Raw genomic sequence first — 64,149 nt, 5'->3', positions numbered from 1 at the left:
TCTAAAAAAAGCTAAAATTTGAAAATATTCTAGAAAAAGCTAAAATTTTTAAGGAGGTGGATCTCGGCTTCTACATCAACTCTGCCTTTTGTCACTTCGTCTGATTTTTCTTGGATTGGGAGATAACGTTAAGTCAAAGTGTTACCCGAAAAAGAAACTTTCGGTTTGACCAGCTCGTTTCGAAGCCCAAACGATGAAATTTCGGCCCGATTCAACCCCCTGGGGGCTAGCCCAAAGTTGTATATCTTGAAAAACCATCCAATTTTAAAAAAAAGATTATCTCAATCGAGCATCGTAGGACTAAGTTATGGCCTTCGGAAGTTTGGCCTGTGACTTAGCTTTCCGATATGGCGGATCTCGCTCTTAAACTTTGTCCTACCCTGCTCGTAATGGTCAAAGTGGTCTGCATTGAGTTTGAGGATTCTCTTGGATTAGTGTGCACTAATTTTGTGCTTGTGTCGTACTTTTGACATGCTTGCGGCTTCTACCCCCACTGTTGGAGATTTGGCACCAACTTGAGAAGAGCGGGCAGGTTTCAAGAGGAAATTGACTTTATTATTTTCTACAGAAACTTGACCCCTACATCCTCTGCCACTACTTTCACCACCAATGTCAGCACCATCATCTCCTGATTTGCTATTTTGCTGGTAGATGAATGTATTTGAACTAACGTTTGAAAAAGTGGCTGCTGTATGGAGGTGAGTGACTGCATAGTGAACATGCATTATGTGGGCCACATATGTGGTTGCATATGTAGTTCGCATTTTAAACATTTAAAAGATAAAATACATTGTATATGATAATTATAGTATTTTTCATAAATAAATAAATAATAGGAATATTAATGACAATAATATCTAGCAAGTAGTGCTTACTACTCAGTACTTGATTCTTAGTGGCGATAATTATAGCACAATTAGCATATTGACATTGTTAATATACATGCATCTAGCCCACTTGAACCCACATACAACCCAACCATTATCTTAAACATGCCTTATTTACATGGCTGACATGGTCACCTCATGCTAAAAAGGCAATATAAGTAGTTGCATAATGATAAGTAAGCTGCATATATGGCCGTACAATGTTAATCCTAGTGCATGCATATCGTTAAAGTGCTAAGCAAAATGACTTTTCAATCCAGATGCAGCCTGACTGCATATAGTAATTGCAAGTGGGGTATGCGTGTATGCATATGTGGCCTTATGTGGGCCTATTTGGGTTGATCACCGTCTGATCATGCTATTTGTGATTGGACTTGTGGTACTTGTGATTAGATTTGAAAGGATTTGGATGCTTAACCCGGCGAGAATGCTAGCACTTAAAGGGGGAAGTATGTGAGTGAGGACTCGTGCAGGGATGTCTTTAGCCCCACATTTGTTATGCACTAGGCACTTATATATGACAAGGAATTCAAATAACACTCTCTGGTGGCTAGGCCTTTTTGGGTGAGGTTTTGGATTGATACAAAACTATAGTGAGCAAAGATGCAATTCCAATGATTAAAATAACAGGAGGGATGACACCCTGTTCCACTAGCATCAGCAGGCATGTGATAAACGACTGCACATCCTCTAGGGCAAGGTTCGTCGAACCAGCACTAGAGATCGTATTGATTGGGGACTGATTCGGTATGGTATGGGTCTGTATTGTATTGTTTCGAAATGAATCAAAACAGGGAGGAAGGGGAGAGGGAGTGGGAGAGGGCTGAGGGAAACCCTAACCCTAACCCTCAGAGCGAGAGAGAGAAAGGGAGGAAGGGGGACGATTGCGGGAAACCCTAACCACCGGTTAACTGCTGACTTCTTTGCTAGCTTGCCCGAAACTCTATCTTCAGAAGGAAACTAACCCTCGGAGCAAGAGAGGGAGTACCGGAGGTGCTCTTGACCATTGTGAGAAGCTAGGGGGGGGGATTGTGCGCGGGTGGGCAGGGGCGCTCTCTTGAAATTGCAAGTAGAGTTGGGGGGGGCACTCTTCGTGAGAAAGTAGGGGAGGTGGGGTTTACACTAAGCCAACCCTATCTCGAATTTATAGGCTAGACCGTGTCGGTACCCCATTAGTCTGGTTTGGTACGCTACGAATTGGCCGGTTTGGCATGGTTCGACCATCTTTATTATAGGGTTTGACTCGTAAGACATGCTTGGTTTACTTGAAATCTTAATTTTTTCTAGATGGATTATACATACTAACGAGCAATGTCAAAACTAAACACTTAGAAGAATCTAATATATTAAAGTTTCATAGCCAAAATAGGTCTTACAACCATTGTCTGTAGACATGATTATATGTCAACATATAACATCTTGTTTTAATATGCTTTTAAATATTTTTAGTCTTTAGGAATACTATCGAGATTAAGAGAACAAGACCTAGAGATTTTTTTCCTACTTATTATTGGGCACTTATGTAGGACTAAAGAATCCAAATAACATTTTCTTGCTAGCTTTTTTTAGATGAGATCCTAGGTTGTTACAAATGGTATCAGAGAGGACCTGACCCATGGCCCATGTGGACTTTGTGAATGGTCTTAGATATACTTGCTTCATGAAATCAATTTGCAAATGCTCTTCCATGGACCGTTGTTCAGGAGCTTGTTGAGCAATCAAGCAGAATCACTATTGTGGTAGTTGAAGAGAAAGAAGGGCAGCAATTAAAGATGCAAAGGAGGTGAACTAAAGATTTCAACTGAAGGATGTTCTTTATTACGAATTGTGACTTGGGTCACTGAATCCGTTGTTGTTTTTGGTGATGTTAAGTCATTAAGCCTTGCGTAAGTAATTGTCCAATGTCCTTTCGTTATAGGAGAATTGTTGTAATTTGCTCAATAGTGGATTAGACACAAAAAGGAAAGACACAATGGCCAGCCTTAGCTTATAGGAAGTAGGGGTGCAAATGAGCCGAGCAGCTTGCAAGCTGCTCGAGCTCGACTCGGGTCCAAGCTCGACTTGAATCGACCTTTGACGAGCTCGAGGAGCTCAAACAGTGTTTCGAGTTGAGCTCGAGTAGCAAAATACTTGGCTCGAAGGCTCACGAGCATAGTTGAGTATATGTATATTTTTAATAGTATTATATTTTATTTGTAATATGTTATTAATTCAATATTTTAAAATATAATATTTTGTTATATTTTGTTTTAACAATATTTTTATTTAATTATGATGAAGGCTCGAATTCGAGCTTGAACTAGAGTTCGAGTATGTTTTGGTCAAGGTCCGCCCGTACCGGTCCGGCTCGGCGTACCGGTCGCCGGCCGGACCGGTACGGTACCGGCGGGCTCCGCGAGCCAGACTTTTTTTTTTTAATGTTGTCTCTGTTGGATCTTAAATTAAATGAAAATTGATGTTTTTTTATTACTTTTTTCATGATTTTTGATATTTTCATATTTAAATTTAGGGTTGAAATTTGAAACATATATGATGCATCATTGGCATGTTATGTTTTTCCTCCCGTTCGAAATGATAAAATCATACACATAAATATCTTCGAATTAAGATAGAATCATTTACATACATTTAAAGTACTTTAGGATTTCTAAAATCGGGGACGAGTGCCGATGGCTCTCGTAGATATCTGGATCATAAGTATAATCAGGAGGAGGCAAATCAACCCAATCAGAAGGAACACGCGCCAGGTTATAAAAACTGTCGGATCTCTCGCTCACGCTCTGGCTCTGAGAGGTGTCCTCTGATTGTGTAGGGGCCCATCCAAATATGGCGGAAGCAAAATCCAATGCACCATATCCGTATTCGTCAGGCTGAGGCTGTGGATAATAGAATCCGTATCCGTATGTCCTCGGATCTGCAGTCGTATCCTGTCTTCCTGAACGACCTCGAGAAGCCCGTCTTCTATATCCAATAATATCCTCACGATCTCTATCAGGTGGTCGACCGTGGTCCGTATCCTGTGTAGCACCCATAAATTGGGACTCACCGGTGAAATAAAGACCACCCTCCGGCTGTGTCTCATGAGTACCATACTGTCCTCCGCTCCCTCCATGGCTAGAAGATCCATCACCACCAGAACCTTCATCGCTGCCAGTCCAAGTCTCTTCCTCGACACTCTCCATTGGGATTCTTTGTTTTCCTTTCCTGGCCCTCTCTGTCTGGCTCCCCTGTGCCTGCGGCTGATCAGCTCTGGGAGTGCGTGGAATATTGCGCTCAGCCCATTGCTCTGGATCGACCCCAGCTTCGGTGGCTATGAAGGTAGCTGTCGTGGAGGCGATCCTGGCTCGTCAAGCTCGGGCTCCTGCTGCTGGCCTACAAGCCAGCCGAGGTAGTGGATCATCGTCATCAGCGGTGAAGGACCCGTAAATCGGATCTGTATACTTGAGCTCCACTTCCTCCTGGATGCACTTTAGCCTCAACCGCAAATTGTAATGCACATAAACAAGGTCGTTGAGGCGCTTTTGCATCAAACGGTTTCTTTGTTTGCTGTGGATAAGGGCGAAGGTGGACCAATTGCGCTCACATCCACTAGAGGAGACTGTTTGGGAGAGGATCCGGATAGCTATCCGCTTTAGATTTCTCGCGGATCCGCCAAAATGCACCCACCATTCAGCTGCAAAAATATTTATGAAGATTACATATATGATAGTTCCATAATAGTAACTAAGTAACACCAGGTGAATGTTTTGCTGATGTGTCACGTACCTGGATTCATATTGTGTTTGCTGACGACAGCCGCTCGTTGGCCAAAACTGTAGCTGCCCTCTCTAAATAATTTGCTCTGTGAAAAATAAGTATAAGAAAACCATGTTAATAATTGAAGATGCTGATATACTTTACACATGCTAGTAATTACTAAATCATAATTACCTCTTCAAGACATAGGGCCGCTTTTTCTGGATCTGCCTCCATCTTGTAAATCACATTACGCAAAGCATCCAGAAGTGTTTCATCCATACCAATTCCATCTATGCTGTACTGAAACCGGGGGTTTAGGTAGTATGCTGCACATATACGAGACTATCTTAGCATAATTATATAATTATATCCATCACTATAATTGTCACTATAATTATATCTTAGTTTACCTGCTAGATGTAATTCCGTACCCATTTGCGCTCCCCACCGTTGCTCAATGATGTTGATGTATGACCGGCCATGTGCTGGATCTGCCTCCATAATCTGATCCTTTGCCTTGACCATCATGTGATACAAAAACCCCATCTGGGGGTAGATCTCGCTATCTACGGCCCGCAGCACTTCATATAATGGTTTGATAGCCTTGACTATTGTAGTAGCCCGCTGCCAGAATGGCTGTCTCGTCACCAAGTCTTCTATCTTGCTTCCTTCAGTGCCGGCATAAGAATATCTACTATCATACCACTCGGGACTGGCAAACATCTGACGTAGGGCTCCTCTCTTCTCGAGTATGCTATCAAGTGCGATGAAGTTGGTAGCAAACCGTGTGACTCCTGGTCTCAGAATCTCTCCCCCTGCATACTTTCTCATCAATGAAAGAACCCAGTTATGGTTATAAATATACCTCGTAATGCGTTGGGCTGTCTCCACCGTTTGTTGCACCCTACGGATCTTTCCAATGTCCATCAACATAAGATCGATACAATGTGCAGCACATGGGGTCCAGAAAATATGTGGCCGCCGCTCCATCAAGACCTGCCCGGCAGCCTTATATTGCGGCCCATTATCAGTGACGACCTGCACGACATTCTCCTCTCCTACCAGATCAATCACATCCTCCATAAGTTTCAGCATGTACGAGGTGTTGTGCACAGAAGCCGAAGCATCAATCGACTTGTGGAAGAAGGTCTTAGCATCACAGTATGTCAGGAAGTTGATGATGCTCCGCCTGGTCGGACCGGTCCAACCATCGCACATGATGGTTAGTCCATATATGGGCCACTTGCTCTTGTAGGAGTCAATCCAATTCTCCAGCTCCTCCTTATTGTTGTCAAGAAGCTCACCGTATATATCCTTCGGGCCTGGAGGAGCTACACCGGGACCGGCAGCTTGTATGGCGGCAATGGCAGACCTGTAGTATGTATTGTCTGCCACATTCGCTGGGATGTGGCTGAAGTGAAACCAGGATCCAATAGCTCGCCACATAGTTTTCTTCTTATCCTTCATCCACATTGTGTCTACCCTCTGCTGCCTTGAATCTCTACTGGGGAGAGCATGCGGATCTACATCATGAATTGTCGCTCCTTCTGCAACTCCTCTAGATGACTTCTTTCGGCTACCAAAACCACCCAGCATAGATGCAATCCGGCCACGTTCTTTGCCGACGCCCTCCCTTACTGAAGTTGTCCTCAAGAACTCTGGATCTTGTCTAGTGCTTCGAGAACCGCCGCCCGACTCGTATGCAGAGGGCCCAAATCGAGCCCTATGCCTGGCCACCTCCTCCTGCTGCCACTGATCATCCAGGCTTGCATGCATGGCCGCCTGAATATCTGCCTCCTCCTCATCTAGATCCTCGACCTCCTCTGGCTCCCTTGAGTGATAGGAAGGTGGCTCTGCCGCTTGGCGATCGACCTCCGCCCTCTTCTTGGAAGCCATCTCCTTCGCTTCTTTGGCCTCAGCAAGATTCTGCCTCATCAGCACACGAATCTCGTTAGGACAATTTCGGCACGTAGCAACCTCACCGGAATTTCCGGCTAAGTGTTGCTTCAACCTGGTTACCCCTCCTCCCTTGAAAATCTTGTCGCAAAACTTGCATTGAAACTGGTGTCGTTGCCCCTCACTTCCAAGTCTTCGCCCATAAGACCAGCCAATATCACGCTTTGCAGGGTTCGTTTTTCTTGATGGCTCCATTTCTATCATAAAAGGACAACTTATCAAAAAATTAAGCTAATAAAGTAAATTTTTGCATTATCTTATTATTTAAGTAATTTATAAACTATTTTTTAAAGTAAATTATTAACAAAATTAATGAAATAATATAGGATAAAAAAACCGCACCTTAAATAGTCTCCGCTGGATTTTTTGGGCAGGACCTCCTCCTCGCTATCTCTCAAATCTTTCCGTCTCCGCACCTTAAATAGAACCTCTCAAGTCTCAACCTCAAATTGTTTGGGAAAGAAGTGAGCCTCGTTCGGTTTTTATAACCGAACGAGAGGCTTAAGATCGTGCTGTTAATCCCAGATTAACAGAAAATCCCAGCTTAATATCGTTAAATTGGTACGGAAAGAAGTGGCCGGTCGGCCACTTCCTTGGTTTTTAATGGGAAGGAGTGGCCTCCGGCCACTCCTTTTCCCATTAAAAAAGGGAAAAAGCTGTGGCCTGTCGGCCACAGCAATTTTTTATTTTTTTTTTTTCTTTGAAAGAAGTGGCCGGTTGGCCACTTCCTTCTTAAAACCACGCGCGCCGCGTGGTTTTTGAAACCACGCGCCGCGGTGGTTTTGGGAACCACAGCGCCTCGCTGTGGTTCCCCAAAAAAAAAAAAAAAAAAGTGAAAGAAGTGGCCCACGGGCCACTTCTCCCTTAAAACCACGCGCCGCGCGTGGTTTTTGAAACCACAGCGCGAAGCTGTGGTTTCTAAAAAAAAAAAAAAACACCCGGTACGAGTCCCGTACTGGCCGGTACGGGGTCCGTACCGGCCGGTATATACCGGTTTTCATCTGTCTCCGGTACCGGTCAAGCACTGGACCGGTTTGTACCGGCCGGTACGGACCGGTACGGCTTTCCTTGGTTTTGGTTGATATTCGAGTCGAGTCAAGTCGATCTCTAGTGGTGCTTTTTTTAATCGGGTCGAGCTCGAGCTTGGATATTAATGCTCGATCAATCTCGAGTTGAGTTTTGAGCCCAATTATTTTGAATCGAGTCGAGTTGGAGCTTCTAGCTACTCAACTCAATTTGGCTCGGCTCAATTGCACCCCTAATAGGAAGTATATAGAGGGTCACAAGGCGTTGACTACTGTTAATTTAGGGGCAAAATTGCCAGTTACAACATTAGTTACTTAAAAAATCAAAAGAACTGGTAAGTTCTAGCTATGGAAGTCAACAACAGGAGTCTTATGATAATTGCTGGAATAATGTTCGTATCAAATTGCAAATAGCAATAAGAGAGGATATCGAGCAAAAGATAAAGAAGGGAGTTATGCGCTTATGTAATTTTCTTGATTGTTTCTTTGAACAGCAGCACTTAATTGCCAGTCTTTCACTTCTACCTGTTATCTGTATCATTAGATGATAAGGCAGTCTGAATACCTTTCATGGCCTTTTGGCTAAGATCAAGATAAGGCTATCTGAAGTTACCGGAGGTGTTATTCACCTGATAAATTGGGCCATGAGTCAAGAAGAGAGAGACTGTGGGTAGTCTCATCTACATATTGTCCAAACAAGTTGATGCCCTGTGGAATGTTCTGGCTAGTATTATAAAGTTTTTGAATTAGAATGGAGGTGTGATATTGTACAAAACCCTTCTCAGTTCTGATTCTTGAGACCTGTTGAATCATGTAACATGAACCATGCTTTGGCAAGTGCTATGTTGCAGCCTGCTGTAAAACCTGGTGTTAACAGAAATCAGAAGCTTCCAAGAGTTTCTAGGAAAGAATGTGAGTACATTACTATCCATGCTGCTATTTTGAGAAAATAAAATGAAGAGATAAAGCATGGGTTCAACTGGCTCTTAGATCATAATCAATAATATGGACTCTAAATTTGAATGGGCCACCATGTAATTAATAACTCTGGGTTCAGTACTTATCACTTATCAGTATACATGTATCCATATATATTTCTACTAGCCTTAAAGGATTTTGAACGTTATATGTGATATAATTATCTGGAACTGATGATGTATGAATGGAATACTATATTTCTCTCATGTTTGAGGAAGCAAGTTGTCTCTTCAATGTATCAGGAAGTTCTGTATGTGGAAAATAAGCTATAGTAAGACAGCTATTTCCATTCATATAATTTGAATTATCATTTTTTCTTTGTTCTATTATTATTAGACATTGACATTTATGAAAGTTGTAGACCTTAAATAAAAATAGATTATGAAAAGGATCAATGAGTATCACCCCAAGTAATTTGTTTGAAACAATTAATTTGTGGTAAACATTTTAATTATTGTCCATGAATAGTGAGAATTTACCATTCATTTTAGTGGCAGCTGCATCCAATGCTATGCTTTCAATTTCTTTTACTGCGTATAAAGTTTTCTTTAATGTTTAAATGTCCATATGATACTCTGATCTATCCAGAATTTCTATATCCTCAGTGATTTTCACGTTATTTTGCTTTCAAGTCTGACTGTCTTGAGTTTTAGAACCTTGAATTTTAATATTTTTGGTTGTTACTATATTATAGTTCAGCCATTTACTTTTCCTTGATTAAATTCCTGATGCTCATTAGAATTTCTTGTAGTCTGGACACTGAAATCTTACTGTGGCAGATAACATATACTAAACTCTGTTGTTTATCATTTTCTATGAACCAGGCTGTAGACTTTGTAGCTGTTTCAACATCTTTATTAGAAGCATTACCAACAGTAAAATCATCGGCTGGAGAAAGTAAGATGGTTCTACTTTCAGCAAAATATTCGTCAGGTGCTTTTGATGTTTTGCATATGGAGTGCACATTTGTGAAGCTCCCGGTCCAATCTGGTTTTTGGAGAAACATGTTTTTGGGGCTTTTGTCTTTTAATAGTGATGATTCTTACTGCTAAAGCAACATTACCTTCATTATATTTTTGCGGACATGTTTTTGGTTTCTTATTCATGTGTTTATGCTTCTTCTAACTTTCGTTCAATGAGTGTTCAGAACCAGCTGACAATGATGTAACTGTGGATGAAGAGTTCAGAGAAACTTTAAATGCTGATTTGGGAAGGCAGATATGCACTGCAATAGATTCATGCCTTCTTCAGCATTTGGTATGCTAAATCTTTATTGATCTTTTTAACCAATCACTTGAAGGGCCCATTTCTCTATGCATATGTGGATTACTGTCTCTTTCTGGAGCTGAAATATACATTGTGAACAGGTGAATGCTTTGTTTGGAGATACATTACACACTGGTATTTCTGGTAGGGATGAGCTGTCCAACGGGGAAGTGGAAGCTATAGGTGCTGTCTGTGCATTCCTTCATGTTACATTCAGTACTCTGCCTCTTGAACTTGTGATGACTGGACTAGCTTACAGAACTGAGCTTGTTCCTGTACTTTGGAATTTTATAAAAAGATGCCATGAGAATCAAAGATGGCCAATATTTTCCAAGCAAACAGTGCATCTACCTGGGGATACTCCAGGTTGGCTGTTGCCTCTGGCTGTTTTCTGTCCTGTATACAAGTAAGGCTACCTATTTGATATTGATATTGCTAAAACTATTTGTCTCTAACTTTCTGTGTTCTTCATTTGCTTCCCCCTCCCCTTTATGGTTTTGCTATCATTTCATTAAAGTTTTAAAAACAAACCGAAAAGTTCGCCGGTTAAGAAAGCTTCAATATATCATCATAACTAGCACATTGCTCTATGATCCATTAGGCATATGCTGATGATTGTCGATAATGAGGAGTTCTATGAGCAGGAGAAACCACTCTCATTGAGCGATACTAGATGCTTAATTATAATTCTAAAGCAGGTAATTTGTAATTTAAATCTTCACAATTGATATAGCATATGATGACTGGTTCAATTCAGTGAGTCAACTGTAATTAAAAATTATGGTGCGCATCTTGTTCTTTATATAAGAGATCCATATTTAAATGAAATATATTTTTACAAGGATGATCTCTTCCACAGGCCCTATGGCAGCTTCTCTGGACAATACCTACACATGCCTCTTCTCAAAAAATTTCCAGCAGTCTGTCCTCCAGCCATAAGAAGCTTTCTGTGGAAAGTATCCAAAATAGATCCAGGGATGTAATATCCAAACTTCTGAGCCAGGTACAAGAAACTGCTGCAAATTTACTTTTTTTTTTAATTGATGCACTATGATTTACTTCCAATCATGGATGGAAGTGCTGGTGCTTAGTGTCTGGTACCAGCCATACCCTGCTATAATGGTAAAGTACCAGCACCCCTATGCCCCTCTGAATTGTACTGCATCAACACATGGTGGGACATCTCAGTTCTACTGTGTCTCAAACTCTCAGTGTATTCCTGTACTGTGCCAGTACAGGTACTTTAAACCTTGATCCAGCTGTGTCATCTTTTTTTTTTTTTTTAACATGTATTAGTTTATTTTCTCTGACATCAACCAAAGGCGACCACTTCTATATATTCTTACAATTAGAGTTAGATAATGTCTTTTGCTTTCTCTTTTATTTCTATAAAACAAATTTGGTGTAAGCTGATTTCTTCTCAAAAAAGAAAGGTGTAGCCTGGAAAATTTATAGCTTCTGCAATGGCAGCATGGAAAAGTGATGACATATTTGAACCGATATTGTTCATCATATATATATGAGCAAACACAAGTCATGAAAATGGGATGACTTGTTGGCCAGACTTGACATTGTCCAAACCTTAATTGCGGCAACAATCTGGATACCAAGCTGATGATTTGGTTGGGCCCTAGATTTTGACATGTCCATTTCTGTGTCTAGTTCTTGGTCGATTATAATTTGACCGGGCACTAGCAAAATTGATCCATATGAGAAACTTTATTTAAATCTGTAACTTGTAATAATTTATTGTAAATCAACCTTAAAAGTGTATACTTTGAAATTATGTAATTCACAAATAGTTGTAGCGTCAAATTTCTTTTCCCAGTAATTACTGTATAGTTGAAACTTTATGTTTTTGTTGCATTGATCTAAATAAGGTCGGTTATGAGCCATATCTATTGTATTTATCCTGGCATATCAGGTATATACCAATTCAATATCTGTTCTGTATGCACCCTCACCCACTTTTGAGTATGGGACTGTTGGTAGGCTTACTATTTATCTTTATCAGTGGCATGTGTTGTTACAGATTCATTCTATATCAAGCTTTGTCTTCTTAGTGTCTAATGTCATGGTTTTTATTTAACAGTATATTACGTAGGATAATCAGTACTTTCTAAGACCATTTACGTTCTGTTCTGTACTGGCTGTTCAAAGTGCTTCTCTATTTCTTTCTGGATGGAAAAAATAATTGATACTTGCCTTTATTTTCAGTCATTTTAAAAAGTATGGGTTTTACATCACTAGATAAAGATGCCTTTTCTTCCCTAAAAGAAATATGTACTTCTTTCTTCAGTTGCAAGATTGGAATAACAGAAGGCCATTTGCACCTGGTATTGATTTCCATTCTCAAGAAGCAATGAGTGAAACTTTTGTTTCTCAAGTAAATAACTTCCCTAGTTTTTTCCCCTAAAAAATTGTATGTCTATGCATGTGAATGTTTGACAGTTATTTAGTTTTGCAGGCCATACTTGGAAATACTCGAGCATCTGAAATATTGAAACAAGCTCCATTCTTGGTGCCATTTACAAGCAGGGTCAGAATATTTACTGTATGTATTTATTGCTCAGCATTTCCAAAGTTCAAATTTCATTCTCTTTAACTTACAGATCATACATTTGTTTGAGTGATTCCAAGAATATTGCACTGACGACCTCCCTAGAAAATCCAGGATATTTTGATTTCCTGGATGTATGATTCTATGTTCCTGGAGTGCATGTTGCCGCACTGTCTTTATGATTAATTTTGTCACTTTCATGCATCAGTCAATGCTAGCAGCTTCTAAGGAAAGATATGGACCTCATCGTGCATTACCGAGAAATCAATTCAAAATAAGAAGAAGCCGAATTCTTGAAGATGCTTTCAATCAGTTGAGTATGCTGTCTGAGGAAGATCTTCGAGGACCGGTACTGTTCCCCCCTTAAGCAACAATTAATTGTTTTTGTTGAATCTACTATGGATGTGATGTTTTTTCAATATTTTGATGCCTGCAGATTCGAGTAACTTTTGTCAATGAATTTGGGGTAGAGGAGGCTGGAATTGATGGGGGTGGGATTTTTAAAGATTTTATGGAGAACATTACGCAAACAGCTTTTGATGTGCAGTATGGGCTGTTTAAGGTTTGTAATTCTATGCACAGATTTGTGACACTCTTTTGGTGTATTTATTTGCAATATGGTTCATCACAAGTGTAGACTAGTGATAAAGAAGGTCTTATATCACGTAGAAGTTTCCTTCCTTTATGAACAAGAACTGATCTGATTTGTACATCTACCAAGATACACCAAGCAATTCTGTCTTATCTTCACAATTTTGTGTAGCTTTCCAAGGCTGGATGAGATCCTTGAATTTCAATAACCCATGTTCATGTCCATTTTCTTACTATAATAACTGCATTTTCTTAAAGTGAAGTAAAATGCCAAGTGGTTTTTGATAAAAATCTACTTATCTACTGATTTTGCATGAACAGGTTGGCTTTTTTATGCAATATGACACATATTTAGGGGTTTTCCCAACAATTTTGTCTTTCAATCTAAGTCAGAACCAGGCACTTGTTTAAGTAAAAGTGATATGTGACATTTAGAATATATGTATCGGATGTTTGATAAATATGTATCGGGCATTTCTTGTGCATCACCTACTTCGTTCCTAGATACAGGCAAAATCAATAATGAAGTGCTTATTTTGTACAAAATTCACAAATAAGTAGGTATCTTTTTAGAAGAAATAAGATTGTCTTCTGTCCTAGTCAAGTCCTATCATAGTTCATCTGCGATGTATTTATATTATGGAGCAATTAGAATTATTACCTAACAATTTCCTTGGATCTTTAATGGGAAAATGTTTTCAGGTGAACAAAATATACATGGTATCTGTTGCTTATATTTTTCTTTGACACCCAAAATTAGATGTTTTTTTAAATTCTTTGGTGAAAGGAAAAAGCAAGATGTACTATTGTGATATAGAGCTTGTTTAGATTTATAGACCTTTTAATTCTAGGTAGTAAAAAGTGCTAAAGAGAAGTTGGGTATAACTAAGTGCTAGATGGTTGTTAGAACCAAGGTTCGTAATCTTGGTACAGATCCTGTATTGGTACCATCTTGGTACAGTGTCGGTTCGATGTGTCCTGATATTTGAGACGTCCCTTGTACCGCATATTGCTTTGGCTCTGGTATGGTATGTCTACCATGCACTGGTATGGCGTACCATGGTTAGAACATTTTTCTTACTAAAACTGGGAATTTTTGAAACATCAAACTTCAGCAAATAATAGCAGAAGTGTATGAATTTATAAGGATAACGAGAAGTTTATAAGTAATAAACTTGAATTTAGAAAGCAAAAAACTAATCTGGTAATAACAACGAGTTATACGCACTTTCTGATCTTCAATAATTATTTAATCAGCAGAAAAAGTACAAATTAATGCTTGTCAAATTAGTGTTATGAAAACAAAACCATTGAGAGTATTAGATATTTTCTTTGAATGGTGCTTCCCTTTGTATTAAGAGTAATGCTTAGTGTAACCCAGCACGTATCCCAACTGGGTTTTTCGTGAACTGTAGGGGTAAAATGGGTATTAAGGCTCCTCCTAAACCACCTAACCATCCTGCATGAAGCACGAAATCTGGTTTGGCACTCATTCCTGCTATGCACCGGGGTACACCTTGCAGTACTCTTGTATTAATATATTTTAAATAATGTTTCGCTAAGTCATAGTGGTCTTCTATTAAATATGGTGACTTGCTTCTTTTTTCAGTTGTAAATGCATTCAGTCAGTCATTTGAACTCAAGAATGTTTCAGCTGAAACCTCTTGTTTTTACCATATAGACTTGTCTTATGGGACCATTTTTGAATATCTCCTAATGTATCTAATTTATTGCTGCATCATAATTGTGATCTACAATCACAACTTCTATACTCGTGATTGCAAGGACTTCTGAGTTCTGATCACGATGGCTAAAGAAGTTTGAGGTAGTTTTCTGTTTCGTTGAGATTGCCAATGAATTTGTTTAACAATTCATGATGTTAAATGCACTATCTTACTAAGATGATTAAACATATTAGCATGCAGATGATTTCGCATTGAGTAGATGAATATTTAACTCATTTTGTTTCTTTCCTCCTATGTTACTACCCTAACTTCTTGTTCTTAACCTCTATTCTCTTGCTGCTTTCTTTAGGAAACGGCCGATCATCTTCTGTATCCAAACCCTGGATCAGGACTGATTCATGAACAACATCTTCAATTTTTCCATTTTCTTGGAAGTCTTCTTGGAAAGGTATTCTTTTAGATATTTTGTGCCAGTTTTTGCATGTGGTAGAAATATGTATTGTGCATTTGTATGCAAACTGCTTGAGGTACAGCATGCGATCTTACATGCTTTTGACTTGTCAATGTTGGCTAGATTGTATGTTTGTCCTTAGCATTATTTTGTCAGGACATGTTTTCAGTTTTTTCTAAATTAAATAAATCCATTATCTCTTGTACAATGATTCCATTGATTTTTTAAGTAAACTGTTAGTGACACAAATGGATGTAAAATCATGTTCTGATTAGTTGATAATGCAAAAGGTTACTTGTTATGATCTTGATGTGAAGAGATGGCAGAGAATGTATGGATTGTACTATCAATGAATGGGCTCTAAAAGGAACTGGAGCTCTGTAAATTTTATTATTTAACTGGACTTGTTTAGTTGCTTCTGGATTTTTGTCTCCTATTGCAATTGGGATTTAGCTCTCAGAACTGAATAAAGACAAGTTAACAAGTCAATGCGCTCATGGAGACTCACCATAAGGAAAACATTTTTTTTTTTTTTTTAAATACATGAGATACAAATTGTCAGCATACTGTATCTTCAAGAACTTGATTCCTTTCGTCTTGCCAGTTCATCAATAATTAAAAGTTATATCTTAATGATTCTTGGCTGTCTAACTCCCAAAATTATTTTAGGTCACTTGGGTCGAGGCAAGGCACAAGCGAAGCTCACTCAAGTGCCTTGCCTGGGTCCAGGAAAAGCCCCTTAAGAGGCTTACAAATAGGTGCAAAGGCACAAGCCTCAGTGAAGTCCTAGGGTGTCAAAAAAATGCGCCTTGCTTAAATAGAGGTTATTTTATTAATTTGAACTTCAGGAACATATCTCAGCTGCTGATGAATTGATTAGGTGACTTCAATTAGGGAGAGTGGGGAACTCAAGAGGCAGCTCTAGGGTTTGGTGTGGCAACTTCTCCTCTCTCCAGATGCCAGCAGCTTCTCTCCAGCTTCAGCTCTGGCAGCATCAAGCAACTTCTTTGTTGTCCCTTTCTTCTTCTCCTCCTCCTCCTTCTCAGCAGCAGCAGTGCCTTTTATTTTCTTCTGCTCAGCAGCAGCAGCTGTTTTTGTGTGACGTCAGAGCAGGGACTTGGTTCTTCTTCATCTTCACACACACATTTAACACACCAGATATATATGTCTCTATGTATGTACTTTTTCTATGTGCCTCACTTTCAAATTGATCTGACGAAAGTTGATTAGTTTCAACCAGAACCTGAATCCTTTTTCTTCTTCTTCACACACACATATAACAAGGAAGATATATATATATATATATATATATATATATATATATATATATATATATGCATGTGTTTTTTTTATTTTTTTTTTTGGGGGGGGGGGGGGGGTGGCGGAGGGAGGGGGAGGCCTCACTTTCAAATTGATATGACCAAAGTCGATTTGTTTCAACCAGGACCTTGAACCTTGTTCTATTTGAGATGAATATAATGCATACATATATGTATTCTTTTTCTTCTCCTCCTTCTACTTCGTCTTCTTGATCATCATCATCATCACACACACACCCCTAACACACCATAATTTTTGTTTGTGTATGTGTTTTTTTATGCCTCACTTTCAAATCGATCGGACCAAAGTTGGTTTGTTCCAACTAGAATCTTGAACCTTGTTCTATTGGAGATGACTCGAATTTATAATCTAGCGAAAGTTAAGTCTCATGGCGCTAATGCTAAAGCTCCTTTTTACCATGCAAGATCCTCTATGCATCTTCCCTTTTTAACTCTTAGTGTGGGTAACTTGGGCAAAATATGTATTTGCTCTCTATTCAATGGCAAATTATGAACTGTTTCTCTTTTTAGTTCCCTCCATTCTATTATTTTTTTATGTTATCCTTTTTGTTTGCAGAAGTTGGGATGCTTGGTTCGGTTGTATTTCTAAGCTTATTAAGCTTAGAGCATACTTTGATGCTTGTTTGTTATTCTTACAGGCAATGTATGAAGGGATTCTTGTTGACATACCATTTGCAACATTCTTCTTGAGCAAATTCAAACGCAAGTAAGGTTGCACATGCTTCAAATTTACATGTATTTCTAGTCCATCTCTTGTTTTTTTCTTAAGGATTTTCTTTTTCTTAAATAAACGAAGTTCTGTATAAGGTTTAGTTTATTTATTTACTAGGATTATCCGTTTAAGGAATTTATTTGTCTATTGGTCCATGTCAAGATATATGGTTACTAAGTTTCACTAATTCTATTTTATTCATAATCAGAAGTAAAAAAAATTATGTAGCATATGTTCTAACATGGGAATCACAGTACAGTCTATCCAATGCAAGGTTTGTATCATTACATATTAACATATCTAAGGTACATGGTGTTGTAGTTTTCATTTCAAAGACCTTAAAAGATATAGCTAACCTGATCCTGCTGCATCTAGCTAAGTTATCAAATCATGGGTGCAATTGACATGGGACTGGGTTCAAGCTTAAACCAGTACATTTTGTCAGATCCTATTCCAATTTTGATAGTTTTATTAAGGTATTTTTAGAAAATAAAAAAGAATAAATTTTGAAATAAAATTTTAGACAACAATATTCAGAATGATACTGAACCTTATCTGTTGATTATTGCTTCAACGTATGGTCTCAGTGGTGTTGGTTTAGATAACAAAAAGGAAATTATAAAGTACGTGTATCCTTCTTGATTTTTTTTTATGGTACTAATTAAGAAGCATTTGACACACTCTGAAGTAATTAAATCAACTGATGGAGTCATGATATTTTTTTATGTAAATATATTGTTTGGAATATTTTATTGACAGCTGTTGCCTGCATAATAGTTTAGCTTGTCATTTTGGTTGTATGTTTGTTATTTCATAATCCCCTTTAAAACTAATATTTGCCAATTTCAATTAGGCACAACTACTTGCATGACTTGCCTTCACTTGATCAAGAATTGTATCGGCATCTTCTCTTTTTAAAGGTAAAAATTTTCTGTCTAGTGGCCTTTTACTTAATTTTTGATGGGTATATTATTTTTCATTTATATTTGAATTTAAACCACAGATCAATGTTTCAAGTTATATGCCTTCATGTTAAAGATGTCAGACTTTAATATTGACTTCATTGTTATATTGGGACTTGATTCCAATTTGATATCTTAGTGAGGATTCGCCACTTCATTCCTTTATAGAGGATGACTTTATGTGGTTGAGTTGTGCATCAAAAGGTAATTATAAGAAAAACTTGAACATATATGTATGAAGAATGTTATATTGTGATATTTCATATTTTGATCTTTAATTTTTTTATAAGATAAATCCTTTTCTCTTTGCTAAAAAAACAAAAGACGTATATATTTTATTTTATGCTTTATGATATTTTAGAACTTTTATTATTATTTTTTTTAATATTAATAACTTTTATGTGCTCCTACATCTGTACATAAATTTTTTACAAGCTTTTTAAAAAATAGATACTTAATGTTTGCTTTGTATTTATGCTGGAGTTAAGGAGTAAAATTTATTGATATATTTATATTTATATTTTAAATAATTTTGATTTTAGTGTTTTAATGAAAAAACCTGTTGGACCATTGACGTGGATCTTGATCAAATCAGTCTCTATGTAGGTTTAATAACTATGCCTTAGACCCTTAGTTACGTGCAATGGATAGTGGTTTCTATTCCTGTCCTTTATGATTTATATAACTAATGTTAGTTTTCATTATTGAATTTTACAAAAAATATGCTTTATTTGTCTGAATAACATTCAACTTATATACATATTTGGATAGGAAAATACGAATATAACTAAAATAAGCAATCTCGGTATCAGTTACCAAGTTGGTACGGTATCATACTATACCATATCGACGCATGGTACACGAAAGTGTATTAGTACCTATTCATTGTTTTTTCTGGTTATTATGTTATTTTAAGATTGTTTTGATATTATTTTCTTTTATATTGTTCTGGGAGACCATATGATTGCTTGATGGATGCAATTGTAATAAGTAAAAATAGATAATTCTCAGTTTTGGCTTGAAAATACAAATATCAGATATATTTGAATTACAAAACATATACTAACATTGAGTCCCTTATGGAGTTTCCATGCTGATAGTAGATGTTGGGATCTTTTTCATGATTGAAGCCAATACACAACATAGCATGAAATTGTTCCAAATTACAAAATTTTGGCATGATTTTTTCTTATTTGACCATATTTGGCCTATTTTAGGCATAAAAAGAATGAAAAGGAGGGGGATTATACCTCTTGGTCTGGATTGGGGCTCAAAACTGCAAAAAATCTCTTCGCCACCGATTTTCCTCACCATCCTACCCTTCCCTTCATGTTCTTAGGAGAAAAGAGAGCAGAAAGGCTAAGATGTCTTATCAATTTGTACTCATGGGAGCGCTTAGAACTAATTGGAACTAAGCAGAACTAGGTGGTTCCATTCGGTTTTAGCCGATCTGGACCGAATCTTGAACCAAAGTAGCAAATCCACCTGTTTTAGCACTGATTTAGCTTCGTACACCCTGAACTGGGCAGTTCGGGTCGATTTTGCAAAACTTCGCTATAACTAATATGGATATTAATTTTGGTATTCATTTAATATCCCCATCCATGTTCGTATTCGTTGAGAAGATATGGATATACCATAGTATCTGATCTGTTTTCCACCCTAGTTTGTTCTGCTACATGTATATCCATGTACATATGGTTGCATGCATATGCATATATATATACGTGTGTTTATATGTATATCATAGATTTGAGCATGTGATGTTATGGTGGTTGAAGGCCAACATACTTACTCTTTTATGAATTTATTATGCATGGGACGCTATCCAAGTAAGCCATTGTCATAATCTTCTCTGTGTATTCCCTGTCTGAAATCAATTACTGCTAGTGTAAAAGACATTTGTTTACATTTGAGCATGATTACTTCATGTTTCTTATGTTCGAAAGGTTTTGTTTAACTAATTATGTTTCCATTTATATTCACAAATTGTGGATTTTATGCACAGCATTATGAAGGTGATGTGTCAGAACTAGAACTATATTTTGTTATTGTAACCAATGAATATGGAGAACAAAGAGAGGAGGAGCTACTTCCTGGTGGGAAAGAGAAACGTGTTACTAATGATAATGTTATTCAGTTTATTCATCTTATTTCTAATCATCGACTGAATTATCAGGTACAATCGTCTATTGCAAGTTTCTTTTCTGCACATGTATTACAAAGGCTTATATGTTTTATTTTTTTGCTTCATTCCCATCTGCAGATTCGCCATCAAAGTTCACATTTTTTGCGGGGGTTTGAACAACTTATTCAGAAGGAGTGGATTGAAATGTTCGATGAACATGAAATTCAGGTAAAGTGGTCTGTGGACTCCGATTATTTGCAGATTTATGAGTACGTATGCTCCTTTATCTTTAACATCTGATAAGGTTCCTGGGGGGATTAAGGATTCATATTATTGATCCCGAATTGATAGGCTGAAACTTTTTTCTCTCTTGTCTGTGGGGACAATGACAAAAGTTCCAGATATAATACTGCTATTCTTTTGGTTGGTCCATATTATGGCTCCTTCTAGAGTTCACTTTGTGCATTATCTCCCTCAGACTGTCTTGTAAAAAAAAAGTTATGGTCTTTAATGTTTTTGTATAGCATCTTTTGATAGTTCCACAGATCACACAATTCCTCTGGTACTATACATGTCACAATTTTAGAAATGAGAGTTGTGTCCTATTATACCTATATATTATGTGTGTTTCTATCTGAACTATGTAATGTGTTTTTTAGTGTCATTTTAGTAGAATTCCTGAGGGGAATTAGTCTAGTAAACTCCTTAACATCGTTTGTTGTACCGCCCCGAACCGCCTGGTTTCAGGCGTATTGAGCCGTGCCGGGGATGGACTGGCACTGTTCCACCCCTCAGCTCAAGAAACTGGTGAGGGAGGGAGGGAGGGGGAGGGAGACGGAGGAAGGGTGGGAGAGAGAGGGAGGGGGAGGGAGACGGAGGAAGGGTGGGAGAGGGCTTCTGCCCTAGTTCCTCTGTTTCGGATGAAACAAGGGCCCCGAGGGGGTGGGGCTTTTTTTATTTTGCAATTTTTAAAGTAAAGTCGGCAGCTCCCTTAACCAGTTTATTTGCACTGACAAATAAGACTCATCTTAAATTGTAAGCTGGTTGCAAAACATTGTCAAAGATTGCTGATTTATAACTTGATGCATGGAGCTCTTCTTGTTGGGAAGGGCTCAGGTCTGTAGGTTTAGCATGCTCTCTAGTTCTTATCATTTAGTGGTGAAACTCTTCTTCTGAGCCATTTCTTAAGAATATCTGTCCACCATACATGTTTAGTAGGGATTTCTGAAAATGCTAAGGAATATAAAGTATATTTGTTGTCTGGCTTGTATCTTTATTTCTATTGATCAATAACTCATACATTTTGACTGTAAAGATATGGCTGGCCCATCTAACAATCTTTTCTTTAAATCAACTGGTGCATGCATGTTGCTGCTAATAATGATAGTCAGATTTCTGAGTGCACCGTATCTTCAGTTCATAGATATACTAATTTTAAAAAAATACTTTTTATCATAATTAAATCAACAACTTTGAGGATAAATTAAGCCTAAGAGTAATTATTTTTAGTGAATCACATTAGCAATGCTTAATTTTACCTAATGTATGGCTGCTGTAGGAATCAATTTACTCTTTTGCCAGCTGCATCATAGTTAATCTTGTCTGTAATATTTCTTCTGTCAACACCTTTACTGTTTATGTTATATAAGGAAATGAATTTACTGGTCTTATATTGATTTTCTTTTTAACAGCTTCTTATATCAGGCTCACTAGAAAGCATGGATATCGATGATCTGTGCTCCAATGCCCATTATAGTGGTGGCTATCATCCAGTAAGTTTTACGTCACTGAATATAATAATAACTGGTGATCTGTATTTTGGACTTGGTGATGAGAGCATGCTACTTTGGAAGGCTAAATGCCATTGTGCTTTATGTGTAATTATATTATGTTTTGCTTATGATCACTATGTCATGAGTTAGCAGATGTTATGATGACTCTACTTCAAAGGTGATGTGCCAGTTCTGACTTTTCAGCTAAATAACCTGCAACCTATGTTTCACAGATACTTCAAATTGATTGCCATGCTCATGTCTGATAGCATACTGGATATGATGCTTATTGTATATGATCCGGATATGTGCGGGTCGCTTATTTTTAACTATGTATTTTCAAATTTAAAAAAATCAGATACTTCCTAGACCTCCCCAAAGATGAGGGGAAAGGGTACCTTTTGGCATTGGTGTTTTTTATTTTTGTTTTTGTTTCCCTCCAAATTAGTAGAATACTGCATGGAGATTGATGTTCACAATAGCATTTGTGCAAAACTTTTATTTTGCCATTCCTTGCATTTATTTTCACATTTTTTGAAGGCTATAGGTCTCTGTTACCAAAAAATCTAAAGGTTTTGCAAACAGTCTGAAAATAACATAAGTGTTTCGTCATACATATCTGCTTAGTCTAGTTTTGAAACAAAAACAGGAAACAAAAGCGATAGCAAGCAGGGCTATATTTTTAAAGTTTTTGATGCTCATGTTCTCATTGTAATAACCCATTATACTTTAAAAATGCTTTTTACATAGATATTAAAGAGAAAGACATGTATTTATTTACTATCATATCCCAGCCCTTTTTATCTTTTTTTTTCAAGATTTGGCATGTTAACCTATCAGTACTGTGTCATATTCATATCATGTATCCATATCCATGCTTCATAGTCTGCATCCTAGTGTTCATTATTATGGTGGCTATTACCCAGCAGTGTGGTATTTCTCGTTTATCATTTGTTGCATAAGGCATATCCTTTGGAAGCTTGCAAAATTGTTATTACTTTCTTTTCCTATAAGAGAAGTTTGATTCAGTGTCCTATGGACACAGATGTGAGAATCAGTATCAGAGACATATCCAAGTGACCGACTTGACAAAAGGCAAAAAGAGGAGTTACTGGGACATGCTGGGGAAACAATATATTTAGTTTTTTAGGAACTTCTCGAATAATCAGATAAAAAGAGTGCAGTTGAAAAATTCTAACTAACCAATAATATTTTGGTTTTTCTATTTCAATCTTCAGAAAGCAATTGTGTTATCAATATAATATTCATAAAGATATATCATTAACAAACGGCACATGAAATTTGGAGATTACAGTATTGCAATATGGTGCAAAGTGGGGGGGGGGGGAGATTTTTCAGATCGTGTGTAATGAGACTGATGAAGCTTTGGTAGCAACGACCTGACTCGGGACAACAAAGTTGCTTTGGCTCAATTTTTGTTTAGAATTGGATTGTTACACTCTTCATAGTGAAGGGAAGGTGCTCTCAACTAAAATGTTTGGGCTTTCCTCCATTTAGAATGTAAGCATACAAGTAGTTTATGTTTCATTCAAGAGCAAAACCAATGTTATGTTTTGCCAAATTAGCCATACCACCAAACCTACATACTTTTGATCCAAACTAATTACAAGTTGTAGCTAATAATGTTATGGACCAATTTTGCTTGCTGGTTTTCATGGGATAGCTTACACTGACAAAAATGTACTTGTTGAACACAGCTTAATTTGTTCAGGACCTCGTCATTATCAGTGAGCTGACCATTCAATCCAAGTCGATACCAAATAACTTCATATCATTAATCATATGAGGCTTCTGGACCACCAAGTAGACTGCCTTATGCATTGTTGGATGCCGATAAGTTATAATCATCCTGGCCAGACATCAAAACCTTGTCTGGTTTCCTTCCTCAATACTCAACTGAACCCCCATTTCTGTCTTTCCCACTTTCCTGATCTCTACTTTTGTGCTAGAACGTTATCCTATCACCTAACTATATTTGGTAGTCAATTTGTATCAAATTATCTGGTAATGTTGATATACTTGTTTATTGAGTTTGCATGTTATCTTGGTTTATAGTCATTATGGTTTTATATGCACTCAGTCGAGCACATTGAAGTTTGCTTTCTGTTACATGCATGACTTGTAATACAATATTCTCTATTTGATGACACCTACAAACAAGTGGAGACTAGGATCTAGCATGCTAAGGGTACTGGTTATGCTTTATTTAACTAGACCAGTACAAGTACTGTTGATTTTTCTTTTCGATTGATGGGCAAGAGTGAAATATAATGTGCTTCATAAGCATTCTGTTGTATGAATGTTTTTTCTTGCTTGGTGTAGTATTTGTATGCTGTTCAATGCTATCATTTTGACAGTGTTCACCTTTGCAGGATCACCATGTAATTCAGATGTTCTGGGAAGTCCTCAAAAGCTTTTCGTTGGAGTATCAGAAGAAATTTCTTAAGTGAGCCTTTTTCCCTATTTGATGCATGCACAAAACATTATTATCAAAAAAAAGATATATGCACACAACATTTGCGCATGGACAAGCCATGCATGTGCTCCAATATGTGCATGCACACGTACTGGCCTTGTTATGAGTTTTTCTTTTTTATATAATTAGTACATTTGTTTGTTCGTCATAGTTTTCCTGCAAGGCTTCCATTTTTCCGATTGTGTCCAAGTTTTTAACAGCAAGAAGATCGGATAAACTAAAAAAGGGTTTTATGGAATTCATTCAGGATTAGTAATATGGCTTAAATGTTTGTCCTCGATTCTTCACAGTTTAATGTCACATGCGGTTTATAAAGTAACAAAAGTTCAGGATTGTACAGTTAGTATAAGCAGTAAAAAGTTCATCTTAAGACAAGTAATGCATGTATCAGTTAGTAGCAACTAAATTTCTCGGTAAGAGTTCATATGCTCATGCCTCTTGATGAATAGCTCAAAATGTGGGTAAAATGGTATTCAGATATTTCATTTAGGTAATTATGGTTAGCAGGTATCATAAGAATTAGTTGATCTGCATCATGCTTTGATAAGTTCCTTGTAGAATTTTCCGATCTACTGGGATCAACTGCTCTTTCTCAAGCATTTTTCTGTTGGAAGGAAAGTAGAAATTTAAAGAGTGCCGCTAAATATTTGATGAATATGCATTGTATTAGTCATAGTTATTAAAACCAGACTGGACTGGCCTGTTGGACCAGAAAACAGGCGAACTGGCTCCTTATTGGGTCCAGTTAGAGCAGTTCTTAAGTGTATGAGAGATCAGGAGATCAAATATCCACTTAAGCATTATTTTTTTAATTCTTTGATTTGTTAAGAGTCTGGTTTGCCCAATATTCCACATGGCCAGTTCTGGAAATGTAATTGACCTTTTGAAAACCGGATCGAACTGGATACTTTTTGTGAACACCGGTGACCTGGCCATGTGGAAAACTGGACTGGAAATGTAATTGACCTTTAGAAAACTGGGTTGAACTGGACAGTTTTTGTGAAAACTGGTGACCTGGCCATTTAGAAAAACTGTGTGAACCACTGGACTCTAAGAAATCAGAGAATTGGAAAACAAATGCTCGAGCAGAGATTCAATCTCCTAATCTCTAATACACTTGGGAACCACTCAGCCACTTAGACAGCATTTAATGCTGTAATATGGTAATTATATTATACTTATATGTGTGTGTTGTTAGATGAAGCTACTATAAATAGATTGTAATGTTTTCATAATCAAACCTTTTATATAAAAAATAAAATTAGTTTTCCTTTGGTGAAAAGTTAAAGTATACTTCATTTTATTTTCAGATATTCTCAGAATTTTGCTATTTATAATAATAAAAAATAATATATTCTGCATATTTCTACGTTATATATAATTTTTTAACATTTTTTTAGATTAGATGATTCATGATTATTTTCTATTTATTCTGCAATCAGAGAGTAGTCTAGATTGTAGATCCATGTGATCTAAAGAGTAGTATTTAAAGTAGATGATTTATTAAGTTATGCGTAATTTTCGTACGTTATATCTAACTTTTCTATATGGTAAAATCAGTCTAACCAATTGACTGGGTGATCAGACCAGTGAAATGGTGATCCTGCCCCATATCTGGGTAACTCTCCAGTCTGGGTTTAATAATATGGTATTAGTTCTTCTCTATTTTCTGATTGACCAATATGGTTTTGTTACATTTTTCAATATATGTACTGCTTCCTGCCAGTTACCTGCCTTTTAACTAGACATTCTGGAAATTATGTCCCATAAGGATACGTTACAACAGCTGTTTTTTGCTGACAATAGGCTGAACATTACATGCTATGTTTGGTTTCAAATTATCCAAGTTTATAAGTTTGTCAGCTTCAGCTTGCCTGCCATGATTGTTGGCAGATCATTTTAATCTTGATAAGCTACAACATTTTTTGTTGAAAATCTTGCAGGTTTGTGACCGGATGTTCTCGCGGACCACTTCTTGGATTTAAGCATCTTGAACCACAGTTCTGCATACAGAGGTTAGTAACTCTTTTCTTTTTTTCATGCTCATATTAATATTGACTTTTGATCGTGATTGGGCTTTTCTTAATTGTAGGGCTGCTCCTTTGAATGCTTCTGAAGAGGATCTTGACCGTTTACCGACATCAGCCACTTGCATGAATCTGCTGAAGCTCCCACCATATAAAACGTAAGTAAATTGTCTTAATTAAAAGGATAACTCTTCAGTGGTATTTAGCTTCCTACATGCCTGAGTACCTTGAAATTACTTTGTTCATCATCATCAGCTTACATAACAGTATCAGTATTGAGTAATGTTTCATATGCTAGAGATGGTACATCGTTACTAAGTACTTTTGCTAATTACAATAAAGCCACTCTTTATCCAAGTTGTTGGAATTTTCTATATGATTTATACTTCACTTAAAACTCTTTATATTCCTATTATACCCAACCTCTGTCCAAGACTCAAAATACTATTCTCATTTCAATTATCTTCTTTCTAGTTTTGCCTGATATTTTCCTTTACCTATCCAAGTTCATTGTCATTTGTTTCTTCTAAGGTGCCCAAATAAACAGTCTCAATCAAATAAGCTTACAAATTCTCAGCCATTTCGAAACTCCCTTTGCGATTGCAACGATTTTCTAATACTGTTGTTGCAAAAGACAAAACTAGAGAAAACAAATTGCAGTAATCTAGCAACTTATATTGCTCGTCTTAGAAAGGAAATAACCAAGGGATGCTGTAAAATATTTTGTAACTTGAATTTGAGTAGTAAAGAATTTTTGGGGGGAGTAAAAACAAGAGTCGTCAAGCACTTTAGTCCCTATTCAAAGGGTCTGCTGCTATATGATACTGCGCCTGAAAGGTGGGTCTTATCACTTATGCATGCGCTTTTGAGGGTGACTTCGTGCACGTTGGGAACCTAACCCTGGTGGTGGCATGAACAGTTGACCTGGGAGGGGTTACTTATCTTTTCTCAACCCTTGTTGGTTAAGAAAAACAAGCTTAACCACCAATCCTTGGTTCACATTGTACAACCCTCACCACTTGTCGCAAGGAGCAGGGGTTCAATGGTGAAGGACGTTGATCCTTGCTTGGACCCCAAGTATATAAATCACATTTCCACGAGCAGTGGCTTGGTCTGCTTGGAGGCTTGGACTCTAGCCTAGGTGTAGGTGGGGTAGGCCGACTCCATGCACATGGGGAATGTAATCATGGTGGTGGCATGAACAGTTGACCTGGGAGGGAGCACTCATGCATTCTCAACATCATTGTTGGTTAAGAAAAACAAGGTCAACTTGGTTTAGATGGTACAACCCTCGGCGCCGCACTTGCGGCGAGGGGCGGGGGTTTGATTGCGAAGGGTGTCCATCCTTGCTTTGACCCCTAAATATATAAACCATAGATTCCGTGAGCAGTAGCTTGGTCTACCTGGGATTCTTGGGCTCTGGCCTAGGTGGTGGTTGGGTATGCAAAGCATGCGGAATAGCCCCTCCCAGTTCTTTTTTTTCTTTTTTTAAAAGAAAAACAAGCTTGATCTTACATTCTTTTTTGTCATGGTGATGAATATAGTAAACCAGCCAACCAGTTTACCCGCCATGTATAGCTTGAAAGATTACTTTTTGTCCAGTTTTCATATCAAAGAGTTGCGTGCTCTGTATTCCCAAATACCCAAATACCTATGCAAAAAGCTCAGGTTTGCTAATATTTTGAGGGGATGGCTTTTTTGGTCATATGGTGTGCAAGATACGAATTAAGTATCCTGCTTACGTATTAAGTACATATCCATTCCGCTAACAATGTTTTTCTTCCTCCCTATGTCTCTTGATGGATTGGACAACGATGACTATGCAGTAAAGAACAAATGCAGACCAAATTGATGTATGCGATAAGTGCAGATGCTGGTTTTGACTTGAGTTGATGATCGCTGCTTGGATTAAAGATGCATATCTTCAGATGATTGTGGTGATGACTAGATGAGCCCGGCCCAACAGAGCCTTTTTCTTTTCCATTGGACTTTTTATGGTCAGATTAAGTGGCCAACATACGGAATTTGTGGCAGGGCTCCATCTTCAAGAGCTCAGAACATGCAGAGACAAGCAAGTAAAGTGAAGAACCTGTATATATTGAAAATATTGCTATAATTTACCATGCAGGTGTACAGATTTTTGGGTCCTATGAAATTGTAATATTTAGCAATAGAGATCGAAATATTAGATGTTTCCTTGTATCCATAAAATTGAAACAATACTTTGGTATGTAATAAGTTTGCTCATGGCACTGCGAGAGTGCGAAGGTAGACACAGACTGGTGTATGTTATCCTGATCCAACTCAAGTTTCCAAGTTCAAGGAAATAAAACAACAAAAAACAGATGGACTTCTGACTCATCCTTAAGGAATGTCGTACGTCAATATACACTTGTTCTTTTACTTTTCCTTATGGCTCATAATGTCATACTGACTGTATTGATGATGTAAGTTGGGAGGCTTGAGCTTGTGAAACAAATTGCTGGATCTATTTCTTGGCATCTTGAGACCCCAACCAGAAGCATAGATCAGTAAAACTTTGCATAAATATGTACTTTGCACACGCATACAAATGTATGATGCAAAATAGAATAAACAAACATTGGTCGCTTTGTGGAAACTTCAAAAGAGAGAAGAGAGATTATCGCCTATTGAAGAGAATTTTCCAGCGGTGGATTAAGTATAAGGCCAGCATAGGTCGAGTCTAATTCATCATCCCGGCCCATCCTCTGCACCTCCCTCCCCTCACCCAAGCCTTTCGAGGCACCTGGTCGGTCGGTGCATGGTTTTTCCTCGACTCTCTTGGTACTGTTTGGATATGTGCATACATCGTCCTTGTGCCTTATGTTATCTAGTGCATGGTGGTGCTCCGAATTTGCCATGTGGGTGTGAGTTCTGACCATAAAATGCAACTATCATGCTTTGATGGAAGAAACTTTTCAGACTATTGAGGTTGGACAAAGGTACCTTTTATCGGTCGTGAGTGATTGTCAATTCTTGTGATCCGGCTTGTGATCTTTACCTAAGATATTCAAAATAAAGTTCTGGATAGCATTGTTGGTTTTCTCAATCGCTTTCTTAGTCGGAAGAGCAGCACCTAATTTTTATCTCGATAGCTTCATCTTCTTTGGAAGCTGATAATGCTTCTGCTGCTGAATCGGGAGGGACAAAGAGGCTGACATGCTTTTCAAGTTTTGGATCGAATTAATTCATTGACACAAAATCGTTCATAGGCAAAAATTGAGTTATTTGGGTCCCAGAGGATTGGCGGGGTGAACTGCTAGTTTTTGGATACGAAATATCCATCCTAGCCACTATCGATGTATTTGTCCAATTGAAGGGGGAGGTGCCGGCCTGATATCGCCCATTTTTCGATGTTTATACAAGCTTCGAAGCCCATTCAAGCAATTGAAGCGGGCACTGCATTAAATCAGTCTATGAGACCTAGTCCTGAACTCCAGAAGCAAGAACGGACGGATGCCCGAGGAGTTTAACCGTTGACGACGGTAGCGGGAATGGAATTTAAATAGCAGCTGCTAACGGCGACCGGAAAGAGCTAACGACTCCTGGGAAGGAAAGATGGATCTGACTAGTAAAGTGCCATTTCCATTTATAACAAAAGCTATTGCCATTTAATGGTCTTTTTCCACCAGGTCGTAATACCCCGATTCCAGAAACCAGTGAAGATGAGATTTGAAACAATATTTGAACTTCTGTGACTAGTTTAACTGTTTAAGTATGATTGGAATGAGGCCAGCAGTTGGAACCTCCATGCTTGGAAGCAAACGAATAAAGAAGATAATAAGATGAATAATTAAACAAAAAAATCTGAAATCTGATAGAATCATAAGCAACATTTCCAAGGCCTAAGCTCAGTAAGAGACTGCAAGGCATGCTGAAAATTTTCCCTGCTAGCATACATCAAATGCTGATCAGAAAATACCTAATCGGTTTAAATCCTATCATCTGAAGGATCACCATCGAGAAATTTACCACCCTACATATAACAAATCACTTTATCAACAGAGACTCTGTTTTTCCACTAGTGAAAAGCATAAATGCAACATGTGATTTGGTTTGTTTCAGTTGAATGGTGCTGCTAAGGCAACTAAGCATGTTAACCGAGCACTAGATGGTGGATGGCAATATTTGGCTGACAAACGTTGACAGCAAAATTATATAACAAAACTTTTAGTAGGTGTCTACGCTAAAATTATTCTAACTGATCATTAATCTGCTACGCAGTTGAGAAGTAAATGAACTTAATTAATTAATTAATCATGTATGTATGTATGTATGTATGTATGTATATAGAAAATACAGATACACATAGGAAGCAAGATATGAACATGTTATTTTGCCATCATCTCGCTACGACATACTTTGCAGCCATGATTCGGCATTTGCACTGTTCATATGATTATTATTTAGACTAGCAAATTGCACACCACAAGTATATACGTAATGTCAAGCATAAGCATTTTAGATGCTGGAGCCTGCCATAGAAATACCTGCGTCATTCGGATTCTCAAACAGTTCAGACCAAACAACTAAAATGTCTTCGTTTTTTTGGAAACAAAAGTTGTAAATGCCTGAACCGCTAGTATTTATTTGATGTTTTATCCTGTCGTGGAACACAAGCTAACTAAGGCTGTGCAATCAACAAGATAACCTATCTTTTACACTGATTCAATTGCAATTTATGATTTAGTTATATGCTCAGAACTAATATCACTACACAAGAAGCCCAAGTACTGTGTGCTATTAAATGCTCTTTCACAGATGCATGCATATGCTGGATTAACCCTGTAAGGAAAATTATGCTGTGCTTCTACGAAGCAGCAACTTTGTGCTATCTTTTAATTACTTAAAGCAGGTGCATAAACATTCCACAATAGAATGCAAGCACTAAATGAATCAAATAGAATATGCATAACATCCAACAGTGAGAGAATATATCCCTCAGAAAATTTGTGCAACAGCCTTCATCCTGAAAAGTATGCTCCCTTATTAATATATGTGTCAAGTTCATAATAGGCAATCGACATGTCAATACACTATGATGCTCAAGTAGTGGTGCACCACATCAATATGTACTTTTGAAGTTTTTGGAGTTACTGAAGAATGAGGAGTCTATGGATGGAAAGGGGTGAACAATGACTGCTTGGGTTGGGATGAAAGAGAGAACTATTTTTTCCATGTTGGAGCAGTTTTGAACAACGAGGAAAACATCCCTTCTAAACAGTGGGGGTCCTCAAAACCATAAAATCAAATAACTGAATTTAAAAAGAAAAGTCAGAATCTGGTATATCAAAGAGCATTTAATAGCCAAGGTTTTGAAGTTTTTTTGTCTTGGGTTTTTCATGGTTTGAATCCTTAGTGTTGCTGGAAATTGGACCCGGAGGCCGCCGCGAGCCAAGGGGAGAGGAGCTCCGCCGCAGGGACGGTGGACGGCGATGCGCCGGCCGGTGGCGTCCTCCTGGCGAGAGAGAGTCCTGCAAAAAAAGCCGGTGGCCGGGCTTTCCAGCGCCGGCCCTCCGATGCTTAAGTCAGAGGGGGCTAATATGTGGGAGGAGCCAAGGAGAGGAATGTTTTTCCTCTTTTGTGTCTGTGCTGTTTATTTGTGTCCGTGTTTTTTTTTTTTTCCCTCCTTCCCCCCAGGTTCCCTTTTATAGAAGGGTATTATGTTACCTGGGAGGTGACAGGGGTTTTGTCCTTTTCCGTGATAATTGAGTACGATTTGACTTATTAATGGCGTAGTGGAGAATAAGGCCGAATCAGACCGGAGTCAGGGAGTTGTCGCGGTTGATCGGACCCGTTGGAGTGGTTGAACCGTCGGCCGTGGTGGGCCTAGGATTCGTAGATGGTAAGTGCATTAATTACCGAGTGAACCGGCGGTCAGGGAGAGCCATACGCTTTGATGGTTCAGTGATCCGGAGATCATCTTGAGCCATGTTCATTTAATGACTGAGTGCATCGGAGACCTGAGGGGGTCTCATGCATTAATGACAGATCGTGCCGAATACTTGCGGAGATCTTGCGCCTTGATGGCTTAGAGATGGTGGCAGGTTGTAGTGGAGTTGTCAGGTCCCTTAGAGGGTTAGGCGGGGACTGAGAGTTTGGCTAAGGCAAGGGCCCGGCCCGGGTTCCGAGCCGAGCTGGTTACCTAAGGAAATGTCCTGTGGCGGGATTGCTTCTGATCGGCGCTTTCTGGTCGGCTCCTTCTAGCCGAACACCTCTATTCGGCGCTCCTTGGTTGAGTCTCTCTGGTCGGCGCTCTTTAGTTGAGCGCTCTCTGGTCGGCGCTCTTTATTTGAGCGCTGCTGGTCGGCGCCCTTCTGGTCGGGCGCCTCCGAGGCGGCATAACTTGGGTTTTTCCCCCAACACTACCCTCCGACTTCCGAGTTCCAGCTGGCTACCAGCTTGAGCGCGGGAAGTAGTTTCAGTTGGGTCATTACAGATTCCGAAAATTTTAAATTGTTGCGCTCTTCGAATTATCGGGCGCTTCGAGGTGCCCTTAATAGGCGGCGTCTCCTCCTTTCCGAAATATCTCATTATTGGGACGCTTTCTCCGAAGCGTCCTCGCGTCGTGGGCTCATGATGGGGCCGCACGATCCGATGTGGCGCTTCGGTGTTCGAAGCGTCATCCTGAATTAAATGCGGCGCTGTCTTTTGGGCCGACACGTGTCGTAATCTAAATGAGATGCAGCGTTTTTCTCGCTGATCCGGGCCGTTGGGGAGGTCTATATAAACTTTCCCCTGGCCTTCCGTCCTTTTCTTATTGCCTTCTTCCTCCAGTTCTTTTCAACCCGAAGTTCTTTTTCTCCGGCGTCTTCCACAGGTTTCATTTTTCCTTTTAATTTCTCTCTTCCTCATAATGGGGTCCATCCCGAGTGAAGTCGAGTCCACCATGAGCGTCCTGGAGGTCGAGATGACCGAAGAGTGGTTTTTTCCTCTTCAAGGGTTCCGTCTGGAACCCGCCAGGCGGGGGGATCGGGTAACCGATCATCCGGTAGGCCGGATTGGAGTGTATTTGGAATCACTCTGGGCCGGTCTACGATTTCCTCTTCACGGCTTCGTGAATGAGTTGTTGACGGTATACCAACTGGTTCCGGCACAACTTGCTCCGAACGCCTGGAGGACAGTGATCGGTTTCCTGTCCTTGTGCTTATTGCAAGGGATTCCGACCTCTGTCAACGTCTTCCGGCGACTTTTTGTGTTAAAGTCGAATCCGGGAGACGGAGAGTGGCTCTACATCGCCCTTCGGGCGGGTCGGCCACTCTTTCAGGGCGCTCCCTCGTCCATTCATGACTGGAAGAAGAAATTCTTCTTTCTAGGCTCTGAACGGACCTGGGGGTTTGACCCTAGGTGGGGGCCGACCCAGCTCAGGTCTATCAACAAACCCCCCAAGCTTTCTCTACGTGAGTAGGATATCATCGACACCATCCGGAGCCTCGGGGGCGGTATTTTACTGAGAGGCCTCATAAGTGAGGACGCTCTAGTAAATGTTGGCTTGAGCTCGGCGCGTCCCCATGGTAAGAATAGTAGCAAGGTGTCTTTTCCGTTTTATTACTGTTCTAATGTTCTGATCCTGCTCGCCCTTGCAGATATCGCAAAGATGGTGACCAAGAGCGAGGTCCTCTACGCCCGATTTCAGAAGAGGGTAGCCGAGCTCTCGGCGAGCCAACCGAGCCGAGGAAGAAAGCGAAAACCTCGGCGCCCCCGGCGACAATAGTGGCCGAGGCGGGCGCTTCTCGGCCCGCGCACTCCGACGTTGGTCGGAGGGAGGGCGCGGATTCCAGGGGCACGGGCTCCCGGGGAGCTTCAGTGGTGCTCCCGTGCCCGGTGCCCTTGGCGCAAGTTCCTGGTCGGCAGGATGCCCCAGTTGCCGACCAGGGGAGGAGTTCCGCGGGTCTGGCGCTTGCGCGCCCCGCTCCAGCTTTGCGGCAGTCGGATCGGCCGCCTACTCGACCCCAGCCCTCCAGCTCCGAGCCGGGGAGCAGTCAGGGAGCCTCGGGGTCGGCTCCGCCCAGGCCAGCCGAAGCTGGCCTTCCGGGCCCGTCAGGCTCGGAGGAGCGGGTGCCTTACGCACCCAACTGGTCGGTATTTTTTCACGCCTCTTTTACAGCACTTGCACGAGACGGAGACGCTGATGCACGTTGTACAAGACTACCGGGAGCGGGCCCGAAAGTATCAGCGAGGGTACGAGGAGGCCGAGGCGAGATGCCAGGCGTCCGAGGCCGAGCGTCAGGTGCTCCAAGCAAGGGTTGGAGCAGCCGAGGACGAGATCCGAGCTCTGACCGCCGAGCTCGAAGAAGAGAAGGGCGCGCACACTCTTGCGAGATCCGAAGTGCGCGCCGTAGAGGCTCGTTTGGCCGAGGCCGAGCTGGCATTGGCCAGCCGCGAGCAGGAGGTGGGGAATGCCCGCCTCAGACACTTGGAGCTCGAGCGGGAAATAAGAAACCTCGAGCGGAAAGCCGCATATCACGAGGCTCGGGAGCTCGAGGCTCGGGAGCAAGCTCAGAGCGCGGTGACGCTCTTCCGGGAGTCGGATGAGTTCCGTGACCTTCTAGAAGAAGAGGGTGTGAACGGGCTGATCTAAGGCTTCAGGGACTTCCGCAACCAATTGCGGAGGCTCCTTCCGGATTTTGACGTAGACCTGCTCAAACCGGGAGCAGGGGTCGAAAGGTCGGAGGCTTCGGAGGCCGACCAGGGAGGTCTGCCTGAGGCGGTCCCTGAAGTCACCGAGGCTGCCTCGGAGGCTGCTCCTATTACTGTTGAGGCCGCCGAAGAGGAAGCCCCGACTGCAGAGCCGGCCGCTCCCGAAGCTGTCGAGGCCGAGCCTTAGTGTAATATTTTTTTTTTTTTTTTTTTTAAGTCGGGATGGTCCCCACACTTGTAAGGGCCGAGCCCGAGTCTTTGTACTTAGCCTACGGGCTTTTTTGAAATGAATATACACGTATTTTCCTTATACTTGCGATGCCTTGTCTTTGGTATACTTTGGTTCCTCTGCTTGGATCCTCTTTAGGCTCCAAGGGCATGGGCTCTATGGCCCCAACTTCGTCCGCCACAGGACTTGCGTTTAGGCTCGGCTTGCCGAGCTCCATTGCTCGGTCCTTCGACCAGCAATATAGTAATGCTTACGTTTAGGGTGTTTGGGCTCGGAAAGTCTTTCCAAGCCTAGCCCAGAATTTGGCCGAGCCCTAGGACGGTCACTAGGACTTAATTTTTTAGCAAAGTTAGTGAACTTTGAGTCTGAGCCTCGAGTTGCCGGGGCGGACCGGATTCTTTTCCGACGAATAGGTTGAATGCTCGTCAGCTCGCGACGGGGATTCACCGAGCCTAGTATAAACTAAGCTTGCTGTTAATCGGTGTACGTAGGAAGGTCGAGGCCGGGCGACGATTGGCCCGACCAGGTACCTCGACGTCAGTCGGGGGTTTATTCAGATAATTAATCAGGGATGAAAGTAAATTGAGAACGTAGACATTGAGTGGGTACCTGGTACCGTGAGCGTTCTTACGCCGAGGCGACTGAAGACGCTCCTCTGCTCGGAGTCCGTTCTTTGAGGACGTCGGCAGAGAAAAAAATCCAAGAATAGATAACGTAAAAATACTAAATAAATGGGTACCTGGTACCGTGAGCGTTCTTACGCCGAGGCAACTGAAGACGCTCCTCTGCTTGGAGTCCGTTCTTTGAGGACGTCGGCAGAGAAATCCAAGAATAGATAAGATAATGTAAAAATATTATATAAATGGGTACCTGGTACCGTGAGCGTTCTTACGCCGAGGCGATTGAAGACGCTCCTCTGCTCGGAGTCCGTTCTTTGAGGACGTCGGCGGAGAGAAAAATCCAGCTTATTGCGAACCACGGACTTTTCGCTGATCATGAACAGGAGAATGAGTCGAGCTCGCTGGTCGACGAAGATCGCATCCCGAAGCATTGGGGCGTCCCGACCGTGGTCGGGGTAGGAGAACGAGCCGAGCTCGTTGGTTGAAGTCGATGGAGAACGAGCCGAGCTCGTTGGTTGAAGTCGATGGAGAACGAGCCGAGCTCGTTGGTCGGTGAAGACCGCATTCCGACGTATCAGAGCATCCCGACGTATCGGGGCATCTCGACGTCTCGAGGCATTCCGGCCGTGGTCGGGGTAGGAGAACGAGCCGAGCTCGTTGGCCGATGGAGAACGAGCCGAGCTCGTCGGTTGAAGTCGATGGAGAACGAGCCGAGCTCGTCGGTTGAAGTCGATGGAGAACGAGCCGAGCTCGTCGGTCGGTGAAGACCGCATCCCGACGTCTCGGGGCATCCCGACGTATCGGGGCATCTCGACGTCTCGAGGCATCCCGGCCCCGGCCGTGGTCGGGGTAGGAGAACGAGCCGAGCTCGTTGGCCGATGGAGAACGAGCCAAGCTCGTCGGTTGAAGTCGATGGAGAACGAGCCGAGCTCGTTGGTCGGTGAAGACCGCATCTCGACGTCTCGAGGCATCCGAACGTATCGGGGCATCCCGACGTCTCGGGGCATCCCGAAGTATCGGGGCATCCCGACGTCTCGGGGCATCCTGACCGTGGTCAGGGTAGGAGAACGAGCCGAGCTCGTTGGTCGATGGAGAACGAGCCGAGCTCCTTGGCCGATGGAGAACGAGCCGAGCTCGTTGGTTGAAGTCGATGGAGAACGAGCCGAGCCCGTCGGTTGAAGTCGATGGAGAACGAGCCGAGCTCGTTGGTTGGTGGAGACCGCGTCCCGACGTATCGGGGCATCCCAAAATATCGGGGCATCCCGACGTCTCGGGGTAGGAGAACGAGCCGAGCTCGTTGGCCGATGGAGAACGAGCCGAGCTCGTTGGTTGAAATCGATGGAGAACGAGCCGAGCTCGTCGAAGAACGCATCACGAGCTCACGAACATCTTCAGGGAGTCCATGCAGGTACTCTATCATCCCGAGATATCGGGGCATCCCAACCGTGGTCGGGGGAGGAGAACAAGCCTGGTACCATGAGACATTTAGAAGGATTGGTGAGCTCGAATAAATACGCAAACTATCGCAAGTTTATCATAAAATGAAATTCATGGTTGAATAGTGGGGGACCCCCTGGGGTTCTACTGGTAGTACACGCAGAGGTTTTCAGAGCTCCAGCTTCGCGGAATGGGAGTCCCATCTAGGGACTCTAGTTTGTAAGTTCCGGGTCGGCGGACGCGCGTGACTCGGTAAGGTCCTTCCCAATTCAGAGCCAATTTCCCTTGCTCAGTTGGTCGGGAGGCCTCGGCTCTTCTGAGGACAAGGTCCCCTGCTCTGAAGGATTTGACCTTGACCCTGGCGTTGTAATATTGAGCCGTTTTTTGCTGGTACCTCACCATGCGAACTCGGGCGGCCTCTCTCGTCTCCTCGATCAGGTCAAGGTTGTTTCTAAGCTGCGAGGAGTTGGAGCTGGTGTCATGATGTTCCACCCTTGGAGATGGGAGTCCGATCTCCAACGGAATGACAGCTTCCGTCCCATATGTCAGGTTGAAGGGAGTCTCGCCGCTGGGGACACGGAACGTGGTCCGGTAAGCCCACAGGACATTGTATAGGTCTTCGACCCATTGTCCTTTGGATTTGTCGAGCCTGGCTTTGAGCCCCTGCAAAATAGTACGGTTTGTTACCTCGGTTTCTCCGTTTGTCTGAGGGTGCGCGACCGAGGTGAAGCGGTGGTCAATGCCAAGCTCGGAGCAGAATTCTCTGAAGTGAATGTTGTCGAACTGGCGACCGTTGTCAGATATGAGAATGCGGGGAAGTCCGAATCTGCAAATTATTGATTTCCAGACAAAATTCCGCATCTTCTGCTCGGTGATCCGGGCAAGAGGCTCGGCTTCCACCCACTTAGTAAAATAGTCGATGGAGACGACCAGGAACTTTCTTTGCCCGGTAGCCAGTGGAAATGGCCCTAGAATGTCAATTCTCCACTGGGCAAAAGGCCAAGGGGAGCTGATTGAAGTTAAGGAAGCCGAAGGTCGGCGTTGGATATTGGCGTTTCTCTGGCACCGGTCAGATCTTCGGACGAAGTCCATAGCGTCCTTCTGGAGTGTCGGCCAATAGTATCCTTGGCGTAGAATTTTATGGGCCAATGCTCGTCCTCCCAGATGGTTTCCACAAATTTCTTCGTGGACTTCGTGCATGGCATAATCAGCCTCCGTTGGGCGGAGGCATCTGAGGAGGGGAGAGGTGAAAGATCTCCGATAAAGCTTTCCCTCATGCAATATGTACCGGGTGGCGGAGCGCTTTATTCGGCGAGCCTCTTGTTCATTACTAGGGAGGATTTCATCTTGCAGATAGCTGATGAGCTCGTCCATTCAGCTTGGCTCGAACTCAATGCAGAGGGCCTGCTCGGGCTCCTCCGTACTGGGTTTTTGAAGATACTCTAGTGCTGCCGCTTTGGGAAGCTCGCTCATGCGGGAGGACGCTAGCTTTGACAGCTGGTCGGCCCTGAGGTTCTCTGACCTGGCAATATGTTGAATGTGAAAAGATTCCAAGGTCGAGGTGAGATCCCGTACCTTCTGAAGATACTTCTGCATGGTCGAGTCTCTGGCTTCGAAGTCGCCCATGATTTGGTTGACGACGAGCTGAGAATCACTGAAGGCCTTAAAGTCCTTCACCCCTAGCTCTTTGGCTAGCTTGAGTCCGGCGACAAGCGCTTCGTACTCCGCCATATTATTGGAAGCAGGAAATTCGAGGCGCAAGGCTTGCTCAGCGACCACCCCCTCCGGGCTGATGAAGATGAGACCTGCCCCGCTACCCCCCGAGTTTGAAGAGCCATCGACATGCAGAGTCCATGTCAAACTCGGGGTTTGCTCTGTTGGTGGCTCAGGCTCGGGCTCGACCTCATCCGGTATGGTGCACTCGACTATAAAGTCTGCGAGCGCTTGTGCTTTGATCGTCGGTCTGGGTCGGTACTCGAGGTCAAATTCTCCGAGCTCGATGGCCCATTTAGTGATCCGGCCTGCACGGTCTGATCTTTGCAGGATCTGCTTGACCGGCTGGTCGGTCAGCACAGCCATTGTGTGGGCTTGGAAGTAGGGCCGGAGTCTCCGAGCTGAGATGACCAGAGCATAGACAGTCTTCTCCAGTTTCGAGTATCGGGTCTCAGCATCCCTCAAGATCCGGCTGATGTAGTATACTGGCTTTTGAAGTTTGCCCTCCTCTCAGACCAGGACCGAGCTCACTGCTACAGGGGAAACGGCTAAATATAGGTAAAGGAGTTCACCTTGTTGAGGCTTTGTGAGTAGGGGAGGGGAAGCCAGAAGGTGCTTGAGCTCTTCGAAAGACCGTTGGCACTCGTCCGACCATAGGAAGTCTTTTGGCTTCTTGAGAGCTGCAAAGAATGGGAGGCAGCGCTCGGCCGAGCGGGAGATGAATCTCCCGAGGGCTGCAACTCGGCCCGTGAGTCGTTGTGCCTCCTTGACCGTCCTGGGAGGCGTCATTTCTTGGAGGGCTCGGATCTTTTCAGGATTCGCCTCGATTCTCCGCTGTGTGATGATGAAGCCGAGGAATTTGCCAGAGGTGACTCCGAATGCACATTTGGCTGGATTGAGTTTCATTTGGTACCTTCGGAGTGTGGAGAATGCTTCATCGAGGTCGGCCACATGATCTTGCGCCACCTTGCTTTTCACCAGCATGTCATCAACATAGACCTCCATGTTTCGGCCTATTTGATCTTTGAAGATTCGGCTGACCAGCCTCTGATAAGTTGCCCCTGCATTTTTTAAGCCGAATGGCATTACTTTGTAGCAGTAGGTTCCCCCGTCGGTGATGAAGGCCGTTTTTTCTTCGTCTTCTGGCGCCATGCGGATCTGGTTGTATCCGGAAAAGGTGTCCATGAAGGCTAGAAGCTCGTGACCCGAGGTGGAGTCCACGAGCTGGTCGATGCTGGGGAGTGGGAAGCTGTCCTTTGGGCAAGCTTTATTCAGGTCGGTGTAGTCCACGCACATGCGTCATTTTTCACTGGCTTTTTTGACGAGGACCACATTAGCGAGCCACTCCGGGTAGGATATCTCCCGGATGAAGCCAGCTTCAAGGAGCTTGTTAACCTCCTCGGCTGTTGCTCGCTGTCGCTCAGGGGCAGCGCCTCGCTTCTTTTGTCGCACGGGCTTGCAGGTTGGCTTTACTTGAAGCCGGTGGACCATGATCTCGGGGTCTATTCCCGGCATATTCGCGGGCGACCATGCGAAGACATCCATGTTGTCTCGCAAGAAGTTGACGAGACGATCCCTCTCGCACTCATTGAGGCCAGAGCCGACCTGCATGGTTAGCTCGGGAAAGTTCTCGCGTAAAGGAACTTGGATTAATAACTCACCAGGCTCTACCCGCTTCTTCTGAGAGTTGACCCGTGCCTCCAGAATCTTAGTTGGGGGCTGGTTGGTTGCTGGGATAGACACCTCGGCTGGTGGTCTTGCCTCGTGGGTCGCCAGGTAGCATCGCCTTGCTACCATTTGGTCCCCTCGAACTTCGCCAACTTCTTGGCTGGTGGGGAATCGCATGAGCAGGTGGCGTGTCGAGACCACTGCTCGGAGGGCGTTGAGACCTGGCCTTCCGAGGATGGCATTGTAGACCGAGGGCAGGCGTATCACAAGGAAGCTCATCCCCACGGTACTTTCACGGGGGGCGAGCCCGGCTGTGACTAGGGGGTCGATTTCGCCTTCTACTAGGACTGAATCCTCAGTAAATCCAACTAACGGAGCATTCATTCTCCGTAGCTGCTCTTTTGCCATCCCCATTTTACAATAGGCGCCAAAATACAAAACATTCGCCGAGCTTCCATTATCAATCAAGATGCGTTTTACATCAAATTTATTTATGATCATGGAGACGACCACGGCATCATCGTGGGGAGTTTCGACTCCCTCTAGATCATCATCCGAGAAAGAGATGGCTTCTGAAGTGCGCAGGCGCTTCGAGGAGGTTCCTTCCCCCGAAGCTCTTTCAGCCGAGGCCCCGCCTTGGATGGTGTTGATGATGCCGGCAATGGGCCTGTTAGCATTTGATCCTTCAGGCTGTGCGGCCCCTTCGGCTGGCTTCTTTTCTTCACGCCGACCTCGCACGAATCGATCAAGCACCCCTCGGCGGATGAGTGCTTCGATCTCATTCCGGAGCTGATAGCAATCCTCGGTATCATGGCCGTGATCCCGATGGTAATGGCAATACTTTCGGGGATCACGCCGAGTTCTGAAATCTTGTTTCGGAGGTGGGACCCTCAATCTCCATGAGGATTTCAGCCCGAGGAGCGGTGAGGGGAGTATAGTTTTCATACCTCCCTTCGGATGCACGGGCCCGTGGCGGGAACCTTGGGCGGAGTGATGACCTCTGCTGAGGCGGTCCCCGTAGTCGGGGTGGACTCTTCAGGCGGGGCGGATTCTTGGCTCGGCGTGGGGACGGGCTCCTGGGCTGGCCACGTTCCTCGCGGCGCCTCTTCTGTTTCCTGGGGTTCTGCTCGGTCCCGCTCCGCCTAACAGCCACGGCTTCCTCAGCCTTGGCGTACTTCCGTGCCCGAGCAAGCATTTCAGTGAGATATATCGGAAAGTTCTTCTCAATAGAGAAGAGGAACCTATAAGACCGGGCTCCAGTCTTTAGCGCCGACATGGCGATGGACTGGTCAAGCTTCCGGACCTCCCATGTTGCAGCGGTAAACCGGTCCAGATACTCCTTGAAGGATTCTCCCTCCTTTTGTTTGATATCAAGGAGGGAGTCCGATGTCCGCCGCTGGGGCTGGCTGGCGGCAAAATTGCCAGCGAATTGTCTGCCGAGCTGCTCAAAAGAGGAGACAGTACTCGGCTTCAGCCCGGTAAACCAAAGCCAGGCCGGTCCTCGGAGTGTCGCTGGGAAAGCCTTGCACATCATGGCCTCCGAGGCTCCTTGTAGGGCCATTAAGACCCGGTAACTTTCCAGGTGGTCAAGGGGATCAGCCTTGCCGTTGTAGGGCTCCACCTGGGGCATCTTGAACCGTAGTGGAACCGGTTCATCTTCAATCTCCGGGGAGAAGGGCGACTTCGTGGTGAACTCGAAGTCGCCATCACATCCCGATTTCCTTCCATGGAGTGCCTGGATCTGTCGCTCTAGTTTCTCGACCTTCTTGTCGAGTTCATCATTCTGGAGGATCGCTGCAGCGGTTCGTTCGGGTGCAAGTTGCCCTGGAACCGACTCAGCTTCTGAAGGTTGTGGCCAGCCTCCATAGCCTCTGACTGGGTGTTCTCTCCAGAGGGGGGCCTGGACTTGGGAGTCCTGACCTCGAAGGGGAAGTCCGCTTGTAGGGGGCTCCTGTTGAACTGGAGCCGGAGGAGGCGGTGCCGTCGGGATGCCCTTGGGTTGCAAGCCTTGGACAGCGGTAGCCAAGGCTTGCACCTGTTGCACCAGGGCATTAAACTGCTCCGGCCGAACTTGAGGAGTTGACTCGGCCGGAGGCAGCGAGTTTTGGACAGAATGTTCAGGACTAGGTGGAGGACATCGAGAGGCATTGGAAGCCCCTTTACTCCTTAGCTTCATGGCAGCAACTCGGGCCCTTCCTCTAGCGCCAACTGTTGCTGGAAATTGGACCCGGGGGCCGCCGCGAGCCAAGGGGGGAGGAGCTCCGCCGCAGGGACGGTGGACGGCGATGCGCCGGCCGGTGGCGTCCTCCTGGCGAGAGAGAGTCCTGCAAAAAAAGCCGGTGGCCGGGCTTTCCGGCGCCGGCCCTCCGATGTTTAAGTCAGAGGGGGCTAATATGTGGGAGGAGCCAAGGAGAGGAATGTTTTTCCTCTTTTGTGTCTGTGCTGTTTATTTGTGTCCGTATTTTTTTTTCCTTTTTTCCCTCCTTCCCCCCAGGTTCCCTTTTATAGAAGGGTATTATGTTACCTGGGAGGTGACAGGGGTTTTGTCCTTTTCCGTGATAATTGAGTACGATTTGACTCATTAATGGCGTAGTGGAGAATAAGGCCGAATCAGACCGGAGTCAGGGAGTTGTCGCGGTTGATCGGACCCGTTGGAGTGGTTGAACCGTCGGCCGTGGTGGGCCTAGGATTCGTAGATGGTAAGTGCATTAATTACCGAGTGAACCGGCGGTCAGGAAGAGCCATACGCTTCGATAGTTCAGTGATCCGGAGATCATCTTGAGCCGTGTTCATTTAATGACTGAGTGCATCGGAGACCTGAGGGGGTCTCATGCATTAATGACAGATCGTGCCGAATACTTGCGGAGATCTTGCGCCTTGATGGCTTAGAGATGGTGGCAGGTTGTAGTGGAGTTGTCAGGTCCCTTAGAGGGTTAGGCGGGGACTGAGAGTTTGGCTAAGGCAAGGGCCCGGCCCGGGTTCCGAGCCGAGCTGGTTCCCTAAGGGAATGTCCTGTGGCGGGATTGCTTCTGATCGGCGCTTTCTGGTCGGCTCCTTCTAGCCGAGCACCTCTATTCGGCGCTCCTTGGTTGAGTCTCTCTGGTCGGCGCTCTTTAGTTGAGCGCTCTCTGGTCGGCGCTCTTTATTTGAGCGCTGCTGGTCGGGCGCCTCCGAGGCGGCATAACTTGGGTTTTTCCCCCAACACTTAGTACTCATAAAGACCTAGCAATCCATGTGTGACTGTCTTTTAATAATTTCCCACTGCATATATGAACCTAACTTTACCAGCAAGAGTAGACTATTCTGCATTCATTTGAAGTTAGTTTTTGTTTACAGTAAATTGGCTTGGGCCAAAAACAAACATGCATTTATTCAATGATAAAACTGGATGACACATACACTTGAAAATATAGTTTTTCCATTGCAATCAGTAAGTTGGTGTATCATATTAACTTCCTTGCTCATTTTGTCATTGCCTTTGGATAACTTTCCTCCATTTGTATCGGATAGTAGGGGTCCTTCAACTCTATAGTTATCCTGAGCTTTAGTGGAGTGGCTCATAATTCCTTACTGCTACTACGATTTAGATAGAAGGAAATCTGCGCATATAGCAGTTTGTTTCTCTGCCTAAATGGGAGAGAACTACTTAAAAAAAAAAAAAAAAAAAAAAAAAAAAAAAAGAAAAAAAAAAACCTCAGTCTAAGATTTACAGACCAGTCGCATATTACAAGCGATTGATTTCAGATCATGAGGAAGATGAGCTGGATTTTGTGATGGGATTTAAAAGCCGAAGAGAATTATGAGTGTATCATGAGATGAATAACTTTTGGCATCAGATAGAGGATAGGTGGATCATTTCAGGCATATTCAAGTTTGTTTGCAGCAATAAGGTGGAAGAAGTGATAAAAAGCAAAGAATAAATGTATGCTAAAAGATTGATTTTGATGGTTGTTCCAAAACTAAACCTGTGGTCCAAAATTCTTCTCGTAATGATCTTACATTCTGTTTGCAAGTGCAGGTGAAGAATTGGAGTAGGAATCAGAATGTGAAGGGAATCAAAAATAAGCATCAAGACTGGCATTCACATTCCATTGCTTAAGCATGACATGGAAAGATGTGTGGGGAAGGAATGCTTCTTGCATTCTAGCATTTGACTAAGCAAGTTATATTCTAGAATGGACATAATTTTATATTGACTTTTTGAGATATCCTTGACTAAGAAATATAATCAAGTTTCAATAGTTTATTAGATTCAAATCTATAGCAGATCATTAATCCCCCTGCTATACTACAAATGCTACTCACTGGTCATACCAAGAATACCATTCATTCCTACGGGAATGGGAATGACCATTTTGTTAGGCATTCCTCCTTATGTATTTAATTATGCTTAAAAGTTACGGAATGTCTAGTCTTCAAGTTCTCTAGGAAGACACTTAGTTATTCAAATTTGCTTGACTACTAGGTTCAAGGTAAACTTGTGGAAGGTTGGTGCTTCATTGGAAGCCGACTTTTGGGTTTCAAAGGATGAATATGAGTGAAAAAATACAGATTAGTGTACTGAAATTTACAACTATTATTTTGACTGCATTTCTATAACTCTTCGATGACTTGGAGAGTTTGATGTCATATTCTTTCCAGTTTTTCCCAGCACCCTTTCCACTCTCTTGTTTGGAGTTTTTGTATAGCTTCTTTCCTCACATGTTAAATCTTCGCTTTTACCTACAAATCCCTTGTCATTTTTGTGAAACATTTAGTGAAAATCGGACCTCGGTCCCATGGCGTACCTCAATTGAGGGAACTATGTAAAAATCTCATGTTCTTGTTTTGCTTATTATTTTCATCATTGATTTACACTTGTGGGAAACCATTTCACAGAGATTGTGTAAATCATGAAGAACAATGTGGATCGCATGGTTAGCTTCAATAGAAGCAATTGGTCAACTTGAAAAATCAAGATGGAGGATCTTCTCTTTTGCAAAGATTTGTATGGACCCATTGAAGGTAATAAGTGTTAGTCATAAATAATAACATGCTAAGATTTAGAATCACAATAATCCCGTATTCAAGTTTGAGAGATATACCTGCGGAAGACATATTGAATACGTTCTTCAATCACCTGGAATAATAGCGGCTGGATCTTCCCTTCCTTGCTCCTCACAAAAGATAGCTGTCAATGGGGCAAGCTATCAACCATATGGAGAGGAGAGGGGGACCTAGCCGATATATAGGAAACATAGAGGAGCCTTCCCATTAAAGGCTCCAAAACCCTAATTGGGTTTCCTGGCCTACATACCAAAAGTACCACAATAAATAGGACTCAATCCTATACATCCAAGGTGCACTAAAGCCCATAAAACAAAATGATCACACATCATATTGGGCTTAATCATAGTACCATTCTGAGCCATACGTCTAACCCATTTTATAAAACAAAAATACGCAATCAGTGTAAGCCCATATTTTGAAATTATTCTAACATTCTCCCACTTGGGCGAACACGGATTATCATATTAATTTAAAAACTTTGTTTTGAAAACGACTCTCGGGTTAGACTACAAAAGTGGCCACACATATAGCTCAAATGATAATCACCTTGGATATATGATCCGGTCTAACAAGAACATCAACATTGAACATGGAAGTCGTTACACCATTTAATCGATGTACGACCACTCCACAGCTACAAATGCTAACATCCTTATCGACATGGATCCCCATCCTCCAACCAATGTGGTAGTATGTAGTATGAACTTAGCACCAAAATGTGATCAAATGTGTGCTAATTCATATTGGTCCTCATAAATGCTTCAAAAGAAGCCACATGTCTCAAAAGAGACTCACATCATGTCTTTATGCATTATATCTCGAGATCAAAATGATATCATAATAAAAGACATATGTGAAATGCATGCTCCAACATAATTATAATTTCTGTGCACAAAATCCAGAATTATAAATAGGAAGATAAATATTATTATTATTGGAAGAGGCTGTACCCGAAGCATATGGGTTGCCTACGTACCCTGTAAAGGGGATCAAGCCAAAACATAATTTTTTTACATAAATAATTTCCACTAACCAAAAATATCAAAGGTTTCCACAATGTCCATATTGGCAATATGTGTCTTAAAGACTTTCGGTGCGAGTCCTTTAGTCAATGGGTCTACAATCATTGCCTCTGTATTTATATGCTCTATTTTTGTCTGCCATTCTTTAACTTTATCTCTGTCTATCAAGTACTTGATGTTTATATGCTTAGAGCCACCAGAACTCTTATTATTCTTTGAAAAGAACAACGCTGCGCTATTATCACAGTAGATGGTAATTATTCTCGAGATGGAATCAACAACTTTCAGTTCTGAAATAAAATTCTTTAACTAAATGGCTTGAACTGTAGCTCCATAACATGCCGCAAATTCATCCAGCATAGTAGAGGAAGCCACTAGAGTTTGCTTAATGCTTTTCCAAAAATAGCACCACCAGCCATCATAAAAATATAACAAAAAGTTGACTTCAGATCATCTTGACATCTTGCAAAATCAGAATCCAAGTAGTCTACCACCTCAAGATGATCTGACGCTGAAAGGTAAGCATATAACCTTCAATCCTTTTTTTTTTCAAATATCTCATAACTTTCTTAGCTGCTTTCCAATGCTCTTATCCTGGATTCGATTGAAATTTACTAAGGACACTCACTGCATAGGCTATGTCTGCTAACAACGAGAAAGAACAACCAAATGGAAACAGCAACTAACTATGGCTCTTGGCCCAGATCTCGAAGAGTAAGATAAAGGCCTATTCATGCAAACTTGAGCATACATCAGGCTCCCTACAACACTTGCATACGGTATGTTCTTCAAAGATTTCCTTTCAAGTTTATTCTTTGGACATTGGGATTTGCTAAACTTATCCCCTTTTACAATAGGTACATCACCAAGTGCACACTTAAAAATGAATTTTCTCCCACTGATCTTGAGATAAATGCATTGGTCCACTGTATTTTCAACAAAAACCAAGAGAAGCACAACTTCATCAAATTTCAAATACCATTTTTGGGATGCTTGCTTGAGCCCGTGTATGGATTTGTTCAACATACACACCAAATTTTTCTTTTTCTGTACGACAAAACCTTCAGGTTGTCTCATGTAAACTTCTTCATAAAAATCTCCATTTAAAAATATTGTCTTAACATCCATTTAATGAAACTCCAAATTATAGTGTGCTACAAGTGCCATGATAATTCTAAAGGAATCCTTGGATGAAACCGGTGAAAAAATCTCATTATGGTCGATACCCTCTCGACGAGTGAACCCTGCAACCAATCTAGCTTTTGTGGTTCAATATTCCCTTTTGAGTCTTACTTGAATTTGTAAACCTATTTGCAACCTAGGGCCTTAACATGTGGTGGAAGTTCAACAAGTTCCCAAACTCCATTTCTCTTTATAGAAAGCATTTCATTTTCCATGGCATTCAGCCATTTATCTAAGTCAGGTCTTGTTAATGTTCATTAAAAGAGATAGGATCAATATTATGCCCAATATTAAAATCACTCTCGAGTAAGTAGACAATATAGTCATTAGGCAAGGCAGACCTTCTTTCCCTTTATGATCTCCTAACCTATAGTTCAGAAAATGACTCAACTGTAGTTGGAGGAGGAATGTGAGGCTCTTCTTGATGCCCAGGTTCTTCATTAATTTGTTGTAATCGGCTGAGAAATAACTCTTTCTTGTACAATGAGAATTGGAACTATAACTTGATCCAGTTCAGCAAAAGTTTTCTTTAATACAGAACTCTCACTATTACTAACATCATTTTTCAAAAATTTCGCCATAATAGACTCAACAATTCTGGTGCCACGATTAGGACAATAGAACTTATAGCCCTTTGATCTATAAATTCTGGTGTAGATTTGGGGTCTAATTTCTTTTCAGAAGGATTATAAATCCTAACCTCAGCTGAGCAGCCCCAAACTCTAAAATGGGCTAAACTGGGTTTATGACTTGTCCACAATTCAAAAGGAGTTTTCTCAACAGCTTTACTAGGAATCCTGTTCAGAATGTACATATCAGATTGCAATGCTTCACCCTACAAGAATTCTGGCAAATTTGTTCTACTAATCATACTCCTAACCTTATCCTTCAGAGTTCGATTACGCCTTTTAGAAAAACCATTTTGCTCATGTGTTCCTGGCATTGTGTGTTGAGGAACTATCCCTCATTCTTGTAAAAAATCTCGCAAAATCACACATGTTCTAACCGGACTCGTCATACTTACCATAGTATTCACCACCACGGTCAGATCTCACAACTTTAATACTTTTCCTACAAATTTTTTCAACTTCCATTTTAAATATCTTGAATTTTTCAAGAGCGAGGGATTTATCATTAATTAAGTAAACATAAATATAACGCGAGAAATCATCAATGAAGGTTATGAAATATTTGTTCCCACATATAGTAGAAGGTAACGGTCTACTAATATCGGTGTGAATTAGTTCCAAAAGACCATCGCTTCTAGTGGATCCCTTTCTTGTAGTTTTAGTTAGCTTCCCCTTATGCAATCTATGCAAGTGTCAAAGTCTGAAAAATTCAGAGAGGGTAGAATCTCAACTTTCATCAATCTCTCCATTCGCTCTCTTGAAATGTGCCCTAAACGCTTATGCCATAATATAGAGGAACTTCTTACCAGCCAATATGGGAAGCCAGCAGAATGGCATTGTATAATATAAGCAATTAAGGTTTTTTTTTTTGTTTCTAATTATTAGATGCTAGGGTTGTTACCACTATTAGTTCTTGTAATTATTAGGGTTGGGCGGTCTCCCTTTGATTACCAAGACTAATCAAATTCCCTCTAGAAGTTGGTGACTGCAGAGGTTTCATTGCAACAACCGCACCCTTCTAAGCTAAAATCCCAAAACAAAAGGGTATCCAAAGGATTACAAAAAAAAAGCCCTTTTACCATGCAGTAGTAGTAATCATATCAGTCTTAATTCTCTCCTTATGATGTACATATCACTAGCTGAAGGGTCTTGTTCATCCATTCATTACCATTTATGCCTCGGTTATAATAAGATGACACAAATATAGAAGAGGTATAGGTTGTAGGACTCATATAGTACATCCACGCCATTCTTACTCACAGCAGATGGTGGGTCATTGAGCTGCACCCTTCAGTTCATGTCATGAACTAGAGAGACTCCGGACTGGTGAAGGTTGTTTTGGTAATCTAACGTTGGGCACATTAAAAAGCATTCTTTCTTTGTGAGCACTCTAAAGTTCTACTTGACCCAACGCTAGGGACAACTGAGTAAGGCCCATGCTTGAGGAAATAGGACACCAGTGTGCGGTATCCAGTATTCAATGTTCAACGTATGTCACCTACTCAATCTGTCCACTAGCGAGTCTTAAACGAGTAGCAAAGGGATGGGTGCCGTTCTTCCTCATCCAGCATTCTGCATGGAAACTTTTCTTCTTGCCTTCAGCATTTTCTTAATGTTGCCGGGGCTTCCAGCAGGCACTACAAGGCATTTTAAGTTTGATGCATGTGATGTAGCTAGTTTCAATTGGAGATCGGTGAGCTATAGTTATGCTAAGCTAATAGAGCATAATTCAATATCTTATCTCACGACGATTTGGTTTCACAGGTTAGGATGGTGCTATCTCCCATCTCACATAATTATTTTCAGTCAAGGTTTCAATAGCAGACAATTGGCTTGAAAAGGGAAGAGGCATTCAAAACTGCGGAAACAACATATTTTATTTAATATCATCCAAATATGATGCATGCAATCAATGGATGATAACATATCTATCTAATCAACTTGGGCTATTAATTAGATAGTCCGTAATCAACTTGAAAAACATATAAGTCTAATTACGGTAAGAGCTTTGGTGCATCATTGTAAAGTCACCTTTGGGCTAACAATACAACACGCTATAAGGTACTTGTTGCTGGTGGTCCAAACCGAGAACGATTGGCACAGCGGTGTGAACGGAGTTCCGTCTGAGCTGCCTTGGTCGATGTTGATTGTGCTCCACCTTCCACCGGGAAACCTGCAAGCAAGCCTCGCACCACCACTGGGGTAGCGGGGGCCCTCCGACGATCAAGTCAGAGGAGATTGGAGGAGAAGGAGAGATAATTGCAGGTAGTAGGGGAATGCTCTGGAAGATATTGCTTACCCCCCCTTCTCCCCCCAGCCGCATATATACCTGGCTGGGGGGTCTCTCAGGGGGGTTTGTCATCGTGGGGCGCGATGGAGTGGCCACTGACATGGCCGTTACAGGGCGTCGTGGAGCAGCGCTGGGTACGGCCATGACAGGGCGTAGTGGAGTTCCGCTTTGTACGGCTGATACAGGAGATCGTGGAACAGCATCGGATACAGCCGTTGCAGGGAGTAGTGGAGCAGGAGGCCTCGGCGTGCCTCTGGGAAGCAGCCTGTCGTTATCAAGAGATCTCCGACTCGGGGTCGGAGTGCTGGATCAGGGGGCAGCCGACTCGGGGTCGGGCTGCGGTGCTGAGGATATCCGACTTGGGGTCGGATTGCTAGATTAAGGGGCAGCCGACTCGGGGTCGGGCTGCGAAGCCGAAGATGTCCGACTCGGGGCCGGACTGCCGGATCGAAGGGCAGCCGACTCGAGGTCGGGCTGTGGAGCCGAAGATGTCCGACTCGGGGTCGGATTGCTGGATCAAAGGACAGCCGTAGTTTTCATGGGCGCGCGTGCCGGTCACGTGGAGCATGGCGGCTTAGTTTCCCCGTAACAGTAGCCCCCCACTTCCGAGCCTGGAACCAGAAGGGGAACGGGTGAAGGGAGTGATGCTTCGAGATTGCCGCCATCCCTCGGAGAGGCGCGCGCGCTTCGAGCTTCCCGCCTTCTTTATGGCGTATGGCGGTTGTTGCTGACCTGGCAGTCTGAGGATTTCGGCGGGCATCCTTCCTTAATGGTGTCGATTCGCCTTTGGGGCGCGAGCGACCCTTCGGCGGCCAGACGTCCTCTGGCGTCATCGAGGCATCACCCGCCTTTCCGCCTATTTAACCGGGGGCCCTCCCCCGTCCGTCTTCCTCTTTACAGACATTTTCGAGTTTCTCCTTTGCGCTGCCGTTGTTGCCGTCGGACTGTTCGCTTGCTTCTCCTTTGACGCTCTCGGAGTCGTTCTTCCTTCTCCTCCGGTGAGTTACCCCATTCTTCTACTTAGGGCTCTCCATACTTTCTCCTTTTGTACTAGTGTACCCCAGTCGTCCCGGCCTTTCCCCCCTTCTTGTCCCCGTCCTGACCGTAGGTTTATTGGCCATTAGGAATGGGCGAAGTGAGAGCAGACCACATTAAGTCGGAGCTGGTCGCCGAAGACTTAGACAAACTCGTGGCTCGGTACCACCTTCCCGAGGCCTGCAACGTTACGCTCCCGGGGCCTGAGGAGAGGATGTCCCATCCTCCTCCAGGGAAGATCGCCATCAATGAGGGCATTCTCCAGGCCGGGTTCCGCTTTCCCCCTTCGGACTTAGTCGTGCAGGTACTCCGGGGTTTAAGAGTTGCGCCGACGCAGCTGGTGCCGAACTCGTGGCGTGCCCTGACGGTCTTCCAGGTTCTCTGCCGCATGCACGAGATTCCCGCCACTCTGAATGTTTTTTGGGAGTTCTACGGCCTGAGTGGCCACCCCCAGGACAAAGGGTGGTGGTGCTTTGCGGCGCGGCGAGGGTGCGGCCTCGTCAAAGAGGCTCCTTCCTCCATTCACGGCTGGAAGGAGCGTTTCTTCTTCATCGATGTAGATCCCTCTTGGGAAATCAGGGCGACCTGGGAGACGCCGATGAAGTCCCCGATCGGCCTATCGAGACTGTCGAGGGAGGAATCCGATGGCTTGGCCGCCTTGAAGGGGTTGGTTGCCGAGGGCCAGCTCCCCCCGGTGGCCCGCCTTATTTCCGAGGATACCTTGGTGAATGTCGGTCTGAGCTCGGTCCCCACCGACCGTGAGCCCGCCACCATTTCTTTTTTGACTCTTTTCTCCTCTTCCGTCTCGTTCTTTCCTTCGGTTTCTCAGCCCTCGACCATCTCGTTCTTGTTGCAGAGATTGACGACGTCATGCGGTCGGACAAGGGACCGGCCGTTGGTAGGTCGTCCCTACTGGAAGCGGTCCGGAGGAGGAAACGAGCTCCTCCGAGCGGGGCCCCGCCAGCGAAGAAGTCCCGCAAGGAGGTGCCTCCGACGCCGACCGACGAGTCCGGGCCCACCGATCAGGGAGACGCCGTGGGCACGGACCGGCAGCTGACGCTGTATCAGCCCTCCGGTGGTGAGACTGCCGCTATTCCGGAGGTATCATCCGAGCCCGCTCGAGACGGACGGGTCGGACGTGATCGGTCCCCGGCCCGGCCTTCGACTCAGCCGGCTCCTGATGATTCGAGGAGGGACGCGCCGAGGCCCCGGCCGAGCGGGGCCCTATCAATTCCTGGAGTGACCCCCGCCCCGAGCACAATCAGCAGGACTCTTCCCCAGGCGATGGATAAGGGTAAGGCTGCAGAACCACCATCCGGCTCCGGGGAGAAATCGGGGTCGGCCTTCACTACCGATGGCGCCCGAAACCTCATCGAAACAGTGCTGCTGGAGAAGGACCGTCGGCGGGTCCGGGAGTTGGGGGTCTCTGACGTCGGGGCTGCCAGCTGCGTCTGTCTCATGTCGGTGAGTGTTCTTCTGGCCGCTTTTCACCATTTATTAGCTCTGTTGTTCTCCGCCTGACGCCCTCACTTTTCCTATCTCTTAGCTCGCCCAGTACATGATCCGTCTAGAGGAGTGCTGCAAGGAACAGGCGGGGCTTCTGGCGAAGGCCGAGGACCGACTGAAAGCAGTGGAAGAGGGAGGCCAGGCTGTGGCGGGCAGGACGACCGGGGACCTCGAGGCGAGGCTCCGGGAGGCCGAAGAGCGGGCACTCGGCTTCGCCGCCCTCGAGAAGCAACTGTTGGAAGCTCGGGAGCAACTCAAAGTCGCCTCGGGCCTCGAAAGCAGGGTTAAGAAGGCGGAGGAACGAGCTGAAAAGCAGTCCCGGAAGGTCGCGGACTATCGAGAGAGGTGGGAGAAGGCTCAGTGGTCTGCCGACAGCGCCCGCAACCGAACCCGGTCTCTTGAAGCCAAACTGGGCGAATTGGAGTCAGCCTTGGAGAGGTCCCGCGCGAACGACCAAGAGCTCCGTTCGCGCCTGGAGGAAGCTGAGGCCGCTCGCACTGCTGCCGAGGCGAAGCATAAGGAGGCTCAGGCTAATCTGCTGAGGGTCTCCGAGGCTGAAGACCGGATTGTGGCGAAGGTCTTGGAGGCTAAGGCTCAGATTACGGAGCGAGCAGAGGCGGCGCTGGCCGAGAAGAGTGCGGAGATCGGGCGCCAGGCGGTACAGGCTTATCGTCAGTCCGCCGAGTTCACCCGTGATACGTCGGAGGCGGTACGGGCCTATCGTCAGTCTGACGAGTTCGTCCGTGACGCGTCGGACGCGGGGTCCGAATCCTTCATCTTAGGCTTCGAGGAGGGCCTGGCAAGGGTGTCGGCTAAGTACCCCGAAGTTGACCTGAGTGGGATTTCCCTTCTCGACTCCTCTCCGGCGCCATCGCCTGCTGATTCTCCTACCGCCTCCCTACCCCCTGCGGACGAGCCCGATGCTCCCGACCCGGGGGTTCCTCCAAGCTGACCTTTTGTACCTTTCGTTGTCCTCTTTTTTTTTTGTATGTCGGCGTTTTGCCAAATTGTATGGGCCTTGGCCCTGAAACAATGAAAATTAATACAAGTCGAATGTTTCTTCATCTCGCTTTCGTCCTCCTCTTTTTTTTTCTTTTTAACTCTTGGCAGCGTCTTGCCGACTTCTAACTCTCGAAGTTCTTCCAGCCCTAAGCCAGGCATCCGAGGGTTAGGCCTCAGGAAATTCTTCCGGCGCTAAGCCAGGCATCCGAGGGTTAGGCCTCAGGAAATTCTTCCGGCGCTAAGCCAGGCATCCGAGGGTTAGGCTTCAGGAAATTCTTCCGGCGCTAAGCCAGGCATCCGAGGGTTAGGCTTCAGGAAATTCTTCCGGCGCTAAGCCAGGCATCCGAGGGTTAGGCCTCAGGAAATTCTTCCGGCACTAAGCCAGGCATCCGAGGGTTAGGCCTCAGGAAATTCTTCCGGCACTAAGCCAGGCATCCGAGGGTTAGGCCTCAGGAAATTCTTCCGGCGCTAAGCCAGGCATCCGAGGGTTAGGCCTCAGGAAATTCTTCCGGCACTAAGCCAGGCATCCAAGGGTTAGGCCTCAGGAAATTCTTCCGGCACTAAGCCAGGCATCCGAGGGTTAGGCCTCAGGAAATTCTTCCGGCACTAAGCCAGGCATCCGAGGGTTAGGCCTCAGGAAATTCTTCCGGCATTAAGCCAGGCATCCGAGGGTTAGGCCTCAGGAAATTCTTCCGGCGCTAAGCCAGGCATCCGAGGGTTAGGCCTCAGGAAATTCTTCCGGCGCTAAGCCAGGCATCCGAGGGTTAGGCCTCAGGAAATTCTTCCGGCGCTAAGCCAGGCATCCGAGGATTAGGCCTCAGGAAATTCTTCCGGCGCTAAGCCAGGCATCCGAGGGTTAGGCCTCAGGAAATTCTTCCGGCACTAAGCCAGGCATCCGAGGGTTAGGCCTCAGGAAATTCTTCCGGCACTAAGCCAGGCATCCGAGGGTTAGGCCTCAGGAAATTCTTCCGGCACTAAGCCAGGCATCCGAGGGTTAGGCCTCAGAAAATTCTTCCGGCACTAAGCCAGGCATCCGAGGGTTAGGCCTCAGGAAATTCTTCCGGCACTAAGCCAGGCATCCGAGGGTTAGGCCTCAGGAAATTCCGCTCGTCGGTCGGCCAAGGCTGGCGCAAGCCGAGGCGACCGGTCGGGGCTTCAGGCTAGTCTGGTCCCGGGATGGTCATCGGGTTAGCCTGGCATCCGAGGGCCGAGCCTCGGGAGATTCCGCTCGTTGGTCGGCCAAGGCTGGCGCAAGCCAAGGCGACCGGTCGGGGCTTCAGGCTAGTCTGCTCCCGGGATGATCATCGGGTTAGCCTGGCATCCGAGGGCCGGGCCTCGGGAGATTCCGCTCGTTGGTCGGCCAAGGCTGGCGCAAGCCAAGGCGACCGGTCGGGGCTTCAGGCTAGTCTGGTCCCGAGATGATCATCGGGTTAGCCTGGCATCCGAGGGGCGAGCCTCGGGAGATTCCACTCGTTGGTCGGCCAAGGCTGGCGCAAGCCAAGGCGACCGGTCGGGGCTTCAGGCTAGTCTGGTCCCGGGATGATCATCGGGTTAGCCTGGCATCCGAGGGCCGAGCCTCGGGAGATTCCGCTCGTTGGTCGGCCAAGGCTGGCGCAAGCCAAGGCGACCGGTCGGGGCTTCAGGCTAGTCTGGTCCCGGGATGATCATCGGGTTAGCCTGGCATCCGAGGGCCGGGCCTCGGGAGATTCCGCTCGTTGGTCGGCCAAGGCTGGCGCAAGCCAAGGCGACCGGTCGGGGCTTCAGGCTAGTCTGGTCCCGGGATGATCATCGGGTTAGCCTGGCATCCGAGGGGCGAGCCTCGGGAGATTCCACTCGTTGGTCGGCCAAGGCTGGCGCAAGCCAAGGCGACCGGTCGGGGCTTCAGGCTAGTCTGGTCCCGGGATGATCATCGGGTTAGCCTGGCATCCGAGGGCCGAGCCTCGGGAGATTCCGCTCGTTGGTCGGCCAAGGCTGGCGCAAGCCAAGGCGACCGGTCGGGGCTTCAGGCTAGTCTGCTCCCGGGATGATCATCGGGTTAGCCTGGCATCCGAGGGCCGGGCCTCGGGAGATTCCGCTCGTTGGTCGGCCAAGGCTGGCGCAAGCCAAGGCGACCGGTCGGGGCTTCAGGCTAGTCTGCTCCCGGGATGATCATCGGGTTAGCCTGGCATCCGAGGGCCGTGCCTCGGAAAATTCCGCTCGTTAGCCATGCGCCTGTCGCTTGCAGCCCGACGGGGTTTCTCCGTAGCCAGCTGCGATCGTGTTTCTCCTCTTCTCCGAGCGTTGCCTGGGGAACACCAGAAGGGCATTAAACGCTAATTGATGCGTTACCTGGAAAATCGGATCGCCAGTTGCTGCTTGCGAGGAGTGTCAGTTAAGCGGCCGCGATGCGCGCGTTCTTCGAGGTGGACGCGACCTGGGCGCGAGCGGAGATATGTGGACCTAGGGGTACGTGCCACCCGGAGTGTCCTGCACAAAGAATGCGATTAAGGAGAATGACGCTTAGGAAATCGCGGGAAGATACGCCTCGAGAGCCAGAACGGCTCCGGATTCAATGCGTCCGCATTTATGGGAGCCACCCGCATCGGAACGACCGGGGGGCTGCAGTTTGGCTATAAATACAGGTGCAGGTGCGATGGAGTTTGCCAAGCCGGAGCTGTTCAAGTTGCCATGGATCGTGGACCTTCTCTCTGGCGCATGGCTGAGAGACTCCTGCCGAAGGAACGGGAGGCGCGCCCCTCGCGACTTCAGCCAACTAGCCGTTTCATCTGGGATCAACAAGGAGGGTCTCCCCGGCGGAACTCCGCTCTAGGCGTTTCATCCGGGATCACATCTCCCCTCCTTGAAGTTCAGCCTCCCGATTGAGCTCTGCACCAGACGCTCGATCCGGGACCGCGCCTCCATATGCTCTTCTCCCTCGTATTCCTTCTCTCCTCTGACACTGGGGAGGATCGGAATATCCCTTGGAGGTGGCGTTCCCCTGGAGGCAGCGGGAGCTTCGTCGGCGGCGGCTCCTCATCCTCTTCGTGGGGCGTGGATGGCGCCTCCGGTTGGAGGCAGTGTGGACTTCTCCTTCGTCCACTTCTTCTTCATCCGCGCCGGCTCTTCGTCTCTTTCGTGAGACGCCGATGGCGCCTCCGGTTGGAAGCACCCACTTCCGACAGGATTGCAACCGCTTCAGATGGAGGTTTCGGGATCCCAGATCTTCAGCTCCTCGGAGTCTCCACCTCTTCTTTACTTTCTTTACACCCTAATTCCCCTCTGGGAATTCCTTGTAATCACACGAGCACGCCGTTGTAACCAGAAATTATTGAAATGCAAAACGTTATACATTTTTGAACTGTCTTTCTGGCATCGTCGTTCTACTGGTAATACATCCGCTGGTTAGCGGAATTCCAGCTCCTTAGAATTTTTCGACCATCTAGGGCCTCCAACTGGTAGGAGCCAGGTCGGTTTACCCAGCGAACCTTATATGGGCCTTCCCAATTTGGCGCTAGCTTCCCACCTTCCGCAGGTCGAGATGCTTTAGCTCGCCTTAGCACCAGATCTCCGATTCTGAAAAGCTTCGGTCGGACCTTGGAGTTGTAATATCGGGCCACCCTCCGCTGATACATCGCCATCCGAACCTGCGCCATTTCCCTCGCTTCTTCCAAGAGATCCAGGTTCGCTCGGAGTTGTTCCGAATTGGCCTCGGGTCGGTGCGCGGCCACCCAAGGTGAGGGGAGTCCGAGCTCCACGGGGACAACGGCTTCCGTGCCATAGGTTAGGCTGAAAGGCGTCTCCCCGGTAGGGGTCCGATGCGTGGTCCGATACGCCCAAAGGACATTCTCGAGTTCTTCGACCCAAGCTTGCCCCGTTCGACCGATTCGCGCTTTGATTCCTTGGAGGATTGTCCGATTCGTGACCTCGGCCTCGCCGTTGGTTTGGGGATGCGACACAGATGTGAACCGATGCTCGATCCCGAACTCCTCGCAGAAGTCACGGAAATGCTTGTTGTCGAACTGTCGCCCATTATCCGAGATGAGGACCCGAGGTACCCCAAATCGGACAATGATGTTCTTCTTCACGAACTTCCGGACTTGCACCTCCGTGATAGTGGCCAGCGGCTCTGCCTCCACCCACTTGGTGAAGTAGTCGATTGCAACAATCAAAAATTTCCGCTGAGCTGAAGCGACGGGGAATGGTCCGAGGATATCCATTCCCCACTGGGCGAAGGGCCAGGGTGCAGTGATTGGCGCCAAGGGGACAGAAGGGACTCTCTGGACGTTGGCGTGGCGCTGGCAGGCGTCGCATTTCCGCACATGATCCTTTGAGTCCTCCAACAAGGTAGGCCAATAATAGCCTTGCCTCATGATCTTATGCGCCAAGGACCTAGCCCCCAGGTGCGATCCGCAGATGCCTTCGTGGACTTCGCTGAGGGCGTAGGCCGCTTCCGAGGGGCGGAGGCACCTTAAGAGGGGGGCGGTGAACGAGGTCCGATACAGCCTCCCTTCATAGAGTACGTAGTGGGCGGACTTCATGACGAGTCGCCGAGCTTGATCTTCGTCCTCTGGGAGGATTCCTTCGGCGAGGTAGGCGACGAGCGGGTCCATCCAAGATGGCTCCGGATCAATCGCCATCACCGCTCCGGCCTCGCCGATGCTCGGGGCATCCAGGGTCTCCAGGTAGATCGCCCTCGACAAGTTGTGCGCGTCTGCGCCCACCAAGCGGGACAGCCTGTCGGCCCTGGCATTTTCGCTTCTTGGGACCTGCTGAATGTCAACACTGCCGAGGTCGGGAATGAGCGCTTGCACCTTCCAGACATAGCTCTGCATGGTCGGGCTCCGAGCCTCGAACTCCCCTCGGACCTGCCCGACCACCAGCTGGGAGTCGGTGAAGACCTTCAAACGCCGGATGCCGAGCTCCTTGGTGAGTTTGAGTCCTGTGACTAGGGCCTCGTATTCCGCCTCGTTGTTGGTCACTGGAAATCCGAACCTCAAGGCATACTCGGCTATCACTCTATCGGGACTGGTAAGGACCAGCCCGGCCCCTCCACCTTCGGGGTTCGACGACCCATCAATGTGAAGCGTCCAGATTGGGAGGTCGAGGCTGGGTGTTTCCGGCGGCCTAGGTTCCGCCTCCTGCACAGTGCACTCAGCGAGGAAGTCCGCGAGCACCTGGGCCTTGATGGCGGGTCGGGGCTGGTAGCGGATGTCGAACTCACCAAGTTCTACTGCCCACTTCACCAGCCGTCCCGCATTCTCAGGATTGCTGAGGATCTGCCGCAGTGGTTGATCGGTCAAGAGGGTGACAGGATGAGCCTGGAAATAGGGGCGAAGCCTCCTGGCCGCGGTGAGCAGCGCGAAGGCGATCTTTTCCGCCTTCGTATACCGCGTCTCGGCATCCCGTAGGACCCGGCTGATGTAGTACACAGGCTTCTGGAGCTTTGCCTCTTCCCGAACCAGTACTGCGCTGACTGCGGTTGGGGAGACCGCCAGATAGAGGTAGAGCATCTCCCCCTCTTGCGGCTTGGACAGCAGGGAAGGAGACGCCAAGTACTCCTTGAGTTGGTCGAATGCCACTTGACATTCGGCCGTCCAAAGGAAGTCTTTCGGACGCTTCAACACCTTGAAGAACGGTTGGCAGCGTTCAGCCGACTTTGCCACAAATCGTCCGAGCGCGGCGACCCTCCCAGCGAGCTCCTGAACCTCCTTCACTTTGGTCGGAGGGGACATATCTTGGATGGCCTTGATTTTGTCAGGGTTGGCTTCGATCCCCCGCTGGTTGACAATGAAACCGAGGAACCTCCCGGCCGAAGCGCCAAAGGCGCACTTCGCTGGGTTCAGCTTCATGCGAAACTTCCGCAGGGTGGCAAAAGTCTCCTCCAGATCCGCGATGTGCTGGTCTGCATGGCGGCTCTTCACCAGCATATCGTCCACGTACACCTCCATGTTCCGGCCGATTTGCTCTTTGAAGATTTTGTTGACGAGGCGCTGGTAAGTGGCGCCAGCATTCTTCAGACCGAAGGGCATTACCTTGTAACAGTACAGCCCCCGGTCTGTTATAAAGGCAGTTTTCTCCTCGTCCTGTGGAGCCATCATTATTTGGTTGTAGCCGGAGAAGGCGTCCATGAAAGACAGCAGCTGATATCCGGAAGTCGCGTCGACCAGTTGGTCTATCCGCGGAAGCGGAAAGCTATCCTTGGGGCATGCCTTGTTCAGGTCGGTGTAGTCGACGCACATCCTCCACTTTCCGCTCGCCTTTCGGACAAGTACGACATTTGCCAGCCATTCGGGGTAGCTGACCTCCCTTATGAATCCTGCCTCCAAGAGCTTATCTACCTCCTGGTCGACCACTCGGATCCGATCCGGGGCACAGTGTCTCTTCTTCTGCTTTACTGGTCGGTGGGTCGGGTCGACGTTGAGGGCGTGAGAAATGACCTCCGGGTCGATCCCAGGTACATCGGCCGCCGACCAGGCAAATACATCAGCATTGGCTCGGAGGAATTCCACTAACCTGAGCCGAGCTTCCGAGTCGAGGTTGGCACCGACCCGGACCGTACGGTCCGGGCGACCCTCTTCAAGGGGAACTTCGATCACACCCTCGGCCGGCTCCCCGTGCCGCAAAGCCACCTCGTCTCTGGCATCAAGGGACTCGACGCTTAGGGCCTCCACGGGCTTCTTCCCTTTGAGAGTTGCTAGGAAACATTGCCGTGCGGTCGGTTGGTCACCTCGGACCTCTCCAATCCCGGCCGCCGTGGGGAACCGCATTAGCAAATGGTATGTAGAGACTACCGCACGAAGGGCGTTCAGTCCGGGTCGTCCGAGGATAGCGTTGTAGGCCGAGGGAACACGGACGACCAAGAACCCGAGCCGCACTGTGGCTTCTGCGGGTGCAACGCCCGCAGTCACAGGCAGCTCAATGACACCTTCGGCCGAGATAGCGTCTCCAGTGAATCCTATGCGGGGGGTGGATGTTTTGTGCAACACTTGTCGGGACAAGCTCATCTTTTGGAAGGCCTCGTAAAACAAAATATCAGCTGAGCTTCCACTATCCACAAGAACACGCCTTACATCATAGTTTGCCATAGTGAGGGAGATCACCATGGCGTCGTCGTGGGGGGTCTGAACCCCCTTTACATCTTCATCACAAAAAGTGATTACATTACCGACCCTCTGCCTCTTTGCGACGGCTGCCCTTGATGCTTCAGTCGAGCCCCCCGCGTTCCTCTCGGGCCGGGGGCAGCCCCCAGTGATAGTATGGATCACGCCCGCGACGGGTCGATTCTGCTCCCGAGGCTCCGGAGGGGCCGGGTCGGCCGGACGCGGGTCTGCGGGGGGACGTCGGTCGTTTACATATCGACCGAGACGCCCTCGGCGGATGAGAGCCTCGATCTCGTCCCGAAGCTGGAAGCAGTCTTCGGTGTCGTGGCCGTGGTCTCGGTGGTACTCACAGTACGCCCGAGAGGGCCTCCTCCCAGGGATTTTCTTCATCTGCCTCGGGACCGGGAGGTTCTCCCGCCCCTTGACCTCCATAAGGATCTGGGCCCGGGGGCCAGGAGTGGGGTGTACCGGTTGAAGCGTCGGTGCGGAGAACGAGGGCGTGGGGCGCTGTGGTTCCTCGCTGGTGACGGGCTTCTGCGCCGACGTTGAGGCGTCAGGCTCCTCCTCTGGGGTGCCTCTTTTCGCCTTTTCTTCCCGAGCTTTAGAGGGGCCTCGGCGGCCTCCTTGTTCCGGTGGGCGGCTGCCTCCTCGGCGTCTGCATACTGGTTCGCCCGAGACAACAGCTCCGGGAAGCTCCGCGGCAGGCGTTTGTCCAGGGAGAAGGTGAGTCTGCCCTTCCGGAAGCCACGCTTCAGGGCTGAGAGAGCCACCTCCTGGCTCAGGTTCCGGACCTCCAATGTAGCCTTGTTGAAGCGGGTAAGGTAATCCCGCAGGCTTTCTCCCTCGTTTTGCCGGACATCAAAGAGGGAGTCGGAAACCAATCGCCGCCGGCTACTGACGGCGAAATGGCTGATGAAGAGGCGAGTGAACTGGTCAAAGGACTGGATAGAGTCAGCCTCCAGGCCGGCGAACCACGCCCTGGCTGGGCCACGGAGGGTCGCCGGGAAGGCCTTGCAGAGGAGGGGATCTGATGCTCCATGGAGGAGCATAAGAGTCCTGAAACTCTCCACGTGATCCCGCGGGTCCGCCGCCCCGTCATAGGGCTCGATCGCCGGCATTTTGAATCCCGATGGATTTGGGGTCCGCAGGATCCTCGAGGCAAGCACCGGTTGGGAGGAGATCTCCAAGTCGGCGAAGAGATCTTTGGAGTGGCCCTTCAGGACCTGGAGTTGTCTGTGGAGATCGTCCACCCGCCGGTCCAGGGAGCGCGACCGGTGGGTGGGAGACAAGGAGCGGCGCGAGGGGGACCGACTGGAGTGCGGGCCCCTCGAGGACTGGGGGGTCGGAGAACGCGCCCGGGTCCGCCTCTCGTACCCCGCGCAGCTTCGATGAGAAGGTCCCGGCAGAATGGACCGTGCTCGAGAACTTTCCTCGCGCCGGCGCTCCTCCCCATGGGAGAGGAAGGAGCGCGGGTTGAGAAAGACAGGTGAGCGCTCGGGGGGCAGCGGCTCCTGGGCCCGCTGTGGCGCTCGAGACATCACACCCTGCAGGTTCTGCACTGCCTCCGCGAGGGTGCGAACCTGCTGGGCTAACTGGTCGAACTGAGCGGCTTCGACCATCTGAATGGGGGGTGGAATGGTGGAGTGTTGCTGAGAATGTGTTGGAGACGCAGCGGCCTCCCGGCCGGAGGCGCGAGAGGCCCCGCGACCGGAGGCATTGGAAGCTCCACGACCACCTCGCCGTGCCATTACGATCGCTCTGAGATCAGTCCCTTCCTCTAGCGCCAACTGTTGCTGGTGGTCCAAACCGAGAACGATTGGCACAGCGGTGTGAACGGGATTCCGTCTGAGCTGCCCTGGTTGATGTTGATTGTGCTCCACCTTCCACCGGAAAACCTGCAAGCAAGCCTCGCACCACCACTGGGGTAGTGGGGGCCCTCCGACGATCAAGTCAGAGGAGATTGGAGGAGAAGGAGAGATAATTGCAGGTAGTAGGGGAATGCTCTGGAAGATATTGCTTACCCCCCCTCTTCTCCCCCCAGCCGCATATATACCTGGCTGGGGGGTCTCTCAGGGGGGTTTGTCATCGTGGGGCGCGATGGAGTGGCCACTGACATGGCCGTTACAGGGCGTCGTGGAGCAGCGCTGGGTACGGCCATGACAGGGCGTAGTGGAGTTCCGCTTTGTACGGCTGATACAGGAGATCGTGGAACAGCATCGGATACAGCCGTTGCAGGGAGTAGTGGAGCAGGAGGCCTCGGCGTGCCTCTGGGAAGCAGCCTGTCGTTATCAAGAGATCTCCGACTCGGGGTCGGAGTGCTGGATCAGGGGGCAGCCGACTCGGGGTCGGGCTGCGGTGCTGAGGATATCCGACTTGGGGTCGGATTGCTAGATTAAGGGGCAGCCGACTCGGGGTCGGGCTGCGAAGCCGAAGATGTCCGACTCGGGGCCGG

At 45.7% G+C, this 64,149-nt stretch overlaps 1 protein-coding gene across 3 annotated transcripts; it reads left to right on the top strand.

The window, feature by feature from the left end:
* Window positions 1-9,384: 9,384 nt before the first annotated feature.
* On the top strand, window positions 9,385-28,943 carry LOC120103986 (E3 ubiquitin-protein ligase UPL6-like). Of its 3 annotated transcripts, none has more exons than XM_039121015.1 (19): window positions 9,385-9,481; window positions 9,732-9,841; window positions 9,952-10,256; window positions 10,452-10,548; window positions 10,710-10,853; window positions 12,150-12,236; window positions 12,318-12,404; window positions 12,619-12,759; window positions 12,847-12,972; window positions 15,036-15,134; window positions 17,116-17,183; window positions 18,043-18,109; window positions 20,160-20,330; window positions 20,418-20,507; window positions 21,971-22,051; window positions 24,445-24,518; window positions 26,492-26,563; window positions 26,641-26,733; window positions 28,402-28,943. In XM_039121015.1, exons 1-19 carry the CDS (start codon window positions 9,400-9,402, stop codon window positions 28,466-28,468), a joined length of 2,061 nt encoding a protein of 686 aa, XP_038976943.1. In that variant the 5' UTR covers window positions 9,385-9,399; the 3' UTR covers window positions 28,469-28,943. The 3 variants fall into 3 exon arrangements, with proteins under 3 accessions (XP_038976943.1, XP_038976942.1, XP_038976941.1); XM_039121014.1 differs by having other exon boundaries at window positions 9,385-9,517; window positions 12,318-12,389; XM_039121013.1 differs by having other exon boundaries at window positions 9,385-9,517.
* Window positions 28,944-64,149: the final 35,206 nt, after the last annotated feature.

The sequence above is a fragment of the Phoenix dactylifera genome, unplaced genomic scaffold, assembly GCF_009389715.1.
Source record: "Phoenix dactylifera cultivar Barhee BC4 unplaced genomic scaffold, palm_55x_up_171113_PBpolish2nd_filt_p 000945F, whole genome shotgun sequence".
In the NCBI taxonomy this organism is placed as follows: domain Eukaryota; kingdom Viridiplantae; phylum Streptophyta; class Magnoliopsida; order Arecales; family Arecaceae; genus Phoenix; species Phoenix dactylifera.
This window is presented reverse-complemented; position numbering and strand designations above follow the sequence as displayed.

Excerpts from the sequence above, each read along its gene's own strand:
- LOC120103986 (XM_039121013.1), top strand. The coding sequence starts at position 9,400 with ATGAACCAGGCTGTAGACTTTGTAGCTGTTTCAACATCTTTATTAGAA. Across the intron at positions 22,052-24,444 it reads ATAGTGGTGGCTATCATCCA|GATCACCATGTAATTCAGAT; the intron begins GTAAGTTTTACG and ends TCACCTTTGCAG. Across the intron at positions 26,564-26,640 it reads CCACAGTTCTGCATACAGAG|GGCTGCTCCTTTGAATGCTT; the intron begins GTTAGTAACTCT and ends TCTTAATTGTAG.